General features: G+C 55.3%; 3 protein-coding genes and 1 long non-coding RNA gene across 4 annotated transcripts; 2 read left to right on the top strand and 2 right to left on the bottom strand.

Annotated features, from left to right (window-relative positions):
• Positions 1–1,864: 1,864 nt before the first annotated feature.
• Positions 1,865–7,334, top strand: HSD11B2 (hydroxysteroid 11-beta dehydrogenase 2). The gene is made up of 5 exons (XM_032424342.1): positions 1,865–2,129; positions 5,495–5,707; positions 5,801–5,986; positions 6,072–6,209; positions 6,403–7,334. The coding sequence occupies exons 1-5, from the start codon at positions 1,865–1,867 to the stop codon at positions 6,822–6,824; spliced, it is 1,224 nt and encodes a 407-aa protein (XP_032280233.1). The 3' UTR covers positions 6,825–7,334.
• A 523-nt stretch (positions 7,335–7,857) lies between these two features.
• On the bottom strand, positions 7,858–45,643 carry ATP6V0D1 (ATPase H+ transporting V0 subunit d1). The gene is made up of 8 exons (XM_032424343.1): positions 45,391–45,643; positions 22,319–22,490; positions 13,879–14,057; positions 12,433–12,512; positions 9,034–9,111; positions 8,731–8,907; positions 8,544–8,621; positions 7,858–8,442 (listed from the first exon to the last, which is right to left on the bottom strand). Exons 1-8 carry the CDS (start codon positions 45,518–45,520, stop codon positions 8,281–8,283), a joined length of 1,056 nt encoding a protein of 351 aa, XP_032280234.1. The 5' UTR covers positions 45,521–45,643; the 3' UTR covers positions 7,858–8,280.
• A 705-nt stretch (positions 45,644–46,348) lies between these two features.
• AGRP (agouti related neuropeptide) lies at positions 46,349–47,149 on the bottom strand. Its single transcript, XM_032424563.1, has 3 exons — positions 47,020–47,149; positions 46,768–46,853; positions 46,349–46,553 (listed from the first exon to the last, which is right to left on the bottom strand). Exons 1-3 carry the CDS (start codon positions 47,147–47,149, stop codon positions 46,371–46,373), a joined length of 399 nt encoding a protein of 132 aa, XP_032280454.1. The 3' UTR covers positions 46,349–46,370.
• Positions 47,150–52,567: 5,418 nt separating this feature from the next.
• LOC116644755 lies at positions 52,568–57,935 on the top strand. The gene is made up of 3 exons (XR_004301815.1): positions 52,568–52,687; positions 57,075–57,195; positions 57,296–57,935. It is a non-coding gene; the product is annotated as an uncharacterized LOC116644755 (long non-coding RNA).
• Positions 57,936–59,638: the final 1,703 nt, after the last annotated feature.

Raw genomic sequence — 59,638 nt, forward strand, 5'->3', positions numbered from 1 at the left:
CAGGGCAACAGAAGTCAGCAGGTTTTAGAAGAGGAATGTTTCCCTGAGTTTCCAAAGGATGACCCAGATGGAGGGAGAGTCACCAGAAGCACACACAACACACACAAATGTACTCACATGCACATGCAGGGTCATGGCACAGGACATGGACACAAGTGTTTGCAAATCCTGGCACAAACAGGTACACAAGGTCATGTACTCAAGGTAGGCACACATGTCCTCCCCAGGCAAGTCCTGACTCCCAGGGCCAGGGCTAGCCCGCCATCCGTGCTTACAAGTGGAGGAGTACATGAAGGCACAGCAGTGGCTCTGGACAGGAGATGGGCCCTCCACCCAGAGCCTCCCTTCCTAAATGGCTCCCAGCCCCCTCCCTGAGACTCCTGTGGCCCACCGGGGAGCCATGCCTGGGTGGCAGGGAAGGCTTTGGAGGAGGCTTTGCCTCCAAGCCCTGGCACAGAGCCTGAGCACCTAAGATAGAGATTGAGCACAGGGCTGGGAGGGGTCCATGACCTCCCAGGACCTAGTTCAGGCATAGACGAGGCAGTGGGCAAGGTCCAGAGGCCCACAGGAAGCAGGGACTCCTTCTGCCATGGACTGCACCTACTGCCCTCAGAATAGGGCCTGGCAGCCAGGTGCTGGCACCAACTCCTCGTGCCTGGCAGAGCCCTAGCGTGGATGCCAAACACAGGGTGCCAGACATGGGGGTGGGCAGGATGGGGGGCCGCTGGGCCACACACAAACACAGATCTTCATATATACAGGCAGGGAAATGCACCCACACGCACAGCACTTACTTTATACCCTGCGGAATCATGGGAGTCAGACAGGGATCACCTTGTCCTAGAGGCTGCCCTCACTGACCCTCCAGGTGTCCCCATTGGCCTGACTCTAGGAGTATCGGTTGGAGGGTGGGCTGGAGGTAATGGAAAGCCTAGACACTTTCTGTGAAACCCCGCCCCCGCCACACACACACACGCACACACGCACACGCACACACCTGCACTCCCACACACCTAGGCAGAAGGAGGTGGGGTTGGTGCATCCCCAGGACTGGGCCCTGGAGAGAAGGTGGAAGGCGGGGCGAGAGACTCCCAAGAGCCTGGGCAGTCATCTTGCTCCCCCCACCCCCGCCACAAGCCGGTTTTGTGGCCGCGGGCTGCCTAGGTGTGAGCGCGCGCCAGGGCGTGTGTGTGCGCGAGGGACCTGCGGCCGCGCACAGCGTGGGAGTGCGGCGCGTGTGCCCGCTGCGGCTGAGGCGGCCGGCCGGGGGAGGGCGGGCTGCTTCCCCGCGCTGTTCCCGCAGGCCGGGAGGCCGCGCCGGTGCTGTCAGTGTGGCAAGCTGACGGAGGTTGTGCGTGTCCTCAGGTGTTCCGAGCAAGTGTGAGCGGGGTGTGCTCACCTGGGAGCGGCGGCTCAGCGGCCCTGGGCGCGTGGTGGTGGGGGAGGGCGAAGGGGTGAGCAGATGCCAGGCACGAGGGCTACACCGAACGGCCCTGTTCCCGGCACCGTCCGCGACGAGGCGGCTCCTCCTCTAGCAGCAACTTTGGGACTTTGTTCCGGCTTCTTAGAAAGCAGATCTGGCTGCGGGGGCGGGGCGAAGGGGGGGGCACCTGCCCGGAGGAGGGAGCGGGTGAGAAGTGGAGGAAAGCCCCGCCCCCTTCCCCTCCGCTCCGCCCCCTCCCCCGCCCCCGGGGCTCTTTATAAGCTCGGCTCGAGGGCGAACAGAGAAAGCGAGTGTCCCTCCCGCCCTTGGCCGGTGTTCTGCTGCACCCCGCGCCCCTCGCCCCGGACCCCAAGTCCCTCTCCCTGCTCCCCAGCCCGGCTCCTGCCCCGCCCCGCCCCGGCCCGGCCCGGCCCGGCCGCCATGGAGCGCTGGCCTTGGCCGTCGGGCGGCGCCTGGCTGCTCGTGGCGGCCCGCGCGCTGCTGCAGTTGCTGCGCGCAGACCTGCGTCTGGGCCGCCCGCTGCTGGCGGCGCTGGCGCTGCTGGCTGCGCTCGACTGGCTGTGCCAGCGCCTGCTGCCCCCGCCGGCCGCACTCGCCGTGCTGGCCGCCGCCGGCTGGATCGCGTTGTCCCGCCTGGCGCGCCCGCCGCGCCTGCCCGTGGCCACTCGCGCGGTGCTCATCACCGGTGAGTGCGCGGAGCGCGGGGACTCCAGGCTCGAGGGCGGGACCACTCCGAGGGCTCCCCATGAGCACACCAAGGCAAGGCGGGACCCCAGCGCAGGAGTGGGAGTGTCGCCTTCCCTTGGGTGCCGGGAGTGAGCCAAGTAGGAAGCGCAAGGCACCTCCCTAAGTCCGGGTTGACTACCTGCCGCTGTGGAGAGTGTTGGAGGGAAAATGAGGCCGGGAGTGGGCAGGTGCGCAGGGACAACTGCTGCATGAGAAAGACGGAACCTCCTGGAGTTTGGGGTTTATGCTACGCCCCTCCCCAAGAGAGCAGTCTTTGGCCGGGGGCGTGCTCTGAGGGACTTAGAGGATGGTCACCCCTTGAACTCTGCCAAACATCCCCACGTGGGACGCCCCATCTCCTCTTTCCTGGGGTCAGAGGAAGGCGCTTAGATGGGGAGTTGGGGCGCCCACCCCCCAGTTGGCTGGGATCGTTGGACTCCAGAAAAGGTTGAGGTCACCATGAGGAGCATCTGGGCATTCAGCTGCCTCTCAGAACCCACCACCCACCCTCAAACTGCTGAGGTAGCCGTCCAGAGTCTGCAACCAGCACCCCACCCCACATTCCTCCTGGTCTTCAGTGCCCAGGAAGGAGGTCTTGGAGAGCTGTACTTAGGTGCCTCTGGCCGCCTGGTGGAGTTCCCTTTGTCTGGAGCAGGGAATAAATCTGTCACCACAAGGACCGGAGGTGGGGGTGGGGGGGTGGGGAGGGGGACTGAGGCCCAGCCGGAAGTGGGGAGGGGGAGAAAGGCCAGGGGGTACTGGGGGAAGGGCAGCCTAGTTCTCCCCCAACGCCCATGGCTTTGGACAGGTTCTCAGAGCTCTGCCCTTACCTTGGGCCCTGGGCTGGGGGCTTCCTCTAGACTGGCTTCTCAGAGGCTCTGTCCAGTAGGGGGCCCTGCCTGATCAGATGGACCTGGGAGAACTACCCAGAGGCCATCCTTGAGCTGGGCCTGGGAGGATGAGTGAAGATAGGTGGAGTGTGGAAGGTGTTTTGGATCAGACAAAGTGTGGATATGGGACAAAGGTTTGAGACAGGAATGAGCATGGCCTGGGTAGGGAACAGTAACCAGTAACCAGTAATCAGTAACCAGCCTGGCTGCTGTGATGTGGTGGGATATGAGGCTGTTTCCTCAGAAGAGGCCTTGAATGCCAAGCAAGAAGCCAGACTGCTGAGGTGGGGTGGGAATAAGGATGGCATGAGGGCTTTTGGGCTTCAGCAAGAGGGTGGAGTTAAAGCAGGGTTCAGGCTGGATGAGTGGGACCAGAGCTCAGGGTACAGTATGAAATTTCAGGGGATTGAGGAAGGAAAGATACAGAGACCCTCCTGGTAGGTTGTGAGCTCTGCCTTCTAATTTGTGAGCTGCCTCAACAGGAGCCGGGCTGTCTGCTGGTACTAGGGACCCAGTGGGCAGTCTTTCCTGAGATCTCCCCTCAGGCCTTTATGCTGCTGCTGTTACTTCTCCTTGCCTTGAGCCTGAGATCGAGGGCAGAGGTGGGACGCCATCTGAGGCTTGGGCTCCCCCATCTCTGGCTGTAAAGCCCTGCGATGGGAGAGGGGAAGGGTATGGCCCGGGCCACTCCAGCTTCTCTGCGGTTTCCTCTCTCGCCACCTGACTGCAAGACAAAGAGGTGACCAGACCCTGCCTCACCTGCCAGGAACAGTGTCTTGAGCCTGCCAGAGCTGCTGGAGAATGTCCCTGAAATCCACCACCCAAGGCCACTCCAAGAGCTCAGCCCTGGAGTCAGAATTTGGGCCGAGTGGCCGAGTGCCTTGTGTGCACATTTGTGCACTGATGGTGGCAGGGGCGTCTCATGGCAGTGAAACCCCGTGTGAATATGCAGGCAGGTTGGAGGTGTGTACAGGTGAACAAGAGGGTATGCAAGGCATGGGTGACTGTGGGGACCACAGAGCGAAGGCTCTGGAAGGCCTCCATTTCACTGTGAAGGGCCTGCCTGCTCTGGGAGGGAGCTTAGGTGAGTGGACACACATGTGCTCACTCGCCTCCCCCAGCCGCCACGTGCCCTGGAAGGACCCAGCAGCCCAGGGCTGTCTGCAGTCCCCTGGCCACCCACACAACGCCCAGCTCACAGCCCCCTGCCCAGCTTTGTTCTCCGCCGCAGCAGAGGGGGCAGGGCTGAAGTGGGGAGGGCTTCCCGCCCCCGAGCGTCCAGAATTGGGGAAGCAGGGCTACTGTGAAGCTTCTGCTCAGCAGGACCACGAGGGAGGCAGGCCTCAGAGAGCCTCGGCGCTCACAGGCCTCTCCCTCCACTTGCTGGCTGCCCATGGAGCCAGGATCAGAATGGGAACAATCAAGAAGGGAGCGTTGCTTATCAGACCCCCACTCTGGCTCTGCCTGGTGGTTCCTCTCTCTACATACTGAAGACAGGAAATTAAGTCTCCAAAGTGGTAACTGACCTCAGGTCACACTTGTTGGGTGTGGGAAGGGATTGAAATGCAGGTCTGTTCTCTTCCCCATCTAGGCTTTTGCCTGTCCTAGGGGCAAGTGGGTCTGAGGCTCAGAGAATGCTCCACTGTTGCCACTGATTGGAATTCCAAGAGCTGGGGGTCAAGGGTGAGGTGGGGATGGGCCTCCAGCTTGCCTAGAGCCTGGAACAATAGTAGGGGTGTTGGCAGGGAAAGGAGGTGGGGCTCAGGTTGTGATGACGGGAGCTGAGAGCTTGGGCTTCATCCCGGGGGCTGCGGGGGAGAGGGGGGGCGGGCTTGGAAAGGTTTTCAGCCGCAGAGTGATACTGTCATTATTGGAAAGATCTCTCTGATTGCTTAGGTAGAGAATGGATTCAAGGGGGCAAGATGGGACAGGACCAGAGAGGGGGCTGCTTCCTAGGCCAGGTACGAGGAAGAAGCCTAGGCAAGGACAGCTAGAAAGGGAGGGAGGCTGTGCTTCCACGCACGCCAGCTGAGGCCTGAGAGCAAAGGAGGCAGGACACCGGGGCTGAGACAGGGTCTCACGCTGACCTCCAGGAGAGTCCTGGCCTTCCTCTTTGTTTGCTAAGTGACTTTGGGAAGCAACTTCGCATTCCTAGGTCTCAATGTCCTCATCTGTAAAGTGGGAATCGTAAGCCATGTTTGGGGTAGCTATGGGGAGTCAAGCAGTTGGCAGCTGTGAGAGAGCTGGTGCCCAGGTGCTCAGCCAGAGGGGAGACGCCTGCAGAGGCCAACCCGGGAAAGGAGGGAGGGCTGCTGATTGCTGGAAGATTGGATATCCGGGGGCCTGGATCCTGTCCGGACCCTGGTGATCCTAGAGTTGTCTCAGGCCAGACTGGGCCACAGTGGGAGTTCACTGGCTGCCCTGCCCTGGCCAGGCTGTGACTCTGGTTTTGGCAAGGAGACGGCCAAGAAGCTAGACGCCATGGGCTTCACGGTGCTGGCCACCGTGTTGGAGTTGGATGGCCCCGGCGCCCTAGAGCTGCGTGCCTGCTGTTCCCCTCGCCTGAGGCTGCTGCAGATGGACCTCACCAAGCCAGCAGACATCAGCCGAGCACTGGAGTTCACAAAGGCCCACACCACCAGCACAGGTCAGTGGCATAGCTCCCCCAGGGATTAGAGGTTTGCTGCTGGCCTGACCCAGAGCTTCCTCCTTTCTTTCGCCCCCTTCTCCGTGCCCTCAGGCTTGTGGGGCCTGGTCAACAACGCAGGCCACAACGATGTGGTGGCCGATGTGGAGCTGTCTCCAGTGGCCACATTCCGCAGCTGCATGGAGGTGAATTTCTTTGGTGCCCTTGAGCTGACCAAGGGTCTCTTGCCACTGCTGCGCCGTTCTAGGGGTCGCATCGTGACTGTGGGCAGCCCAGCAGGTGAGGGCCCTTCCCCACTGGAGCGGGGCGGCATGCCGGAGACTCTGGCGCAGGCTGAGCTGCTTCGCTCCCAATCCCTCCCCAGGAGACATGCCATACCCGTGCTTGGCAGCCTATGGGACCTCCAAAGCGGCCATGGCGCTGCTCATGGACACATTCAGCTGTGAACTTCTGCCCTGGGGGGTCAAGGTCAGCGTCATCCAGCCTGGCTGCTTTAAGACAGGTGGGGGTCGGGTTTGGGATGGGGGTATATGCGTGTGGTCTTCTCTGGGGTGGGATCAGGTCTGAGAAATGGGCATGGCTCTGGCTGGAGGCAGGGATTGGGTTGGGGGATAGACGGGCCTGAGTCTGGCTTTGGCTTCCGTAACTGACCTCACGCTGACCTTGCCGCTCCTTCTCCCCCCTCCCCGCCCCAGAGTCGGTGCGGAATGTGGGCCAGTGGGAGCAGCGCAAACAGCTGCTGCTGGCCAGCCTGCCCCGAGAGCTGCTGCAGGCCTACGGCGAGGACTACATCGAGCACTTACACGGGCAGTTCCTGCACTCACTGCGCCTGGCGCTGCCGGACCTCAGCCCGGTCGTAGACGCCATCACCGACGCTCTGCTGGCCGCCCGGCCTTGCCGCCGCTATTATCCGGGCCGCGGCCTGGGGCTCATGTACTTCATCCACTACTACCTGCCTGAGGGCCTGCGGCGCCGCTTCCTGCAGACCTTCTTCATCAGCCACTGTCTGCCGAGAGCGCTGCGGCCTGGCCGGCCTGGCTCGGCCCCAGCCCAGGATGCAGCCCCGGACCCGGACCCGGACCCAAACCCAGGCCCTCCCCCCATGGCAGCCCAATGAGCAGTGCCCAGTCGGCCTAGCTGCTCCGGCAGAGGAGGTCCCAGGAGCCCTTGGCCCTCCCCTGGGTATTGTGACCCCCAAGTCTGCCCTAGAGCCTGCCCTAAAGGACCCCAGCCCTACCTACTCGGTCAGTGCCCCAGGCCAGGCCTGGTGAAGCTGAGGCTTCCCAGTCAACCTCCCGGCCTCTCTACTGCTTCGTGAAGCCCACACAGACCCTCCTGGGTGCAAGGTTCCACCATGTAGCTGGGAGAAGCCAGCTGGATGGGGAGTTTTGTGCAAGACTTGGCTGTAGACTCTGACAGGATCCCGCAGACTGTGCCTCTGCAGACGAAGGAGTGACTGGGTGGGGTGGGGAGCACCCCCCCTCAGGATTTTTTCAAGGCACCAGCGCCTCAGTGCTGCAATTCAAAGGGTGAATCCTGTTTCTTGACTGGCTCAAGAATTAGGGCCCTGACCACCCACCCCAAGCCCCCTAGCCCCAGGGAGGCTGCATACCCCACTTGCCCAACTGCCACCTTTTAAATACAAATTTTTATTTCTCCTAGAATGGAAAGATGCTGTGTTGGGAGAGGGGTGACTGCCTGGGTGACAGGCTGTGGCTGGGTGACAGACTGGGAACTGCCTGGGGAACCCCTGGTGTTAGCATGGGCCAAGGCTCTGGGCACAGGCTCTGTGGTTCACACCTATCCCCCTTCACTGACCGAGGGTAGATCATTTAGCCACAGATTTGGGCTTCCTCATAGTGAAATGGGGGTAGTGCCCCTGGCCTAGGGCGTAGTGCCCCTGGCCTAGGGCGTAGTGGGGCTCAATGAGGCAAACGGGGGCCTGGGACCCTCCAGGGCCAGGACCCAACTCCACAGGCCTATCTGGGCCTCCAGTGACTTCCCCCACCTTGCAGCACCTGGCTGCACACGGAGAGGGCCAGCGAGGGGGGTCGAAAGCTTGGGGTGGGGGTGGGCTCGACAAGGGTGGCACCCAAGGGAAGTTGGGGGTCTGGAAGAGGTACTGGGGCCCAAAGGAGACAGCAGACAGCTAGGCTTAGGGCAGTTTATTGTCTCAGGGGGCAGAGCTGAGGGACAGGGTTGCAGAGCTATGCCTCAAGGACACATACTCTATCCTTCCCCTGGGCCAACCACAGAGGGAAGAGGAGGCTCACGCTGCCCCAGGGGTTCTCAGGGAAGTGACCACATGCTTCTCAGACATGTCAGTGGCTGTAAACAGAGGGCTGAGGGGTCCTCCTTGGGGCGGGGGGCGGGGGGAGAGGGGGAATTGGTCTATCCTTGGTAGGGAGAGCAGGTGCCCAGCCCCTTTTCAGGCCCAAGAGCCATCTCAGAGAGGGTCAGGGAAACCGAAAGTCACTAAGACAATGTGCTACCCCCGAGGGCAGGCATGTGAACCATGGGCTTTGTCACAGCACACGTAGACACACACTTGTGGGCATCCTCGGGCCAGGGCACTAGAAGATGGGGATGTAGTTGTCGATCTTGGCGCGGTGGCGCTGGGCAATGCACTCGGCAATCCACACAATGTTGCGACACTCTTGCTCCTTGAGCTTCACAAAGGCATAGAAGATACCAAAGTGGAACTGGTTCAGGAAGGCCAACTTGTTCAGTTTCACCTACAGACAGAGGCAGCCATGGTGTGCAGGTGGCCGTGACGGCAGAGTCAGGCCCGGGCCACCAACCCCTCCCTACGATGGACAGGGGAGCAACCCCTCACCTCATGCTCGAAGAATCGGTCCTCCAGGGTCTTGTCTCCAGGGTTGCTGCCTGCACCCTCGAAGAGCAGCTTGTACTCCTGGCCCAGGGGAGGGATGGACAGCATGAGCGTGAGGGCGCTGTGGGGTGTGGGGTGGGGATGCAGATGCCAGTATGCCCGCCCATCATGCTGCAGCCGGGGCACTCACCGGGTAGTAGTCGGCCACACTCTTCACCTGCTCATAGTCGTCAGCCCGAGCCAGCTGGGCCAGGCCCTCCGGGTAGAGCCGCCCGCAGTGCGGAAAGAGCTTGGCCCGGTCCTCCTTGGACAGCTCTGTGTCGAACGAGTTGATGGTGATGATGAAGGCTCGTCGGTCAGCTTCAAACTGTGGGGCCGAGGCACAGGCACGGCGAGAGGGAGGGGAAGGGGGCGGTTGCCAGTCAGCTGTCAGGGCCTCCCCCAGGCCCGGGCTACCAGGGACCGGCAGGTGGGAGGGTGGGCAGGCACTTACCTCCAGGATGGGGCACATGGCATCGGCTGTGGTCCCGCCCAGGAGGGTGCAGAACTTGTAGAAGGACTCCAGGTAGGCCTGTGCAGACCAGGGGGCTTAGTCAACCCAGGCAGGGAACTGGGGGACTTGCCTGGCCTCCTCCTCACAGTTCCCTCTTTCCCTCCCCAGTCCCTTGCATGGTGAGTCCAGACATCACACCCATGGACTGGCCAGGGAGCCCCCATGTCAGAGCCTCGGAAACATCCATAAATTCCAACTGTTAATCAGCTGGCCTGCTGTCTCTCGGCACCCAGGAGTGACAGAGCCATTTCTGGCCGACCATCTGCTTCATGGTGCGCTGCCCCCTACACGCCCCTACACCATCATCCCACAGGAGGCCAGGCTCAGAGGGGGCTCGGTCTGCCCCCAGCTGTTCTGCCTGCCTTTCCCCCAAACCTCCCCTCCTCAGCCTCAGCAAACCACAAGTTGATGGGCTTGGGGAAGGAAGGTGACTCCTGAGAGTTCACGGAGACAGCCTGGCCTGGGTGCCCTGGCCCCTCTTGGCACCCCACCTCACAGAACTCCTTCCATCCCTCAGGTAGCTCCCAGGCATCGTGAAGCGGCAAGCAAATTATCAGCCCCGCTCCTGCTGAGGGATGGTTACTGCTTGCACAGCCCTGCAGTGCAATGGCTGGGCCCATGGGCTGTGGTGGGAATGAGCACTTCCTGCCTGGACAAATTGGATCTGCTGGGCATGAGTAAAGGACAGGTCAGCTCAGGCCCTAGTTCCCGGCCAGCACTCATTCATAAAACCAACCAGGCACCTGTCAAGAGAGAGGGGATGGTCTTGCGGCGCCCCCAGGGCGCTCCCTTCACTCAGATCCTCCTGGGTCCTTTCTGGTGGCCTGGTCACAGGGACTCTGGCTCCACAGGCTAGAGATTATTCTTCAGGGTTGAGGGTGAGAGCTGGGAGGCCTGGAAAGCTTTCAGCACCAAGGTCTGCCCTCCAAGGTTCGGAGACGTTTCCACCCACCACCAGTTGATTTGGGCCCCAGGCTCTGCTGCCCCAAGGAGGTGAGATGAGACTCAGGAGTTCACAAGCACAGGCAGAGCCTGGCCAGCAGCACTGGGCAAGCTGGGCTCAGGAGGAGGCCTGTGGTGACCACTGGGGTCACAGGAAACAGAAGTCTAGGACAGGTCAGGGAGCCAGAAACCTGGAAGGAGAGAGTGGACCCCAGCACAGGAGATCCCCAGGAATCAGAGGGCTTGAGTGGCAGAAACCAATCTGCCAATCCTACCATGCTTGGTGGTGACTTAGTTCCTCTATGACTGTCCCCAACCACTTTTCTCCCCACGGCCAGCCAAGCTGGCTGTGCCCAAATCTCCAGCTTGCCCTGGTGGGGCCTGCAGCTCCAATCTGTGGGGAAGCCACCAGCCTTCCCCGAGCCATACCAGTCCCTGGAGAGGCTGAGCCCAGGGTCGGGGGAGGTGGTGGGATAGGCCCAGACTCTCTTCAGGAAGCTAGGGCAGCTGAAGAAACTGGCAAGACCCCAAAGGCCCAGGTACCAAGGTTACCTCCCCACCCCCACCCTGTCCCCTGGAGCCTGCCAGCCCACGGCTGCTGCACCAGCTGCCTACAGTTCCCACCCGCCAGGCGGTTGAGGGTCCGTCTAATCTCCCATCTGTGGCCACTGGGCTGGGACATTGCCTGACGAGCGGGCGGTCCTGGCACGGCGCCCTCAGCCTTGGATCCGTGTTTACGAGCTGGTGCCCGAGCAGCCCTCGCCAGTGACTCCAGCTAGAACCAGTCAGGCCTGGTGAGGGTGTGGGTGAGGCTGGGGGGACAGCCGCACCCCTCACCCAGTCTCAGGGCAGGGATCCCGGCAGCAGGCCAGTTGGGCGGGCGGGAGCACTCAGATGGCGTGCACATGCACAGCCCCGGCTCACTGCCTGGCCTGCCTCCCTGTTAGCGGGGGAGATGAGAGCACGTGCTGTGCAAACAGGCTGAGCCAGGTGTGATCCAGGGCTGCCAGGGTCTAGCAAGTGGCTTCAGGCCACCCACCCTGCTTCTCTGAGCCCTCAGTTTCCTCATCTTACCAGTGTGGATACTGATGCCCACCTAGCTCCTAGGGCGGTCCTGACGATTAAAGAAGTCAGCGATCTTCCTAGCTCAGTCTCACCTCTCCGCTCTGTCCTCCACATTGCAGCCAGAGGCAGCTTTCTGATGACACTCTGCCCTGCTGTGGCAAACCTTCATTGGCTGACCCCGTCCACAGGACACAGTTCAAACTCTGGCCTGGCACTGCAGGCCCTGGGTGACTTGATCCTGTGCCTGCCTCTTTTTCCAGACCTGTGTCCTGCTGTCCATCTGAAACCTGTACTTGCACAGCAAACCGCATGCCACTTGGCCCACGTTCCGTGCTTGCTTCTGCGCGTGCCTACACCCCTGCAACCTACAAGCAGGCTCCTCACCTACCCCCAGAGCCTCCCTTGCACTCTAGCCCAGATTCCTGGAGGGAGACTGGAGGGCCTCAGCTCAGGCGGCGGCCCTCTGTTGGTCCCCTAGCTCCAACCCAGGCAGGAGAAGAACTTCACTGTAAAGATCCGACCGACAGATGTTCTCAGGGTTAGGTCAGCAGGGCCCTTGGCCTGGGCTATCTTCAGCCCCCACTTCGGGGCCTGATCCATGTTCCGAGCTGCAGCCCATCAGGGGTCCTGGTGCCACAGCTCAGTGCCTCACTACAGCCAGAGCCCAGTCTGTCCCAAATGTCCTTCACTGGTCCCTGGCCGGCCCCCTGCCTTGGCTCCCAGCCCTGCTCCTAGCCTCTCTGGGCCAGGGCAGTGCGGACCCATGAATCCCAAGCTCACTCTATCTCCAGGGGTCACCAACCTGTGCCACAGCCTGGGGGGGAAGCAGAAGGTGGGTGGGGGATGCGGATGCTGGGACATGACACTGGTTCTAGGCCTGGAAACCCGAGAAGGACGTGGTGACCTGGCTACACCTGGCTGGGTCCCTCCCTCCACCATAACTGAGCACAGTGTTGCCTCTGCTCAAAGCCTGTCCTTGCTGGCAACAGTCCAGGCGGGGTAAACCTGAAAGCTTTGACCTGGGTGGTGGCCCGTGACCCTCTTAGATGCAGGGGGGGAGCGGCCATCCAGGAGCCAGCTCTGACAGGCCAAGCTGTGGGGCACCAGCCACTCCTGCTGATCTTATCAGGGCCTGCCGCAGGCGCCACGAGATGGAGAACCTGTTCCATGCAGCCTGCACCCATCGTGGGAGCCAGCAAGTAAGTGGATAAGCCCCCAGGATAGGAGCCTGGTGCAGCTGCGTCCTGTCCCAGCACCCCACCTAAACCACCAGCCCACCACACCAGGGGCCCCCGCCTAGAGGCCAGCCCCCACCACCGGCGAGGGCACTACCTTGTAGAGTGTGTTGCGGATGATCTCGATGTTCATCTCATCAAGGTCCTGCTCTGAAATGCAGTCTTGGAAAAAGGCCGCTGGGGAAGAAAGACGTGGGGGTGAGGGTGGGTGACTGGATTCAGCCTAGGCGAGAATCCAGCTGCTGTTCAGTGACCCCTGCAGGGCACAGAGGGCTCCTGCCACAAGGCCTGACCGCCTAGGGGTTGGGGGCCCCCTCAACCCCGCCTGGGCAATTGCCTTGGAAGTGGCAGAAGCAATACTCGGGGCCATGTGCACTGACCTGAGCTTCTCCTGCATCCGTGCTCCTAAAACTGATTTATAAAGAGGCGGCCAGCCATAACATGATCTAATCGCCTCTGGGGCAGACCCAAGTTCAGACCATGCCAAAGACAGACTTGCATAAGAGACCATGACATCCTCCTTCCTTAAGGGGCAGCTGTGGATTTGGGGTCTGATGCCCACAGATCTGCAACCCCCGGGAGGGCCGGGGGTCCACATTTGGGAAACCAGCCTCTTTCTCTTTCAGACAAGGAATGAGCTGGGTGGGCATGGACCAGTGACCCAGAGGGCCACTGTTGGGCTGAAAGTGGAGGCCAGAGCAGGACAGAGCCCCCTCCCCTGACAGGGGCCCTCAGACTCACTGGTCTGTCTCTTCTTTAAAGATGGAGAAACTGAGAAGGCACAAACAGCCCAGAACCAGCCTAGAGTTCCTGGGAGAGTCTATGGCAGATATGCCCAGCAGGTAGGGCTCAGGCCTCTTAGTACAGAAACAAGTGCAGCTTGTAACCCAGTGGTTTAACCCTGGAGGCTTCCCGGAGGTGGTGCCCTGGGGGCTAGGATTGGGCCTATGAGGGCACTAGCTGGTGACAGCCTTAGTGCCTTCTCCCCAGCCTCCAAGACAGGCAGGAGCCAGCACTGCCTAGGTGGGGCCCTGCAGGAAGCTCCCAGTTCCCCTTCCTTTCTTGGCCTCTGACACGAACCCTGCATCCTGCCGGACACTGCCTGACCTGGCCCCTGGGACCTGCTCTGTGGAGGCTAGTGAAGCTATTTGCTTCCCTCCTCTGCCTCATAGGCAGCCAGCCACTCTGGCCCAGCTTGGGGCCACAATCGAGCACAGTTTGAGCTCCCAAGACTCTGAGGGACCCGGGCCTCTCCCCTCTCCATGAGCTCCGCCCTCCCCTGCATCCTGAGAAATTGGCCAGTTTCACAAAGTTACATGCTCCGAGTCAGGCCCTGGGGGTAGCCTGCCTGGCCCAGCAAAAGCAACAGGAAAGGAGCAGAAGGCAGGGTGAGAGAATGAGAGGGAAGTCTACGGAAAGATAAAGATAAGCAGCAGGGGGCAGACCTCCCTTTCTGGCTCAGCATCACCCCCCAGGGGTCCCCACAGGAACCCTGCATGGAGGCGCTGCCCCCCTACCTCCCCACTCCGCCCCAGTGGCTCACCCAGGGGCGTGTCCACCAGAATGGCATTGTAGAGCTCGGCAGGTGTCTGTGCAATGTTCACAGCCTCCATCTGCTCAAAGCTGCCTAGCGGGTGGCACTTGGGCACAAGTTCGGCGATAGAGCGCTGGTGCAGCGTGCCCGTGATGAGCAGGATGACATTGTCAATCATGTAGCTGTAACTGCGAGAGGCACACAACAGCAGGGAAGCCGGTCAGGGAGGGGGGTCTGCAAGTCCTTGTCCAGCACTGCGCCCTGCCCCCACCCGCACAGGTCCCCGGCCCCTCCATGGTGATGCCGCCTCGAGGATGCTGCGGGCCGGCTCCACTGGCTCACCTCCCTGCCCAGGTGCACCCCTATATTCCAGCACCAGGAGTCCGGGACACACACGGCTGCTCCCTTGGGGGGTGTGGCACAGATCACACCCCCTTCAGTGGTTGGGAACAGGTAACTACCCCACGGTGTGAACAGTTCCAGCAGGGCACAAGGAGGGGGCTGCGAGGCCATCCTGGGGGATGAAAGAACTGGGAGATGAAAGTGTGTTCTGGGAAGAAGGAACAGTGTGTGCAAAGGCCTGGAGGCATTCATGAGTGCCTGCCGCATTCGAGGAACTGGGCACAGATCAGGGCTGGCAGAGGGAGGGAACCAGGCCGGTGCAGCCAGCAGGCTGGGGCCTGGACACGGGTACTCCAGGCCAGGCTCAGGGCCCTGACTGCATTTTGAGCGCTAGGGATCCATGAGCAGGACGTAGGCAGGGAGTCCCACAGTCCCATTAGGGTCAATCTGGCTGCTGGGTGGGAAAGGCCTGGGGGTGGGAGGTGGTTAGCAAGGAGAGAAAAGGCTGAGGGGTAGAGAGGGGAGAGAGCAGAGAAGGAGGCAAGGCCAGAAGGAGCCAGTGGGAGGGCCCCTGTGAAGGAGGGCCCCAGGTCCGGCAGAGATGAAACAGGTAGATAGCTGCCCTGTGCAGCCCCACTCCAAAGGCAGAGCACCGCCTCCTCCCCAGGGCCAGAGGCCAAGGCCAGGTATCCAGCCAGGAGGCCTGGAGGAGACCCAGAGGCCTGGAGGCGGGGCTCAGGTCATCCCAGGCCGAGGCTCCCCTGGCTCTGCGCTCTGGAGAGCACATGGGCAGCAGAGGGGGCTATGGAGCTGGGGAGGGTGGGGCGGCCCGCTGCAGACTTGGCAAGTTTAAGACAATGCCACAAAGGAGCTGAGGCAGAGCCATGTAGTCGCCTCTGTGGGCACAAGGTGAAGACGGGAGAAGGCCCCAGGCACAGTCAGGTGGCAGTGACCACAACATTCCTCCAGCCTGTCACCAGTGATGAACTCGGGGAATAAGGGAGTGGATGAGGCCCGGGGGGCGGGGCACCACTGCAGGGTCAGAGCCGGGGTGGAGGCTTCTGCCCTGAACAGCCACTGAGCACAGGTCTGGCCCTAGCTTTTCGGTGGCCCGCAGGTCGGCCCGTCCTGGGAAGGCTGAAGCTGTCCACAGAAGACCCCTGGTGAGCAGTGGCCCTAAATACCAAGAGAAAAATGGGAAAGGGGTGGCCCAGGCCTCAAGTCAGAGGGCCAGCCATGTGGGGAGCTCCCACAAGGCCCTCCAGGAAGGCGGCAGGAGGAAGAAGTCACAGCTCCTGTCCTGGCCTGACCCCCACTCCCCCTGCTTACTGCGCCCTCCCTCAGCTCCCACCCAGCCCAGCGCCCTGCTGCGACCTCTGCTCTCCTGGGCTTGGGGCCAGGCAGCTGCCCTCTCTCCGCCCCCAAACCGGCTGGGTCAGCGACAGGATGTGCACTGAGAAGAGACAGGCCCCCCCTTCTCAAACTGAGGGCTTCAGGCGGGGCTCATTTGTAGCTGCAAGCCAAGAAGCCCAAATGGCCAGCCTTCTGCCCCTGACGTGACAGAGCTGGCAGAGCAGAGGGACCTCAGAGACAGCTCGCTAGAGCTCTGTGCCTTGGCCTCCAGCCCAAGCCTGCATCCCCTCCACCCTAGACAGCATCCCTCGTTCCCAATGCCTCCAGAATCTCACGTAGCACAGTACCACAGGACTACATGTCACCTCCCGCAGCCCTCTACCTGCATCCCATCCAGCCCCACTCCAGCCATCCTGTTCCCCAAGACAGCCACAAAGACCCCCGCCCCCACCCTGAAGATGCTCTTCTACACTCTCACAACCCTTTGGACAGGGACAGGGGGCAGAACATACTTCTTAGGCCTTTATTATCCCATTGATCCCAAAACCACCAGCATCAGCAACCCCACTGTCCAAAAAAGGAAGAGAGAGTACGGGCACTCAGCCCTGCCATGCCACTGGGCAGCTGAGCTCTACGTCCCCATTTCCAGGGTCCCCATGCCCTGGCACTACACTCCCCATCTAGCCTTGTCTTCTCAGAGGAATCCCCACAAGCCAGTTTTCTTTCTCTAAACCTCCCCACTCCTTGTGTCCACAACTCAGGGTATCTGTTTATGTTGGGGGTGGGCTGGGGTCAGGGTCCAGGAGAGGCACTCATACTCCTCAGGGTCCTGGTGGGGACTCAGGGGAGAGCCCTGCGGGAAGACTCTACCATCCCGGCTTCGCTGTTTTCCCTCCAATGGTGTGGAACAGGCCAGCTGTGATTCACGCTTCAGGCCTGAGAGCAGACGTGGGGGCCAGTGGTAGCAACCCCTAGCTACCCCGAGCCTCTCCTCCTAGAAGTCCTGGCTGGGCACCAAGGAAAATTCTGAGCCAATTAAGGGCCACTTCTGATCACATCTCCCCAGCCCCTTCCAGGGCCCCATTCTAACCCAGGCTAGGCCAGCCTTGGATAACCCTGTGCCAGGCCCCGCTCTTCCCTCTCCCTGAGTCAACGACAAGGTTGCTGCAGAAGCAGCCCCTGCTTTTCTCCCCGGCCCAGTGAGAGTCAGAATCGTCTTTCCTGGGAGAAAAGAGGCAGAGCAGGCCTGGCAGAGATGGTGCTGGCTGTTTGCTTCTCCCCCAAGGCCAAGGCCTTCAGCAGGCAGGGAAATCCTCCTCCTCCTCGCCTGGCTTCGGCAGCTGCCTCCCTGCCCCCAGAAAGCCACTCCACCAATCCTCCCCTCATTTGGCCTCAACAGGAGAAAATGAGGTTCCAGCTGGTCAGCATCTCCCTCCAGAGGAAGACAGCTGGGGAGTGGACAGGCGGCTGCCCGCCAGGCCAAAGAGGCCCTTGTGGGGTGGGGATTGGGGAGTCTGTATTCCTCTGCCCAGAGGCCCTCCCTCACCCTGAGCCTATAAGACTCAGCTTGGGCCCACAGAAGTCTCGGGTTGGGGTTTAGGAAGCCCCTTCTTCCAAGAAGTCTTCAGAGCCCCTAGCCAAGCCTGGTCCCTCTGCTGCACCCTTTGGCGCCACCTGCTGGAGAAGCATGGCTTGCTTCCATGTTCTCATCATCTTGGCCCTGGGGGCTGGCCTGGCGCTGGTGAGGAGCCCCCGATGGCTAGGTACCTCTGCCAGTCTGTCCATCCTACAGCTCCCAGCAGAGGCTGCTCCTAAGCAGTACTTGTGCTCAATCACATCAGAGTCCTGCAGAGCCCTGCCCAGGGCAGAAGGTATACAGAGATATCAAGTCGTGGCCACAGCACACTACCTGCCAAGCCACAGTCTCCCCTCTGCAATCAGGATAACCAAAATGCAGCGCACAGCAGAGCTAATGAGTCTCTGACCTTATCATCAAAATCCTGCCCCTCCTCAGAGGCCCAGCTGGGTCTTCGCACTTGACCTAAGCCTTCTGGGCCTTGAAGAGCTCCTGTGAGCTCTCCCTCAGTCTCCGGAAAAGAGTGTCACCGCTGGCTCACTCTCAAGGCCGGAGACAGGTCTAATGCAGGCCCAGAAACCATGGCAGGTCTAGAGCCCCAGCTGTAGAGACCCTGCTGGGACCCAAAAACAGTGGTTGTAAAAAAAAGAGGGCCAGAGGGCCAGGAGAGGGAGCAACCTGATAGGGAGTAACCCAAGGTAACCCGATGCCTCTGTGGCCTGTGGTGCATAAAGTTCTGGGGAGAATGGCAGGTACGCTAAAAGGCCCGCTGGGTACTGGAGGCCACTGTCCTGGGACGAAGCCTCCTTCCAGCTACCCAGTCCAGCTGGTGGCACTGAGGTCCCTGGTACAGAAGAAAGACTGGACCTCACCTCTCCCAGATGGTGCCACTTACCAGGCCCAAGCTCTGCCAACAGGTACCTGGCCGCTGCTCAAGGGGGAAGGCATCCTCCAGGGAGGCTCACTCATCTAAAGACAAAGCCTCTGAGGCCCACCTGAAACTTCCCAGAGACCAGACTCACCTCGCACAAGCAACTGTCCCAGCTACCCTTTCAGGGCCTACTCTCCTATGCAAAGCCATCATGGAATGGCCTGGATCAAGATGCCCCTCCCAATGCCAAAAGACCCTAATAGAGGCTCCATCCCAAGTCTCAAAGCAAGTTAATGGCTAGGCCCAGAGAGGACCCTTGGTACAGTGACATAGTACGTTTATCACCATGAAATTGAGCTAAATCGTTTCAAGACCACATGACCGATGACAGCCTACTTCACAGATTCTCACTCGCTCAAGGCCTGTCTGCCCCACACCAGACAGCTGCCTCTGCTCTCACCACCCATTCTCCTGAGCAGCCTCTCTAACCCCACCTGACCCTGGAGTCCTCCTCATGCCGGGAAGCGTCCTATGACCCTGGCTCTCTTTGTAGCAGCTGCCCACAGGCCTCTGCAGAAGCTGTCCACACCACGCCGGCACCCACATCCCACTGCACTCACACGCCCCTCCCTCCTGCCGCCGGGCCCAGCCCAGAGCTGATACTGCTCATGTGTGTTGGCCAAAGGGATCTACAAAACCATGGGACCACTGTCTTTCACCATGGGAGGGCAGAAAAGGCCTTGACCTCCTTCTTTTTGCACACTTTCAGTGACAAGGAACCCACCACCTCCTGGGGAATCCTGTTCCCGCCACCCAGGGGCAGCTCTGAAGGCAACTAAGGGACTCTGAGGGATGGAGCCAAGTTGATCTCTCGTGGTGGTCCCAACCTCCACCCCAGTGCGGCCAGCTCTGTCTGTGGACAATGATGGCACTGTTCCTTCAAGTAGTCACACCCAGGAGGGAGCCACTAGCAGACGCTTCCCCTCCCTGAGGTAACCACACTCTCCTCTCTGGTTACATTCCTCTGGACATCCCTAGGATTGGAGGCTCCATGCTCCAGCTGCTCGGGACATGTACGGTTCCCTCGGGCCAGAAGCCCCCCTCCTCTAATTCTTCCTGTAAACACCCTTCCCCTCAGCCACACAGCCACCTCCTCAGAGAAGCCAGGTGTGAGTTCCCCGTCTCGGGGTGCTGCCCTGGATGGGCCCTGGCCCCGACGGAAGGGATCCCCTCTTTCTGCAACACTGTGGGATGACCCAGAAAGGAGGAAGGGGAGGAGGTGGAGTGGAGGAGAAGAGCAGACAGGGAGGCAGGAGTGGAGGAGAAGAGCAGACAGGGAGGCAGGAGTGAAATGGCAGAGATGCTGTGGGAGTGAGGGTGAGAGGGCCGTGGCTCCTGATGAGGCCTGGAAACCTTGCCGCATAAAGGTCAGCGGTGACCTTGGTCAGGGCCTTGTGGTGAGTGATGGGAGGGCTGGGAGCAGACTGGGGACGCAAAGGATGGGCAGGGCTGGGCGCAGGGGTGAGAGAACAGATAGTGTGTGTAAAAGCATAGGCCTCAGGAGGTGGGTTTTTAACGGTGTGAGAGATCTGCACTGTTCAGATGCTGATGGGAAGAACCTGGAAGTGGAAGGTGGCCGTACAGACAGGTGAGTACAGGTGAGTGGCCAGTCAGGGTCCAGGGAGTGGGGTGAGGGGGCTCGGGACTCTGGCAGAAGGACCCAAGAGAAGAGGGAGCCTCTGCCTTCGGATCAGGGTTGGGGACATAGATGCGGTGCTGGGAGGTGACTGGTTTCTACTGTCTCCATGGAGGAGGAAGGTGAGCCATCTGCCCAGAGAGAAGGCTGGGGGCAGGAGGGGAGTGGTGTGCAAGATGGTGAGGTGCTCTCCCAACCTTGGCGGGGGGCTGCGGGGTGCTGGGTAGGGAGGGCAAACGGCCGGCCGGGCAGAGACAAGCCGAGGCCAGCTGTGCTGGTGAGCAGCACGTCTGGCAGCAGGGATCACCACGCAAGGCTGGCTTCCCTAGCTTTGCTCCAGGCTGTGGAGGTGGGGGAGGGCGCCTCCAGGCCAGAGGCTGCTGGGATTCCTCCAGGGCTGGGGGGCTGCCAGCCAGGGCGGGACCAGAAGACGGGCAGCCAAGAGAGCTGCGGATGCTGGCAGAAGAGTGCTCAAATGATGGACCAGGGAACCTCAGCTGGGGAGGGAGGAAAATGAAGACAGAAGGGGCAGCAGGGGAGGAAGCAAGGCCCAGTGTCCTGCTAAGTCCGGAACCCGCGTCCCACAAGGGACTGAGAGTGGGCTGGAGGGCCTGACTCGGGGGGGGCTGACTCAGCAATTTTGGGGTGGAACAGTTCCAGTAGTGACATGGCCTTGGGTAGCCATCGGTGGGGGCGGCTGGAGTGGAGAGCAGAGGAGTGGGTCACTGGAGATGACGAGGTCATAGAACGAGCAGCCACAGGCTCAGACAGGCTGACACGTGGCTGCTGAGCTCTTCCTGAGTGAGGGCAGGAATGAGGAGATGGGAAGACTTAAGCCACGATCACCCATGAATGGAAGGGGCGGGGAAGTGACGGCCTGCCACAGGATAGTGCTTGGCTGCTTTAAGCACGCTTGCTGCTTGCAGCCAACCTCCAGCAAAGAGCTGGCAGCTGTGCGGCCTCAGTCACGCTTGGAGCCCTCTCCAGTTTCATGGCCTGGCAGGCTGTGACCAAGCCTCTAAGGGTACCAAGAAAGGCCAGGAGCTAGCTGCACAGGCAGGTGGCCAAGCGGGCAGTGAGATGGATGACAACTGCCCTCTGACCACTGGCATGGGTCAGGCCTCCTCTGGCCAGCCTAGCTGGCAAGGCCAGAACATTCATCAGGAAGCTGAAAGAGCCTTGTGCAAACAAGGTGAAGGCTGGGCTCTGGCAATAAATGCATTGCTTCCTGGTATGTCCCCAGCTCTGGCCTTGGGGCAAGGGATACCACAGGCCCAGGCCAGGGGGCTGACTGACACATGGGACGCTCCAGCGTGACCCCCAACTCAGCAGCACAAGACATGCCCCATCTCTGGCCTCCCGCCCCAGAAGGACCATGTCATGTTGTCTGTACCTTGACCAGAGCCAGGGAGGTGCAATTACAGGCCCAGCCAGGATAGCAAGAAGGCCCCAAGAAAGGAGACCTGTGGCTGGGAAAGAGACTGCTTCCCAGCCTGGGCAGGTTCCCCGAGCCTTTCAAGGGTCCCAGCCTGTGGCCTCCACCCAAGGAGGGAGCCCTTCTGCAGAGCTGCAGCCCCTCCTTGAGCAAGTGGATCTTGAGTAAGTGGCTTCTCTTTGCTAGGGGTGAGAAGCAGGGCAGGCGGGAAGCACCGAGCCAGGCAGGTGTGCCAGGTGCGAAGGAGGCGGGTGGGAGCACCAAAATCAGGGAATGGTAAAAGCTCAACAGTGCCCAGAAGAGTACCTGGAAATGCTTCCCCACAACACACACTCACACACTCCACTAACACGGCGCACACTCATTTAAGCTAGCAACCAGTCACACCTCTGGGGCCATCTCTTTGTTCACCAGGCTTGGCTCCTGGCTCCTGGGCTATCCTGGCAGAAGGAGCCTCTCTAGCTCCGTGTCCACAGGCATACCTGGCAAGCAGGGGCTGCCTCATCCACGTGCCCCCCCCCCAGCCTGCAGGACCTAGGGGCCTTTCTCCTGCTCAGCTTCTCCAGGAGCTTAGTGGAGGCAGGGCTACACCCAACGGTTAGACAGTGGGGAAGCCAGGCAGTCAAGGGTCATAAGCATGGGGACCTGGGGAAATGGGAAAGGCAGCCAGGTGTTCAGCCTCCCCCTTCTCCCTAAGACCCAAGGCCATGGACAGAGAAGATGGAGAATGGGCCTCAGCTCAGACAGGGCCAGAGGGCCTGACTGGTGCATTCCAAGAATCTGGCTCTCCAGAGCTCCGCCCATCCCCTTAGCCTGACCCCAGGATGGGAAGTGGGGACCTAGCAAGTATTCAGTGTGCATGCTGCAGGGTCAGGGAGGAAAAGTGCTCCCATCATCCTTGGTCTCCCCACCCCAATCTCTGTAATGCCAGGGGTGCAGGGAAAAGGGCTTCATCCAACACGACAGTGTGGGACACTCTTGCCTGCCCACCAGCTTCCCAGGCAGCAGTGAAGTGGCTGGTGGTGGCCTGGAGGTCCAGGGCTGCCGAACGGCCAGCGCAGCCACACAGCCCAGGAAGACCCTGCGGGCAGCTGGCCTGAGCCCATGCTAGACCAGCTGCACCAGGTGCAGCTATGCTGCCCAGAGGGACGGGAAGGCACTCCAGGGCACACTTACGTAATGAAGTCCAGGAAGCTGGCGAGTGGCTCATAGGCGTGGTTCCTCATGTGGCGGAACTCCACCACCATCTTCTCCTTAAGCCGGTCATCAATAACTGACACGGTCAGCGGCGAGGCCTCATTGGCCAGGAAGTTGCCGTAGTCAGTGCTCTGCAGGTGCAGCTTCAGGTCTGAAAGCCGAGGCAGGGGGTGGGGGGGTGAGGGTTGGCCATGCTGAGCCTCCCCAGCACCCCAAGACCCCATCCCCACCCGGACTCTGGGCCCCAGTCTCTCCCCTGGAGTTGTGGCCTGCTGCTACCCTGACCTCGTGTCCCCGCCTTCACCTCCCTGTTGGCTCAGGGCCTACTCCAGGGCAGTCAGGCCAAGGCTCCAGAGATGTCCCAGACCCTTGGGCCATGAGCCAGTACACTGGGCCTCAGAGGCCAAGCACAAGTAGAACAACTGTTCCTCCAAAGGACAAGAAGGCCTGGGAAACCCCAACCCCGGGTGCCATTTACAACCCATTGCCTTTGAGGCCCTTCTGTATGGTGGGCTCTGGGATGGCCTTAACCTAGAGCAGGGTAAGACGTGGACCCTGCCCTCCAGAGCCTCAGGGCTAGAAGAGCAAGCCAACACACCCCGGGCAGAAACAACGCATATAAAATAAAGGAGGCAGGACTTGAGTGGACACCAAGATAGGACTGAGACGATGAGAGAACATGCCAGGCTGGGCCTTCCCTGTCCCTCTGCCTAGAAAGTAATGCTCTCTCCTCAGACATCCCCTCTTCAAAGACCTCTCCTGCAGCCTCACCACCCTGTCCCTTCACGTGTGCCGCTCTTCTTCGTAACACTGTTCCACCCGTCACAGGACCCGTAAGCTCCATCATAGCAGGGATCTGGGGCCACTGCAGTGTCCCAGGGCCTAGAACAGAGTATGTTCTGGTGCGTTTTCATGCTCAGTAAATAACTGGGGAATGGACAAAAGTCTGGGGAGAGTGTTGGTGAGGACAGCAGGTGGGTTTAGTCCTGGATTTTGAAATGGGGGACACTGTAGCAGCGACAGCAGTACCAAGGACAGTGGCCAAGAAGGTACCCATATGTGCGTGCGTGCGTGTATGAAGGCCCAACAGCCAAGGCCGGCTTCTGCTGTAAGGAATGACGTGTTTTCTGTCCCCTGGGGAGGCTGTCCAGGGGAGGACAGAAAGGGTAACACTCGTGAACATTTCCACAAGCCCCCCTGATCAAGCCTCCCTGTGTGTCTGTGGGCCTGAAGGGCCATGCTATCTGGGGCCACTTCAAAGGAAAGGTCAGTGTGGCACATAATTCCTTTGAAGTCCCTACCCCTGTACCCCATCAAGAGAAGAACGTTCCCAGCCTGGAGTCAGGGGTGCTAAAGGAGAGATGAAGGAGCAGGTGACAGGGGGAGGTGAGAGGGAGGGAAGAGCGTGTGCACCCCTGGCTGAGATGTCTTTTCCCTGCAGCTCTGGGTGGCACCCAGGTGGCCACCAGCACTCATGTCCTCTGTGGCTCCCGGGCCCTCACAGAGTGGACTTTAGCCTCGTGAGGCCTGCAGGAGGCCTTCACCATCTGCTGCTCTTGCCATCGCCCTGCCACTCACATCTCCTTCTCTCCACAGCCACCCAAAAGTGGGACAGAACTGAGGGCAAGGTAGGACAGGGAGAAGCCACCAGCCCCCTGCTTTACCCCATGGACCTTGCTGCCTTTGGCCCAGGAGGTGTGCACACTCCTACGTCCTCACCCCAGGCTGTCTGCCACGAGTCCCTGCCCTGGGTTCCATTCTTCCCCATCCCGACCATGGTCTGGCCAAGGCCCACCTATGCTTAGACTAAGGCATGGGTGAGAGAAGGTGTTTTGCTCAGTGGCACTCAAGTTGTTGCAATGTTTAATTACCCATTTGGCTGTCAAAGAAAAATTCTTAGCCATAACTGATGGTTGCTGAATAGTCCATCACCTTGTATTCCTACCTCTAGTAATGGGCTTTATGTGCCAGATTTTAACATCCTCGACCCTGGAAAAGCACAGAATTCTTTTTAAAAGAAACATGGTTTTACTTACACACAACTGATCACTTTTGAGGGATCGTTAATGCTCTCGAAGTGGTTTTTTGGGTGTGAAACAGAGAGTGAGTATATGAACTGATCCCTCTTACTATAGTATTGAAGTTAATATACTTGTATCTATCACACATTGTGACGCTTGAAAAACAAAGTGGGCAGGGGGTTCTGGCCAGGGCACAGCAGGTGCTCATCCCCACTAGGGGAAGCTGCAGAGCCGACAGCAGCTGGAAGCCGGGGCTGGAATGTGGTGTTCTGGGTCACACCGTCTAGTGCAGTAGCTGCCAGACCAAACCTGTCCGTTGATCCATCCAGCCACTGCAGCCAGCGAGAGCCCATCGCAGTCGAGAAGACTCCTTCCTCTCTAGCTCACAGCTGGGCCTGGAGGCCAGGGCAAAACCCAGTCCCCTTAGCAGGGCCCCTCATGCCAGTGACCCCACTATTCTCTGGGACAGCAAGTCCAGGCCCTGGGCCCCAGGCCAGCCTCCTGCCTCCTCCCCTCCAAAGCATCCTTGCATGCGCTGCTGGAGGCTTCCCTAAATGCTGTCCCCCTAGCCTCAGCTCTCCGGCAGCGTGCCCTGCCTCGGCCTTTCTAAACAGCGCTTCTCTTCGCTGGGAAGGCGCGCTCCACAGCTTCTCCACTGCCAAGTACCCTCCCCGCTCTCCAGCTCCCACTGACTCTCCATCCAATACACTGGTCAAGTGGGAGTCAGCACCCCAACACCAGGGGAAACCCAGACCCACTCTAACTGGAAACAGAGGGCTCCCTGCTGTGTACTCAGTCCCGTGCCAGGAGCAACATGTGCGCTGGACCTCCCAGCCATGCCCATTTCACAGACTTAGAAAAGAGCAATCAGAGGGAACACGAAACCTATCCAGAGTCCCAGTCAGGTGTCAAGGGGCCGGGATGTGGATCAAACCTGGTGGATTCTGGTCTCCAGTTCTGGCCTCCTTTCCTCCCCCACCCTTTACAATCTTGACCACATTCTTCCACGGCCCTTGGCCCAGGGTGGGCTTTGCAGATATGGACCCAACTGCCTAGACAGACTTTAGTCCCAGAAGAGCTGGCAGGGGGCAGGGGGCAGAGGGCATGCTGCCCTCATGACCTTGGAGGCAGCCTGGACACTCGCTGCCCACCTGACATCATGCTCAGCAAGCCCCTCTGGTATCACCTGAGGCCACGTCTATTCCTAGAGAAGCCAGGAACATGTGCATGTGAATGAGAGCGTCAAAGCTGAGGGGTGGGCTCTTCCTTGCCTGCTCCCACCCGCGGGGCTCAGCACAGGCCTGACAGCAAAGCCCCCGGGGCCTTGGCCCTGCATTCTGCTGACGCTGCATCTGGGGAAGCTGCGGCTCCCAGGGGGGCTGGAGCACAGACGGCTGCCTGGTTTCTGCTGGCTTTTGTCAGATCGTGGCAAATCCGGGAGACTCTACTGAGAATCCTGCCCAAGGCCCAAGGAGTCTTCCTTACCAGGAAACTCATTTTTTAAAGGCCCCCAGGGATGATGTCAAAGGGCCGTTCCAGACCACTTTCCCTGGCCAAGCCCTGCGTCTCCCTGTGAACCAGGGAGAGGGGACAGCCTGCCAGCCAAGAAGGCGACTTGGAGGCAGGCAGGCTAGCCGATCCCTCTGCTTGGACCACACAGGGCTTCTGAACCAGCTCTGACCCTGTTCAAGCAACCTGGCGCCCAGGACCAGTTATGGGCAGCGCCAGGCCCTTCAGACAGTCCTCAGGGCTGGGAGGAGGCCCGCTAGAACCACCCCCTCCACCACCACCAGCAGCTTCCTGCGGGCTCTGAGGGACGCAGAGAAAGGGGCGTGCCTGGGGGTGGGATCTAAACACAGGAGTAGAGGCCTGGAACTTGTTGAGAGCTTCGTGGGAGACCCAGCCACCCAGCCCTGGCCCAGCCCCCAAGGGCAGCCAAGGACGCCAGGGGCTCTGGGAAGGCAGGGGCTAGTTCTACTCTGTGCCTCGAGCTCAGCAGCCTGACAGCCTCGGTGACAGCCCCCGAGAGCCCCAGACGTGCCGGAGCTGAGGCATGAGCAGTGTTCTGGTTAGCATACACTCGGGACCGCTCTGGTCTACCCACAAGCCCAGCTGTCTACCCCAAATCCTCCCATCCGTGGCCCAGCACCAGGAATGTCTGGCCAGCTTGGGAGCTCTCATAGCAAAAAGACTTCCTCAGAGGCTGATTTCTCATGTCCAAGAGGACGGTGCTGCTATCAGGAAGTTCTCTCGGCAGTCTGACCTAAACCCCTCCTCAGAGGAAGCCCCCCAACTCAGTTTCCCAGTGCCTCCAGCCTCCCCTGAGGGCTCTGGGCTTGCTCCTCAGCACCCCTCACCCCACCCAGGACCTTCCCCTACCTCCTCTGCTTCCCAGGGTCGCCTGTCCCAATATTACAGTGACTCTCCCCACAATTCCCATCTTCCGGTGCCACTCAGGCCTCCTCACCACCATGGTGCCCTTTTGCTGGTCTCCTGCCCCATGTTTTGGCTCCCTGCTCCCAAGTCCACTCTCACACCGTCACTAGAGTGAAGTCGTCCAACTCCAGCGTGTCGTTGTCACCTTTACCCAGCGGCCTCTGTGGCCTCAGGGCTAGAGCCCTGCCTCCTCCCTACAGTCTGTGAGGCCCCACGCCCTCAACCCTAGCACCATCCCAGCCTCAGTCATCAACTCTCTGCTCTACTGGTCCCATGCTCTCACTAGGGCGACTCGCCTATGATCTCCGTCCCAAGCGAGTGCTTCAGGGATGTCTACAGAATGCCCTCGGGAAAAAGCCCCTCAAGTGCAGGAAACAGGGCTGCTTCCTCAGCCAGAGGCCTCTGCCCTCCCTCTTCCATAGGGCACCACTGTCCGCCTTGAGTCTGCCCTTGTCAAAGATCATGGCCCTGGCTCCTGCAGGCTTCTGCTGAGCTCTCTGAAGTCCCCTGGGCAGGCTGCAGCCCCACCCACCCACACGGCTACTCCTCCCCCAGCTCACAGGGTACACCAGAATCAAGCTGGCTCCACGGCTTCCCCGTCCCTTCACCCCCTGCCTACTCCTCAGCCCGCGTCTTCCAGGTCGGGACCCCTCAGCAGCAGAGCCCTGGCCCCAGCTGACACCTCTGATGACCATCCAGCCCCTGATTAGCAAGAGGGCATGCGGACGCCTGGCCTGAGCAGCACTCCCTTCTCTGGGTGGGACAAAGTGTGGGCTTGACAGCCAGTCCCAGCCAGGCCCTGAGCAGTGGCAGCTAGGCAGCCCCGTTCCCCATCCACTTCCTGAAACCCTTCCCAGATCCTGCCAGCCCCGAAAGTGATCGTTCAGGCCGTCCAGGACTCCCAGGGGCAGGTAGCACGTGGCCCTTCCAGCCCCGAGCGGGAGCCCCTCCCCAAGGGCCCCAGGGAGACAGGAAAAAGGGAGGGCCTCGGCCCGTGCCAGGGGGCTGGCCCCACACCGGCCCCGGGGCCCAGCAGGCACACAGGCAGCGTCTGGCACAGCACCCCGGGCGGGGCGGCCCCCTGCTCTCCACTCACCCATGGCCTCACGGCCCACGGAGGGGCCCCGCTGGCCAGCTGGCCGCGGCACAGTGTGAGAGGACAGTGTGTTCCCAGACTTCACTTCTGCTTTTCCAGAGGTCACTCAACGATGCTCTCCTGGGGAGCTCAGGGGTTTTCAGGAATTGCGGCCCGCTGAGTAAAACCAGATGTGCAAATCTGCTCCCTAGAGCCCAGCATGCCCACCCTGCCACTCCCTTCAAGGGTGCTGGGGCCCCTCGGAGCTTGTTCTACCACGGCCCTGCACCCAGGTGAGGGGTCTACTCTGAAGAGACTGAACTGGCTTCTACCTCCAGGGCTTGTTCTGCCCCAGATGCTCTCTAAAGCTGCAACTTCCAGGGGCTCAAAGCAGGCAAAGTCGGACAGATGGACAGATACGGACAGATGGCCAGGCTGCTGGCCCAATGGAGCCACAGCCCCGCCTCAGCAAATGTGCTGTGCCTGAGTCTCCTCCCCAGGCTCTGGGGATGGCTGAGACCTCTTCTTCGTATCAGCTCCAAAGCAGATGTGTGCACTGGCTGGCTCTGCAGGGTCAGAGCACCACATCTGGAACTCCCAGAGTGGGAGCCACAGCACGGAAACCGTTAACCCGGGGTCTACCTGGGACCCGCAGCACAGACTAAGCATCCTTTTCACCCCCAGACCTCTGCCAGGGCCCAGCACAGGCCCCCTCCCAACCTCACGTAACACCAACCAACTAACCCTGAGTTCCAGCTCATCCTATCAAATGCCGGCTCTTCCTCCACTCCCTCAGGTGCCGCCTGCCATTCCCCTTCCAGAACCTCCTCACTGCCCACCCCTCCACCTGAGATGCCCATGGTCTCTTGCCCTGGCCAGTACAGATCTAGCTATCAGCCGTCAGCTGATGCATGCCGCAGCTCCTGCCCCCTGCCCCGCTCTGCAGCCCAATTTTGCCAGATCACTGGTTTCGGACATTGCTCCTTAGGTGGCTGAGTGGGGCAGGGAAGTGAGAACCTGAGCTTTGGAGCCACAGTGACCTGGGTCCAAATCCTGTCCCACAGCTTGGCTCTGAGCAGCTTGTGGATCCCTCTGGATCCGGGCTCCTGGCCAGTCACCTGGTGAAAGGCTGTGCGGTGCCCGCCAACCAGGGCACCAGTGACAGACGCTGAGCAGAGGCAGTGTTAGAACGGAGCGGTACGCACATAGTCCGTCCCTCCAGGCAGACAGGATCCCAGCCAGAGCCTCTAACCAGGACCCTCAGCACCAGTCAGGTGGTACGTGTTCTCGGCCCCAGCCTATTGCTCAGGCTGTCCTACTTGGTACTCTGATGAATGCCCCTCCCCTTCTTCCCCATGGTCTGTCCCGACCCTTTCCATCTGGCATATCCTCCTCCTCACTGTAAAGGCCATGGGGGGCCTTGTGCAGCATGAGCATGCAAACACACAGGCCCCACTCTGCTGTCTCTGACGGAGGGAGGAACAGAGCTGGCTCAACATCTGGGCCTCCTGTCCCCAAGCCCATGTCCCACTTCACCTACCAGCAAGACAATATAGAGCTTTGGGCAGTCCCGCGGACCTGGACAGAGGCTAGGACCCCAGCCTGCACCACCCACCACACCCTGAGCTGCTGTCCTGGGGGCCTTGGGAGCAGGCAGGAGGTGGTGTGGCCAACAGGCAGCTCCTGGTCCATGGGAAGCCCCCAGGCTGGCGGGCCAGCAGTCTCGGGAAGAACCTGGAGTCCGCTGCTGGCAGGGCCACATGCAAGTTACTGCGTTTCAGTTGGCGTGCGGCAGGGCCCCTGCAGGGAAAGGACAGAGAGTTCGCCTTCCGTGGTCCCTGGACCACCATTTCGTTTCATGTTGGAGGCCTTTCAGTGAGGTGAGGCATTCACAGAGGGGGATGGGACTGATCCACAGAGGTGGTCCAGCGGACACCAGGGGCCCGTGGCATCGCTCGCCAGCATACCAGATACACGGATCAAATGGGAGTGTCACCCCCCATGTCCCGGAGCAGCAGGGCGCCCGACCCAGCTTTACTACCCTTCTCTCTGCTCTGAGACAGGTGGGAGGTGGTGGCGGAGCCACATTTAATTACCCTCATGCTCTTAGGAACACCTCGTCCCTGCAGCTGGGAGAATGAAAGCATCCCTCATATCCCATGAGGAAGTCAACCTATCCAACAGTCAGAAGGGTGCCAGGCAGGCGACAGTCCCCTGTGCCAAAGGGAGGGGCAGAACTGGTTACTGCTGCACCCAGGGCAAGTTCCAAGAAACTCTCCTCTGACTGAGCGGAGATCCGCCTGGATATCCCCTCACCAGAACATCCCCACCCAGGCCCTAAGGCTCCACGGGACTGGCCTGTCCCAGGAGACACAGGGCTTAGAGGGCAGCTTGCCTGTGTTTCCCTGCCACAGACCAGCCTGAGACCCAAGCAGCCCAGCCTCGCCCTGGGAGGCGGAGGCCACACCTCAGCTGCTGCCCTGCACTTTGACCCTGAACCAGCTCGCTCTTTCTTTTTTTTTTTTTTTTAAAGATTTTCTTTATTTATTTGACAGAGACACAGCGAGAGAGGGAACATAAGCGGGGGGTGGGGGTGGGAGAGGGAGAAGCAGGCTTCCTGCGGAGCAGGGAGCCCGATGTGGGGCTCGATCCCAGGACCCTGGGATCATGACCTGAGCCGAAGGCAGGCGCTTAACGACTGAGCCACCCAGGCGCCCGAACCAGCTCTTTCTTGCCACCACAGTTATAGAACCTGCAGGTGGGAGTGGATCTGGGGCTGCGAGGAAGAGCTTTTCGTTTTACCAAAGATGTGAAGTTTGCCCGGGTGTGAGTGAGAGAGGTAAAGTGGTCCGACACGGCCAGGTGCCAGGCAGCCCAGGCAGGGCCAGTTGTGGCGGTGAGCTTGCTCAGAAGCTGGCCCATGCCCGTGTCTGGCTCCCGGGCCCACGGGCCTGCACCGCCGGAGCGATCCCATCAGCCCTGGATGCTGGGCTTCTGTTCTACATGCACAGACCTCTGGAGGAAGGATGCTAAGGAAAGCTGGAGCTCACCTGGATGGGGACAGGGCAGTTTTAGGGCCCCCAGTGGCTACTATTCACAGTGAGATTAAGCCAGGCCAGGCTGGATCCTGGCTGGAGCATCCTGCCAGCTCCGCAAGGCCTCGAGCCAAAGCTATGGAAATACTCATTTTGCTTAGACTTAGGCCCTATGGCTGGGCTCACTGGATCAAGTCTCATTTGGGGCTATGAGCCATGCTGCTTTTAGCACAAAGTCTCATTTACTGCAGCTTATAGAAACTGGACTGAACAGCCCAGGCTAGAAGCAGAGTTGACCCATCCCATACCCATGACCAGCAGAGCCAAGAGGCTTGGGCTGGGCAGGAAGTGGCAGGAGCAGTAAGCATCCAGGCTGATCCTGTTTAGTACCCTCAGACCCATTTACCCAACCTGCTCAAGGGCCTGGCAGGACACGTACAGGGTAGGCAGTAACATGCCAGACTGAGCATGATCTGTCCTGTGGACTTGGGCCAGCCCCTGGGATAGGTGGTCACCTGCTCAGGGAGCCTCATAGCAGAGGCTAGGTCCCAATGATGGAAGCCAATGGAGAAAGGGGGTGAGACATGGAGCGTGGGCCAGGCCTGAAGGATAGCATTCCAGGACCCTCACTTCCCCCAGGCCTTGCCACATGGTATCTGCCTCGGAGCCTAAAGGGGTTAAGTGGGTGGGGAGGATGGGTGAGCTATAAGCCATGCCTTGGCTGCCTTAGGGCCCTGTGTGCTAGGTCATGTGTTGCAGCTCATCAATATTCCTCAACTCCCAACCCTTTAATCTCTAAGCTAGATACCGTGTGGCAAGGCCTGAGGGAATGGTGAGGGGCCCCCAAAGCAGGCTCTCTTGACCCTGACCACCACTTCCTGAACTGGGGGCCGGGCACACAGAGGCGTAGTTCAGGCATCCTTCAGGGAACATACGCAGGGATAAGAAGGAAACAACCAAAGACTGTACGGTGACAGGACAGGAGGAGCCAACACGGTGTCCGGAGATTGCAAGCAAGCCCTTGGCCCTCACCTGGACCCAATTTCCCAGGTAAAATAAGAGGGTTGGATAAGGTTATCTCTAGGAGGCTGGCCGGCTCTGACATTCTCCACCCTGGTCAGGCCTAGATCACATCGACCCTTTACAACTCAGCCCCTAAGGGCCACTCAAGGGCTCAGGGTGAGTCTAGAGGCCTGGGTACCCACGGAGCAGCCTTGGCAGAACTGACAGCAGGTGCAGGGCAGGCCCAGCCTTGCGGAGCCTCTGAGCAGCCACCAGAGCAGGGGAAGGCAGGGAAGGTGGAGTTCCAACAGTGAGGACAGCAAGACAATTCCTCAGAGGGGAAAGCCCCATCCGCCAGCCACATGCAAAGCCTCAGCTGAGGTTAAGGCCTGAAAAAAGCCGCTGCCTGAGTAGCCAAGGAGAGACAAGATCTGGGCAAGTGCCCAGGGCCAGGCCAGAGTTGGCCAGGAAAGCAGTGCCCAGCACGCAGTCAGGGCTGTTCCTCCACACACCCCCCTCCCCTGCCACAAGTCTGCCTGCCGCTCTTCAGGACCACCAAGTTCCCAGGGGGACAGCCCCGTCCAGGCCCTCAAGCTACAGGGTGCTGGATGCAGAACAGGAGCCAAACCTACCAAGTGGCCCTTCAGAGTCTTGATCTTCCCGCCTCGAAAAGAGGAGGAAGGCCAGTGCAGAAGAGCCAAGTAGGTGTTAGATGAGGCAGAAGCCGGGAAGGTCAATGGAAAGGTCCCTCAAACTGGGGTGCAGGGTGGAAGAGAAGAGTTGTCAGCCACCTGCTAACAACCCCTTTCCAGCCTGACTGTGTGTACCTACAGCCTACAGAGTTTGGGGTGCCTACTCTGGACCTTTCCCACAGTCACTCTACCCATGTGTACCTGTATGCATCCCCTAAAGTGCTGAAGGAGACTGGGAGAAAAGGAGTCTGTCCTGAGGAGGAATCTTCCCTCTCCTGGAGGGACCAGGGCTGCCCGACAAGAGTGGAGGCCACGTGGGGAAGAGTGGTGCTTCTGGGAGCCTGGGAAGTATCCCGATCCCTCGGCAGCCTCAAACTCCGCTTGGAGCCCCAACGACCCCTGGGTCGTGGTGGGTACACTGTGCTGTAGCTACTGCTCTCAGAGCCACCTGCATGGCCCGGGCCCGTCGGGGGGGTGGGGGTGGGGGGGGTGGGGGGTGAGGACAGCCTGATGGTTAAGGCTGGAGCAGCGTGTGCTCAGCACCAAGGCGGAGAGCCTCCGAGTATGTCCCCTGGCCTTCTCCTTCCCAGCCCAGGAAGCTGGGGCACAGGGAGGTGAGGACAGGAAGAGATGGACAGACAGGAGACACTGAGCCGTGAGTCCTGCTTAATCTGAGAAGGCCAACTAGGACTTGGGTGAGGGAGGTAGAGCCCAGATGGAGTCCCAAGGGATGGTGGCCACAGGCAGATGATGTGCAGAGGTGAGGAGAGGCAGCCTGGCTGACTCACTAGCTCCGTCAGCCACACACCCCTCCCCGGCTCTCTCCAGCCCAGCGGTCATGGCACACCCCCTTGTGGCCACAGGGAGGATGGCTTTGTAAACAGCGAGGGGGTCCACTCTTCCTCCCTCCCTCTCAACACACCCCTCCAATCTAATCCCTGCCTCAGATTTCTGGTCCCTATCTCCCCCCAGCCAGCGATCCCTGGGGGTGGAGGCTGCAGGCACCCACAAAGCCACACAGGAATGTGTCATACAGAGCAAGCAATAGGCCCGAGGTAAACATGAGTCTGGGAAAGCCAGAATGGAGACAACGTGGGCTTGAGTCTGGTCAGGAGGGACTGGTGGGTCTTGCATCACTGAAGACAGAGCGTGCTGAGGAGCAGGACTGGAGAGACCGCAGAGGAGGTGTGGCCATCCTCCGTCCCCTACACTCTTGTTTCCCAGCTCAACCAGACCTTTCCAAGTCTCCAAAGCCCTTGATCCAGCTTTCTCCCCCACCCCTGCCCTCCTCTACCGCCTAATGCCATATCTAAAAAAAGCAGGCGCGGGCATGCCTGGCTGCCTCAGTCGGTAGGGCAGGCGACTCTTGATCTCCAGGTTATGAGTTTGAGTCCCATGTTGGGTGCAGCGATTGCTTAAAAATAAAATCTTTAGGGGTGGGTGCCTGGGTGGCTCAGTCGGTTACGGCTCACGTCATGATTCCGGGGTCCTGGGATCAAGCCCTAAGATGGGCTCCCTGCTCAGCGGGAAGCCTGCTTCTCCCTCTCCCTCTCCCTCCCTGCCCCCCACCCCAGCCTGCTTGTGCACACGCATGCATTCTCTCTCTAACAAATAAAATCTTTAAACTTTTTTAAAGATTTTATTTATTTATTTGAGAGAGAGAGAGAGAGAGCATGCAAGGACCCTGGGATCATGACCAAAGGCAGCGGCTTAACCAACTGAGGCCACCTGGGCACCCCTAAATAAAATCTTTAACAAAAAAAATCTTGAGGGGCACCTGGGTGGCTCAGTCGGTTAAGCATCCAACTCTTGATCTCAGCCCAGGTCTTGATCTCTGGGTGGTGAGTTCAAGCCCCGTGTTGGGTTCCATGCTGGGTGTGGAACCTACTTAAAAAAACTAATCTTTAAAAATTTTTCAAAAAGCAGGTGCTTAATAACCCAGAAACAAGATAATCTCTGACACGGCACACCCCTCCAGGACGGGGGCCTTAGCTTCTCCTCCCCTGTACACCAAAGCCTAGTCATCTGCCAGCACCAATGCTGAGTCGTCCCTCATCTAATCATATAAATACTTACTGTGCATTCACTCTGGCTAGGCACTGTGCTGCTGAATGCTCACAGCCTGCAAGGGATTTCATTTCACAGGCGGGCAAATGAGCTTTGGGGTATTAAATCACCTGCTAAGCATCACACAGCTGGCCAGAAAGGAAGCCGTGGTCTCCCTGATGCCCCACCTCACACAGAACTCAAGAAAGGTCCTGGCGACCCAGGGGGACCCTGAGGCTCCTGAACCGGAGCAGGCAAAGATGGTTTATAGGAGAGGCCACTACTTCGTGTCCTCACACCTGTTCGCTCTGGATGCAGACCTTCTAACAAGCTGCAGTGTGTCTGACCGCTGAGCCCAAAGCACAAGAACAGCTACAAGGTAGAAAAAGGGTGTGGGGTGCTGTAGCAGGCACCCCGACTACAGTGGGCTGGGCGAGTGGGCAGCCTGACAGGGGGCCAGGAACGAAACTATCTAAAGCGGACTTGGGCTCTCAGGGACAGCAGTTCTTTCCACCTGAAGTCCAACAGCCCTGATGTGGGAGAAGCTCTGCTATGCTCAGTGTCTGCCACCAAGAAAGCAGGAAAGGGAGACTAGTACATTCCAGAAGGGTTCCGTGCAAAATATTTAAATTAAGATGTTGGGGCCTTTCCTGCTCTACCATCCAGAAACGCTGGCTACCCAGAAAGCCTCTCTTCAAGGGTCTTGGATGGCTCACATCTGCCAATTCGGAGGCCACCGCAAAAGGCCCTACCTACCTAGGCTTCGGTACAGTCACTGGCTCCACCTCAGAAACCAAGCCCAAGAAATCACTGAGTAAAATCCAAGAAAAAGTGTGGTATCACCCAGCAGAGCAAGTTCTGACGTGACCTCTGGGGCAGGGCTTGTGAAACAGGGGCTATCAGGTCCTATGCTAAAGTCTATACCGCGCAAGATGTAATCAGGGAAGGAAAAGCAAGAAGCGGGGGGGGGGGGGGGGGGGGGCGGGGGGAGAAGAAAAGAGAAAGCTGGCCAGGTGAGAGGTGAGCAGGTGAGCTGCACCTGAACAGGAGCCCGGGGGTTCTGGCCTGGTCACCAGCCAGAGGTGTCCAGCCCCAGCCTGGGCCCTCAAGTAATCCCCTGGGCTTGAGTCTTCAGGTGTAAAGAGAAGGGGCTTGATGGGGGTTCCCTAAGACTCAGACCGGCCCTAGCAGGCTGTGAACCAAAATCTGGAAGTCAAATGTCCAGGGTCACCAGCAGAGGTCTCAGCGTGGATGGCTGTTGGGTATGAGTAGCTTTTCTTGCATATCTATATGTTCTAATTTCCCTTGTTTTACATATCTTTATCAGATGTTTTAAATTATAAACTATTTGTTCACTGCAAGAAATCCAAAGAGTACATAAAATAAAAAATGCACATATTCTCCTCCCAGCCTCTTCAATCCCTCCCTCCAGAGGCTGCCATCCATTCTAGACCACGTGGTGTCTAGGCTTCCAAACACTTTTCCATATGCACACAGTATTCTACTAAAGTGGGAATATATTAACAATATATTTTTAAATCAGTCCTTATAGAACTTCATGCTTTTGAGCACTTGCATAGTATTCCACTGTAAAGACAGACCGTGGTTTATTTAACCATACGCCTGTCAATGAATATTCTATTGGTTCTAACAGGCTGATTGGTTCTAACAGGCGGTTACGAACAAGGCTGATGTGAACATCTCTATACGTGCCATCTTGTGCTAATCTAGAGGGACACAATCCTCTAAGTGGTGCTACGGGGACAGAGTACACATGCATGCAATGTTTTAACAAAGTGGTGAAAACCTGTCCCCCGCAAGGTCCACACTGAGTCACCCGTCCACCAACTTTACTTTTGGGAATTAAAAAAATATAGACGTTTATTCAAAAACAAAAACAAAACCCCCACCACGCCCAGTCATGCAGGAGAACGCACGGCAGGGATCATAGGGGAATCCCTGTGCCGCTTGCCAAATTAGGCTCCATGCCAGGTGTCCTGGTCAGAGCACGCCTGTGTCCGCTTGGCCTGTCCTTAAAGCTTCTCTCCAGCCTCCTGGCAGGACTGGGCTTCTAAGGGAGACTTGCCCTGGCTGCAAGCCTACGGATGGCCGAGCGTGGGCGGGGATGCTGCCAGCCAGCCAGAGCGCTGCTGACTTCCAGTACCTTCAGTGCTACTTCCCCTGAACTCCAGGCCCACACAGCCGCCTCCCTCAGACACTCCGATTCAGCACATCTGAGACAGAACACCTCCTCTTCCATCACCCCGTTCACACCCCAAACTGTCTCCTCTTCCGCTGGTCCCCATCTCAGAAGCATTTCCAGCACCCACCCAGGCATTTATGAAGACAGAAGCCTGACTTCTGACGCCTCTCATCCCAGTACCGAATGAAAACTGGCCCAACCTTGTGGGTCTCACCCCCTGAGCTGGCACCTGACCCAGTCCTTCATCTCCCCCCATGCTGGTCCTGCGCAGGTTCGGCCCGTGTTTTCTCACTTGGAGAGCTGGAACCGCTGCGTGCCTCCAGCCTGGCTCCGCCTAAATCCATCCTCCAGAGCCTCAGACCAAGCTTCTAATGGCATCCTCCTCCCACCCCCACTCCCTTCACAACCCCCTCCCCTTCATCTACCGAGGGACCAAGTGCGAGCTGGCTCACCACAGCAACACCTCTCTCCTGCCCCTCTCAAGCCTCCACCCCCACTCTGGAGCCTCGGCCTCTTGGGCAGCAGCAGCAAGGTGGAGATGAACAACCAAGGTATTAGGTGGCCACGGTCACCACCAATGATCCATGCCACCTGATCCATCACTGGGTATCAGGGGTCTCTTCATTCAGCGATGCCACCGCCCAGGACAATTGGGACAACATGGATCCTCAAACACCGAGGCGAAAATTTCAGGTGTATATGGGGCCAGGCTCTCATCGCTCAGAATCAAGGTGCTCGTTCCCTTTGATCCGCAGCGCAAACTCTCCCAGGTTATCACCTTCTGCACACTCTTCTCCCAATGCCCCCGAGCTCCACTCTCTCTTGCTTGTGGCCAGTGGACTCTCAGGACTGTGTTACCTCTTCCTTCAGGATACATCCAACTCTGAAGAATTTTGCACTGAGCTAAGCTCGTCTTCCTGTCCAAGCCATGGTCCTCTAACTTCAACTCACTAGAGTCTCCTTTGACCAACAAAATGCAATGTAGGAAATATTTCCAGGCAAGACTATATACAGAAACTCTTAGACATTTCCCACACACCGGCCTTGACCTAACCCTAAGAATCTCTCCCTTCCCTTCCTTTGTTTGTTTTTTTTATCATAACATTCATCCTTCCTGAGCTGTGTCCAAGGCGCTCAAAGTCTTCATGAACCAGCCTGATGCACCTATCCATATTCAGCCCCTGTATGTCCCTGACATGTGTTCTATTCTCTCTTCCCAGCTCCTGAAGCTCCTTGGGACACTCTATGAAGTTTCATGTTTCCAAGACGATAATGCCATTCCTTCTTCCCACCTCCTTGGCCTGGTTGACTTCTTTTGGTAACAGCTTTACTGAGACATAATTCATATGCCATACAACTTTCCCATTTAAAGTGTACAAATCAATGGGTCTTAGTATATTCACAGGATTGTGTGATCATCACCACCATCAATTTTAGAACCCCAAAAAGAAACCCCGTACCCTTTTACCCCACCTGCTCCCATCCCCCTAAAATTTACCTTGTGCCTACTATACATTCGATGCTGTCTGCCCATTAGACAGGCACACTTACCCTGCAGGCAAGACCTGCATGACATGTTTTCATTACCCATTCAAGGCCCAGCGTGGCGCCTGTCTCTCAGGAGTGACCATGGTGAGAGCAGCAGGCTTCCCTGACTGTTCACTTGGCACCGGGCCCTGTGCTTACACTTTGTACACATCTCAAAGAGATGCTACTAAAATTTCCGACTGTACAGCTGAGGACAAGCGACCTGCCCAACGTCACGAAGCCAGTAAGTGGCTGAGCTGGGTTAGTTGACCAGTGAGCTCTGTTCCGTCTATATGTCATCTCTGCCCATACGCTCCATGCACTGCTCTCACCTTCTAGTCCCACTCTCCTCTCTTCTCATTAAGGTCATCACAACCTCTGAATGGCAAATCCAACTGAAAAGCTGTCTGACTTTATTTCAATCTCTTGGCCATGTTTGGCATTCATCACCCCTTCTTTTTCAGGTTCTCTGCTGGGGCTGCCCACCTCTCAGGGGGTGTCTTTCACATTTTTGGCAGGACCCCTTGCTTAACTGGACCCTTTCCTGGGGGAGGGTCTCATCTTGAGCCTCTACTCTTCTGACTCTATGTTCCCTCTTGGAGGTAGCAGCCACACTTCTATCCTGATTCCCAAAATTGTCTACCAAGCTCAGACTCACTCCCGAGCACCAAAAATCACCTCTACGTTGCCACTCAAATGGCTCACAGAACCCTCAACCCCATCTTTCTCATTCTTTCTCCAACCTTCTCTTCTGCATTCCACCATCATTTCGCTCTGCCACCGACATGGTTGCCTACACCAGAGATGAGGACGTAGGCTTTGACTCTTCCTTCCTCCTCAGCTCCTTATCCAACCCCTCAAGTCCTATCACTTCCTCAAAGAGATGCTATTCATCCCACGATGATCCTTGCCCATGCCAAAGGCAAGCTGTCATCACCTCTGACCTGGATTACTTATAATACCCTGCAAGTTGTTCTTCCCACTTCTGGTGTGGCTCCCACTTCCAATCCCCTTTTCACACTGCAGGTGCACTCTAAAGTACAAGCCCAATAGTTTTACTCACCCATCCCCTCACTCAGGACAAAGCACTTCCTCTATGGCTTTTGCAATCCTTCAAGACCTGATCTCTAACTCTCCAGCCACACTCCTTGCCACACCACAGTTAGTGCTGAATGACTTGCCACTCCTGGAGGACATCATCCACCACTGCATCTGCAGTTTCATGTGACTGGTGATTGGCCAAGCCCAGCCTGGAGTCTTGCTTTCTTCTTCCCATAAGAGACAGTCTCTTGTGAAAAAATGTTGAAATGCAGAAGGAGATGTTGTAATGAAAAGAACACAAGCAACTCAGAACGGAAAGGATAAATTGTTCTGGAAGACAGCCAGCATACCATACATGTGAGCCCTTCACCATGGTCCCTGAGCATCTAATTTGCTGGCTCTCCCCCTCCTGAATGTTAATTATATTTCTTTACAACAGAAAGAGATGTCTTGACTGGCCCCATTGTCAGGTAGAGCCTCCATTCCAAATTAGGAAGCTAGCATCAGCCGAATTGTGGCTGCATTATCCAGCTAGCCATATGCTTTTCTCTATTTTCTATGTTTCTGAGTAAGAAGAGAGCTAATCCATAGAAAAATTCTGGAAGCAATGACCAACCCGGTAGCAATGAGAACACCTTAGACTCATTATGATCTCTAAATACCATTTTCCAATAAAAAGAACCAGGTCTCCTAAGAGAAATGAGGACTCTAGGTCTGGGTCAGGAAATGTATAAGATAAGATTAGAACATACTGTTATCTCCAAAGTAAGGAAAGCTCCCAAAGGCTACAGGATTGTGTCAAAAAAGACTCAATAGCCTATTGAATAAGCTCCCACTGGCCAAGGGATAATTTGAGCATCAATAAAAAGATTAAAAGACAAAAATATATCAAAATCCGTATGTGCATTATGATACTATACCAAGAAAAAGAACAAACCTCATTAGTCCTCTCTAGGATTTTGGAGAACCAACTCATTATTTTGAAAACTGATAAATATAAGAAAGAATCAAGCATTTATCCTACCTCACTTATATAGACTGTATTTCAGGGTAACAAAGTGGTTGATTAGTGGAAGTTTCCTAGTATAGAAATATTCAAGGGGCACCTGGGTGGCTCAGTCATTAAGTGTCTGCCTTCGGCTCAGGTCATGATCCCAGGCTCCTGGGATCGAGACCCGCATCAGGTTCCCTGCTCTGCGGGAAGCCTGCTTCTCCCTCTCCCACTCCCCCTGCTTGTGTTCCCTCTCTTGCTATGTCTCTCTCTGTCAAATAAATAAATAAAATCTTAAAAAAAAAAAAAAAAAGAAATATTCAAGCTAGCAATCAAAGAAGGAAACATAGAATTAGAATATCACCATTTTGCAACACCTAATGAAATAATGATTCTAGGCAATAAATGTCAATGATTTCTTATGTCACAAAAAGAGAAACAACTAGACGTTATGTGCCTCCCAATGGAAGTACAAAATCACCTATTAAATATTCTTTTTTCCAAAAAAAAAAAAAAAATGAACTAGAATCTAATCAAGCCTCTACATCTAACTACCAATTTACAGGAAAAACAAGGGATAGAGGAACATGTCCAACTATATGGCAAGGATGTAATCAGCAAAATTGAAATGGAGGGAAAACCCATAAATCAAATGACCCAGTTTCTTCAATAAGTAAAAGGAAAAATAAGAGAGACAAAGAACCTATATATTAAAAGACCTGAGATAGCATCAACCAGCTAAAATGTATGGATCATATTTGGATCCTGACTGAAACAAATCATATTTAAAAAATTTGAGATGGGGGCGCCTGGGTGGCTCAGATGGTTAAGCATCTGCCTTCGGCTCAGGTCATGATCTCAGGGTCCTGGGATCGAGTCCCACATCGGGCTCCCTGCTCCTTGGGAACCTGCTTCTCCCTCTGACTCTCTCTCTCTCATGAATAAATAGATGAAATCTTTAAAAAAAAAAAAAATTTGAGATGATCAGAGAAATCTGAACACTGAATGGATAGTTGATGACATTAACAAACTATTGTTGTTTCTTTTAAAGGAGGAATAATAGCTTTGCGGTTATTTTTTTAAAAATTAGTCATGACCTTTTTCAGAGATATTGAAATATTTATAGCTGAAATTATGCGTTGTCTGGGATTTACTTCAAAATAATTCAGGAGTTGGGGGGTAAGTGGAGCTATTTATTGCAACAAGATTGATAATTGTTGTAATGACAAGAACTGATCATCGTTATAGTTAAGTGATTATTACTTACAGATTCGTGATACTATTCCTTCTAATTTGTATATATCTGACAGCATCAGTTTGAAATAGTTTTAAAGAGGACGGGAAAAATTGCTCTTAGGCTGAACCCAGGGTCAAAGCTAAGAGTTGAGGCTCAGAACTATGGGAATGCCTGAAATACCTGCTTGGCTCACTTAAAAAGCCCAGGGGCTGGCACACAGTAGGCCTTTAGGAAGTGTTTCTTGAATGAGCAAACAAACATCTGAACATCAAAGTAGCACTACATATGCTCCTAATGCCTGAAATACATCCAACAAGCCCAAATTTGGCAAGCCTTTGCGGAAGGTGGTGCTCCATACCATCACTTTCACCAGTGTCACCCTCAGTATGTAATTATATATTTAGTCTACTTTAAAATAACAATAACGGGGCACCTGGCTGGCTCAGTCAGAAGAACATGCGACTCTGGATCTTGGGGTTCGAGAGATTAGTTAAATAAATAAAACTTAAAAAAATAACAACAACAGCTACTAACACACTGACTCAACACTTGCAATGTGCCAAATCCATGCTAAGTGCTTTATATGAATTATCTTGTTTAACCTTCATAACCGGCCCTTGAAGTAGGTGCCATTATTATTACCACTTTACAGACGATAAAACTCTGGACAGAGAGGTTACGTGGCACAGAGCCATGAAGTAGTAAGCCCACATTTGTAACTTCTACATTACACTGATCTCTTAATGTCTTCCCCCTGCCCACACTGACCTCCACCACCAGATTATGAGGGTCAAGAGAACATCATTCAACAAAATATCTCAGCCCCTATCACAATGCCTGGCATAAAATAGGTGCTTCATAAGTATATGCTGGATGAATGAAAACATTCTAAGTAATACTGTATGATTTCCCTTTGTGTATCTCTGACCCACCTCATCTTCCCCACAATTTCCAGCACAAGACTCAGCCCCCAGAAGGTACTCTACATATCCAGAAACACTCAGAGTTAAAAAGTGCTTTTGTGACCACCCAACTCTGTCCCCTCAGTTAACCAAAGGATAGGACCTCTCCAGGTTTTTTCTCCTACCTCTGAGTATAGACAATCAAGCAAGATGGACAATGGAGAACATATGAGCTTTGGAGGTCCTAAAAGACTGAGTTCTAGCAGAAGAGGTCAGTAGCAGATGCCCTGCTGGAGTGAGATTCAGGGAGGAAGGCCCGGGGTGTGGTGGAGGGTATGCATTTGCCCTTCCTTGAAGAACACACCCTCTGCCCAGTGCCCTGTGCCTTCTGGGAACTGTCCAAGACCTGAAATATCTTTGGAAATCTTGTCACTTCAGGACATACTTACAGATCTCACTAGGCACCAACGGCTTCCTTGGTCTCCCCTCCCCTCTTTCCTTTCCCCTGGAGATAGGGAAGCAAAAAAACACCCAGCAACAAAGGCCTCTGGTGTCATCTTCGAAGCAGCGAAGGACTTTCTGTAGAGGATAATGGGGTTTCTAGTCACTCCTTCTGCTTCTGGCTATCCCCAGCCCCTGAAAGTCTTGAGCATCTCCAGCATATAGGGTCCCAAGAATCCCAAACCCTATGTCAAGAAACTTCTAGGAAAATAGCACAGACAACCACAGGAGCTGTAACTGGGTGGCGGGGATAACATTCTAGTCTAGCATGATCACAAGGGGGCTCTAAGATGGGGTGCTACTGGGGCTGGGCCTTGAAGGGTGGGAATCACTGGGCTTCGTGGGGATGAGACGGATACAGAAGGAATGGCAGGTGCAATGTAGTGAAAGCAAGAGCTAACATTTATCTAGCACATACTCTGTGTTCGTTGCTGGGCTAAGTGTTTATATATAAAAGCTTGTTGATATCTCACCTTATGAAACAGCGGATGACAATATACCAGATGAAGAATCCAAGGCCCAGAGGTGTTAAATAACTTGTCTAAGGTAATCCAGTAATTGGCAGGGCTGGGATTCAGACTGATTTTTCCAACCCCAGGGTCCACCATACTATGTGCACCAAGAATTGGGGCGGGGCGGGCGAGACGGTTTGTGTGAGGGAAAGGACTAAGTGTGGAAGAGCAAGGGAATCCTTGAATGTGACCCTAAAGGTCTAGATGGGGTGCCACAAGGCAGGCCATGTGCTGAGCCGTGTTGCAGGAGGAATGGCCTAACACATTTATGGAGGATAATGGTGGAGGGGTTGCTGGGAAGATGGAACCTGGTGCCCCCAGAAGCTCTACAGGAGGAGGAAGGACAGGCAGCAGCATGAGTGAGGAAAACCAAGAGGAGAAACATTACCAAATGCCAGTTGGTAATCAATGGTGTTCACCTTCAGATTTAAGCAAAGAACGATCTCCAGTCCCAGTCAGTCCACAAAACTTGTATTAAATGCCAACTGTGTGCCAGGCCCTGCCCTAGGCAGCCTCCCTCTGTTTCTCCTCCTTTTCCCAGTGAGGAAAATCAGGTTGCTGGCAGGCTCCTACAACTCGGCACCCTAAGGTGCTCTCCTCTTCTTCCTGTCTCCACTCTCATAAGGCAGACAAACAGCTTTTCTCGGATGTTTATGTTAAACTCATAAAGTCCAGAATTCCTGCATTTTAACTTCAATAAGTTTTAAAATTTAAAAGTATTTATTTCCACTTTACTGGTCTAGCTTACAAGATAAACAATAACTTATTTTTAAAAACTAAATCCTCTTTTAACCTCAGTAAGTTTTTTTAAGCACTGGAATATGCTTTCATTAATATTCTAAAAAAAAAAAAAAAACACTGGTAAAGTGAACCTCAGTAAGTTTTTGATGAGAAAATTTTCTCCAGAGGGCAAATCGTCTCCCACTCCAGCTACCAACCATGGAGCCAACAGTACCTCTGCCCAAGGGTATCTCTTGAGGGTCAGAAATGGGAACTTACATCCCAACCACAATGCCCTTCGTGATCACCAGGGGAAGTGGGGACTCAGCGACATCTCTAATTCAGTAAATCTGAGGCAGCTGTGCCTCAGGGAGTCAATCTTAGTTTGGAGCTGAAGAAAGGGGACCTTAGCTTCTCATTCTTGTGCTTAAAAAAAAAAAATCCTTTTCCAACAGACAACCTTCTCACTGAGGAGGTGGGATTTATTAGCCAAATACAAGTGTAGAAACTTCCAAACTTGGAGGGCAACCTCTTGCTCTCCGAAATCACTGACTTCAGGAAACTCTGCTCAGCCAGTGGTTCGGCGATGGGAGCAAACTCTCACTAGGCTGGCTCAGCAATTTCCCAGGAAGGTTCACCCCGCCGGCCAAGACTAAGAGACAGCGATCCCAGATGCCTTGGTGTATGTTGGGCGGGAAGCCGGGGACTTTTCCGCTTAGGTTCTCTAAGCGTTGCCACGGGGCCGTTCTTTGACTACGTCAGGGTAAAGAGGTTTGTATGGGCACTTCTCGCACCACCGATTAACCACTCTCGAGAGACCCTCTTTTTCAAACTATACGACAAGCATAAGGGGGGAAGAGGCGGCCCCAGCAGACGCTAACCACTGCGGTTCTAAAAGCCTTGGTTGCGTCTCGGCCCGTGCGGAGCCGCATCTGGAGGGAGATTCCCTTCCGGGGCGCCCGCCATCAGCCCCTGGATTCCCAGCAAGGCCTCTCAGGCCCGTCGAGAACCCCCGCCTCCGGCTTCCCCGCCCAGATCTCGGAACCCTCAGGCCCGGGCCAGTCTCTTTGCCGGCCTTTCAAGGCCCAGCTGCCCGGCCCCGCGGCTCACCCTCGAGCGTCTCGCACTGCACCAGATTGAGGTAGTCCGCCTGGCTGAGCACCCCGGCCTTCAGGCCGCGCACCAGTCCCTCCAAGTAGCCATTGTCCACGTTGAAATAAAGCTCCGGGAAGAACGACATGGCTGCGGCGGGGGAAGCGAGATCGCAGAACCCCGATCGCCCGGTGGACAGCTCGATTCCAAGATCAGCTGACTCGGCGCCAGCAGCAGGCTGTCAAGCGGGTCAGGTGATGCGCGAGCGCCTCACGTGACCACAATGGGGCGGGGCTCTGAGTGGCGCCCGGCTTCCGGGTGGTTTCGTCCGAAAGCATTGCGCAGGTGTGGGCCCTCTGGCGCCTGCGCGACTAGGGTAGGCGTACCTCTCGCTACCAACTTGGAGTGTCTGAGGCCGGCCGCGTGGTGGCGCACGTGGCCGCGGGGATTCAATTGGGCCTTCTAGCTTTACAAGCCCCTCTGGGTTAGCGGGCACCGAGGGGCAGGCCGAGTAAAGATGGGAGTGAGCGGTGCTTCTTATGCTTGGAAATATTCCAGACTGTTGAGTCAGTCTTTCCCCGAAGGGAACTGCGGTTCGAGGGGCAGGCTTCGCCGAGGTCACAGGTCGAGTTAGCTGCAAGCAGGCCCTGGAGCCTAAAGCTTGCTGGCCAGCCAGGAGTTACAGCCCCTGTATGCACTGCGCGCTGCTCCCGCATTTATTGTGCAAGATTCTGGAGGGCTGGAGCCCGGCCTTTCCGCCTCCCCACCGACGCCTAGCACCGTAAGAGCATGCATGTAAGTGATTCAGATGATGGGTAGCCTAGACCCTTGGGAAGGGGTGTGTGTGATTTCTTGGCTTGGCCGCAACCCCATCCCTACCGTGACTTCCATGACCTCCCGCCTCCGACAGCCACGTTCGAAATAACGCCACAGCCTTGGGGTTGGTCCCAGCCTTTATTCGCTACCCCGTGTACAGCCCCGACCCCGACGTCGGCCCGCTAGGTACGGCTGCAGGGGTTCATGGCAGTACCCAGCTTGCGGCAGTAGCAGAAGGCGTTGAAGAAACGGCAGTAGCACGTGGCACATGGGTCGCAACATGGTACCTGGTGTCCCAGACAGGATTCATGCAGCCTTACGCAGCGACGCGGGGAGCGTGGCTCGCGGCCCTCCGGATCAAGTACCTACAGGAGTGAGGGAGCGGGACTGCAGGCATGGGCCTCTGAATGCAGGTCCAGGGATGTCACCTGCCTCAGTGCAGGCAGGATGGCCACGGAGCACGGAGAGAGTAGTCTGCAGTATCACCCCAGGTGAGGGGGTCATGAGGTGGAGAGAGGGGCTTCTGCCTGATGTCCCCTCCCAAAGCCTGTGGTCGTCCCCCTTTTCCTGGGCAGTTACCTCTGCCAAGGCCTCGGCCTCCTGCAGCCGAGCTTCTTCTGACTGTTCTGCAGTTGTCCTTTTCAGCGAGGACTGCAGGCCCAGGCCTGGAACAGATGATGTGAGGGCAGAACCCCCTCCCTCCCCATGCATAAAACACCCACCTCCGAGGCCTGGGACTGGGAAGGGGGAAGGAGGGCTCATACCACGCAGGATACTTTGTGGCCAGAGGGTATCCAGGCTCCACCCAGCTCCACCCCTGCCGGTACTGACCTGGGAGCTCTGGGAACTGGGCCTGGTCAGGCCTTCTGATGCCTCCCATGGGGGCCAGGCCCATCTGGGCCCCCTGCATGGGGGGCAGTGCCAGCAGCAGGGTACAGCTCAGCAGCACTGCAGACAGCATGACCTGGCCGGCAGTAAGACACACCGCTTAGTCCTTCCTCATCCTTGATGCACCCTCTGGGTGCCCTACCCCAGACAGAGACCTCCCAGAGGTCAGGAGTCTCTGCCCAACCTGAGGACTTACCTCTGCTTGCTGGATCCTTGCCTGGAGAGTTTCTGGCCACTCCGGCGCCCTCAGCTTATATGGCAGGGTCTAATGAATGCCCCACACGTGACTGCCGCCTGCAACCAGGACATAAGGGGCCCTCCCCAGAGGGTGGGGGCACAGCTCAGGCCTCTCTCCCTGAAACCTGGGCTTTTGGATGCTCTATAAGAGGTGTGCCCATCTCCAATTTGGGGGTGAGGTCCCCAGGTGCCAATCAAAGTTGGGGAACAAGACAGGGTACCCAGAACCCCCAAATTTCTACAGGACAGGGACCTGGGTAGGGGTGGGGAGGTTGGACAGGCAGGAACCATTAGCAGTAACAAGGCAGGCAGCCCTGAGATCTTAATTTAATTTGTGGCCCCGGAGATGCTCACTCAGACCCTGTGTGGCATGTTGTTTCCTTTGCTTCCAGGAACTTTGGTCAAGGGCATTGAAGAGGGTGATGGGCCAGTGGCCAGAGTGGGGTGCAGACTTAGACTTTTTGAAGGGAAAAGGGAGGGGAGAAGCCCACTTAGCCAAAACCAAGCCCTCCTGCCTCCATCCCTAGTCCTTCCTCCCCTCCCCTTTGTCCCCCAGGCTTCTCCAAGACCCCCACCCCTGCTCCTTCTCCCAAACCGTTTTCCGCCCGGGGTTCCTGGAAGCCAAGGAGGCAGAACGGACTGTTCCCTGGGTGGGCGAGCAGCTTCAAAGTAAAAAGCTTTCAGGCTGCCTGTCTCATTAGTGCTAATGGCTGTTGCCTTCCGCCCTGTGTTGTCAGGCCTGTGCCCACGCCTAGTCTCATCAGCACGAGGCCAGGGTGAAGACTGCCCTTTTGTGAAGGTGGGAGGACACACAGGACCCCACCTGCCCCTGCCTTCCCTCTCCCCTCTGGAGGACTCTTTAACACACCCTTGCCCATCAGGGAAAGGGGTACAGGCTGAATTACCTTCAAGACCTCAGTGTACAAATTGAGCTGCCTGAGACAGTAGGAAGATGAGGCTGTTGGGGTTTGCAGTCCAGGTTCACACAGGCTATTCTGCCCAGGACGGGGCCTGAGGAAGTCCTCCCAGCAGCGGGTGGAAACCATATGTTGTCATCTGACAGCCTTTGGCCTTCAGCACCAACAGTCAGTTTTGGGGTTCAGTTGCATGGGGAGGGGCCACTCTGCAGATTGTGGGGCTGTGGCAACTCCATTCACAGACGGGCACTGATGGCTGTTCTGGTATCAGGCTAGCACTGGCCTCACTTGTGGTTGGCCCAGGAGCTCGGAGGGTCACATACTACTGCCCAGAGGGAGGAGGTTGGGGAGTGAGGGAAAGCCTCTCTGAGGAGGTGGTCCCAGGATAATGCAGCAAAGGGCCATCCCCATTTCTACCCTGACAATGCTACTAGCTATTTTGGTGACAAATAGCCACAAAGTGTGACAAATAGCCACAAAGCCTCCCTGGCAACTGACATTGACCTTTCTTCCCCAGAGGCTAGAGCTGGGCCCCGTCGTCTACCCCAGGGCTTTCTCATCTCAGGGTGGTGCAGGGTGAGGGTATCAAGCAGTAGATATGCTTCCATCTTGGTGGGGCCAGTGGGGGTTCAAGAAGGGCAATGCATCAAATGTACCCGAGGCACTTTCCCCAAATCCCTGGCCCCTGGCCCCATCCTTGGAGATTCTGGCTGAGGAGATGGAGGTGGGGAGCAGAGCCTGCAGGTGGATTTTGGAAAGGTGCCCCAGGTGAGTTGAGGTGGAGGCTGTGAGCACTTGGCTGGGCCTGATCGGCATCCATGCTAAGAACAGTTCATGTTTGGAGGTGGTGGGAGTGCTCATCCCATCCAGGCACTCAGTGTCTGCTCATCTACAGAGCAGTGACTGTCTTCCCCTGTGTGTGTGCGGGGGATGACATGGGCAGTGATGGACAAGGGCTGAAGCACTCCCAGGGGCAGCCCCGGTCCCTAGTCAGGTCTGGTGGGCAAGACAGTCGAAAAAACCAACCATCAAAACACAGTAGGATGATGAGAGAGATATAAATGTTGGCTATTTGATGACATTAAGGAATAATTGTTAATTTTTTAAGTTGTGATAATGGTTTTGTGCTTTCAAGTAGCTTTTTTTAGAGAAATATAATGAAGTATTTACTGATAAAATGATGTGAAATAATCCAAGGGAGGGGGAATAGCAGGACATGATGTAGATGAAATAAAATTGTTCATGAGTTGGTAATTTGTTGAAATTGGGTGATGAATACACGGACTTCGTTATCCCATGACTGCTATCCTTGTGTAGGTTTGAAAATCTTCATAATAAAAATTAAAAACAAAGAGAATTATCTGAAATGAAATGGGATAAATGCTTTGGTAGAAAAATGCCCCAGGAGCTTGTAGGACTAGGAGGGGCATCTACCGCAGCTGAGGGAGAAGCAGGAAGTTGGCTGGGGAAGGCTTTCTGGGAGAGGAAACTTTTACTCATTGATGAAGCTTGAGTAAGAGTCAAGGGTGGAGCCACACTAGGGACAGTGTAAGTTTTCTGGACCCATAATTGGCACATGGTTTACCGAGCTGCCTAGTTCTACAGCTTAACACTGGTACAGGCTCTGCTCCAAGCCTGGTTCCCGCCGGACGAGCCCCAGCCTGGTGAGCAGTCAGTAGACGCTTTTCTCCCCCTTCCCCGACCCGCCCAGGGTCAGAGAGTTGGCTACTCCCAGAGTTGATTCAGTCAGTGAGTCAATCAGCAAACATCTAGAGCCACCTCCACATTGTATCACTGCTGTGAGTGTGCACAGGCTCAGACCGTAGCCACAAGAGCCCAGGAGCTCTCCTGCCACCCAGCTGCAGTCCGGAAATCGACATTTATTTATATCCTTTCCCACCCTGTCCTCCTGCCCTCCAGCACTGTGTCACCTAGCCCCCTCCCACAACCACTGAATTAGCCCAAAACATTGCCTGTGGGTTTCTGGTCATAGCTCTTCCTCTATATCTATATCCATATCCATATCTATATCTGCATCTCTATCTAAAGTGAAATTTCCGTTGACTTATCAAATTTTATTTGTTTTTGCAAATAACCAGTTTTTGGCCCGATTTATCAAATTTTGTTACAATTAAGTTTCTGCCTTCCTACGATTTTCTATTTCCCTTGGGTTTGTTGATCCTTACATTTATCTTTCCTCCTGATGAACGCAGTTGCCTACAGCTAGTAGTGTATAAAAGCTCCCCCCCCCCAGCCCGTTTCATCTGCTAATGAGTATAAATACTACGGGGGTGATTTTACTGGTCAGGAACTGATGTTCCCAGGATCATGCTTGTTGACAAAAAGACCTTCAGAAATGTTCTTCGCGTCGGATTTGGGAGACCTGGGGGGAGGCAGTGCCTACTTGGTGAGGCTGGCGAGGGACCCAAACGTAGGGACCCTGACTTCAGGGAGAGGAAGAGGAGAATGTAGTTGCTCTGTGCCGGAGATCAAGTATGAGGACAAGGAGGGGGGCTTGACCCCTACCTCTCCCCTTTTCCCTCCTCAAGGTAGTCCTCACTTCCAAGGGCACTGTTCCTACTTTGTCCAGCAGGGGGCAGCAGAGCACCCACTGGCTCTCCCAATCCAACTTTGTTCTGAAAACCAGACCCCCTCCCAGCACACTGCCCTTGCCCCTGTGGCTCATCTGTAGGACTTCCAAAAGGCAGAGGTTGCCTGGAGAGGTGTGGTCCCCTCAATTATCCGGGGAGGGGGAATCAGGATGGATGGAGGTTATTTCAGGCTGGTGTCTTGAGCCCTAAGATGGGAAGGATTCCTCCGTGATCAGGTGATCCTAGAAGAGAGAGTCATGTTTGCCGCCTGAATGCCGAATGCCAGCCCTTGCCATTCTCCCATTCATGCAAGAACAATTTACTGAGTGCCTGCTACATGAAAAGCGTTATGCCAAGGCTTCCAGACTTGGAGGGTAGGTCAGAGGCTGTGGTGTCCTGAAACTCCTGATTCTGAGGTCAGACAGGCTTTGTGGGCTTTCCTGCTGCAGTGAAAGTGTAGAATGGAGCCAAGCCAAGGGAGAGTGGAGCAAGGTACAGAGATAGCTGATGGACAGACTGCAAGGGGGCTCAGGCCCAGAGATACCCTTTACCCTCAGGCCTTACTCTAACTCCCAGTCCCCCCTCCCCCTACCATCCTCACTTTCAGTGCTGGAAGTGGGCCCTTCATTAGGGGTCCCCAGAACAACCGAGCTATGGCTGGAGTGTTTAGAGGAAATTTCACAAAGGCCCAGGGGTGCCAAAGACAAGTAGGCCCAGCTAGTCTGGTTCATAGGATGTGGCTTGCAGCCTGGGTGCTTGGGCCCTGCCGGTATGGCAAAGGCCATCCTAAACTCCAACCCCAGCCCCCTCTGAAGACATCCACAACCCAGCGTCAACTGCCAGATGCCTGCAGAGGTAGCCAGTCCTTCCTCCCATCTGCCAGGCTCCACCTTTCAGTGTGAAATATTCTGTTTCTAGGGGGGTTGCAGCACGTCACCTTCTGTCTCAGGGTGATTTCTAACTGTCAGCATGTTCAAACAGGCAGACATCAGCCTCCGCACTCACAGGAAGCCCACACAGAGTGGTGAGGGGATTGTTCCATTCCAGGTGATGAGAGGACCCCAGAATTTAAAGATTGATTGTTTATTTATTTATTTATTTAATTGACAGAGAAAGAGAGAGAGAGCGCACAAGCAGGGGGGAGCGGCAGGCAGAGGAAGAGGAAGAAGCAGGCTCCCCGATGAGCAGAGAGCCCAACGCAGGGCTGGATCCCAGGACTCTGGGATCACGGCCTGAGCCAAAGGCAGATGCTTAACTGACTGAGCCACGCAGGCATCCCGAGAGGACCCCTGAATTTAACAGGATCTCTGGGTAAGGGCGCTTTGAGTCCCCATCAACTCTTCACAGAGGCGTGGCACTGTTGGGCTGGGAAGGGGGTGCCCAGGGTGTCCCGTTCATTGTTCCTAATCTATCCCCATAGAATGGAGCAACCCAACTCCCTGGGGATGTTCAGTGGCTCAGCTAAAGCCTGGGAACAAAGGTGTTTTCACAACAGGAACCGTTGGGCTACCTAGGAATGATTCTTATCCTAGGAATGACTTTCTTTCTTTCTTTCTTTCTTTCTTTCTTTCTTTCTTTCTTTCTTTCTTTCTTTCTTTCTTCCTTCCTTCCTTCCTTCCTTCCTTCCTTCCTTCCTTCCTTCCTTCCTTCCTTCCTTTCTTTCTTTCTTTTTGTAGGCTCCACGCCAAGCATGGAGCCCAATATGGGGCTCAAACTCACAACCCTGAGATCAAGACCCATGCTGAGATCAAGAGTCAGATGCTTAACTGACTGAGCCACCCAGGTGCCCCAGGAATTACTGTTTCTGCTAAAGCCCCAGGAGCTGTCCAACCTGCTCATCCCTCCTGCCACTCGGGTTCTGTGCAGGTAAGAACAGAGGCTACAGAACTCTAGATATAGGCATGGAGATGCTGCCTAAGGCCCTGGGCACAGGGGTGCACTGGTACCTGGCTTGACAGACTCAGGGTGAGCCCAGCGTCAGCTAGAGAAAGCAGCAAGAGCTACGGCAGCTCCCAGAGTCCTCTGGACCGCCTCCTTTCTGCTGTTACCCCTTCCCATCCCTTCTGCCTCCAGCTGGGAAGAAGGCCTGGGAGGTAGACATATAAGAGCTGGGAGAGGGTGGAGTCCCCCGGGGAGTGGTCATCTGGGGACCTTGGTTGGAAAGGATAACCTTCTTGCTTAAACCTCTGGAGCGCAACTCTCACCCCAGCACCAAGGCCCAGCCCAGCATGTGAGGAGGAGCTCACAGGGTGCCCCTCCGTGAGCAGCCCTGCTGGCCACTTTCCAATTTTGCCCCTGTAGGCCCTGTGTAAACTGTCTCCACTAAGTCCTAGGTAGGGGTCCTCCTCCACATCTCTGGCCAAAGCCAGACTTTGTGTCAGGATCTGGCATAGAAGCAAGTTTTCCTCCCTCCCTCAGCCCTTTACCTGCTACAGGTTTATCCAATGCCTCACAGCAAGACTCCCATCCCATACATTTAATTCTCAGCAGAACATTGAAATAAACCATCCCCATTTTCAGAGCTCAGGCTTACAGCTTAAGTGACTTAGTTCTGATCACTCACCTAAGAAGGGGCCGGCCTGCTTTCCTTTCCTCCTCGCGTGGCTCTGGGCGTGTTTTAGAGCTGGAGAAGGATGGTATGTGTATGTGCACGCGCAGGTGCACGGGTGTGTGTGTGTGTGTGCGTGCACACACGCACATGCACGCACATGCTAGGGCCAGGGGGTTAGCAGACATGCTGCCCTACGGTGTCTCCCCACACACCTCTTGGTGGTGGAAACCATTCACCCACCTACAGAGCTCCCAGGAGGGGCACAGACAAAAGCAAGCAGCTGCCCCACCCCCACTCGACTCAGCCCCCATGAGGCTGTGGGCTCAGTCGGTGCCAGAGCTGTGCTGAGTGTCCTTATGCTCTTGGACACATTTCTAAATAATCTATGCATCAAAGAAGTCACAAGGGAAAACTAGAAAATGTTTCAAATTAAATGATAATGAAACACAGTATATCAAAACTAATGGGATGCAACTGAAGTCATGTGTATATTTAAGTGCCTACATTAGAAAAGAAGAATGGTTGAAAATGAGTTATGCAAACTTATATAAGTGGTGAAATGGTGTTGGAGTAAGTAAGTGACTATCTGTTTTACCTGTACCTTGAAGCCTTCACAAAAATTAATTTCAGATGGAGCATCAGCATAATTCTGAAGGTAAAACAGTGGAACTTCTAGAGAAACATAGAATATCTTTATAACCTTGGACTAGGCAAAGATTTCTCTTTTTTTAATTTCATTTATCTGACAGGGAGAGAGCACAAGCAGGGGAAGCAGCAGAGGGAGAGGGAGACGCAGGCTCCCAACTGTGGGGCTCGATCCCACACCCTGGAATCATGACCTGAGCTGAAGGCAGACACTTAACTGATTGAGCCACCCAGGTGCCCCTAGGCAAAGATATCTTTCTTTTTTTTTTAAGATTTTATTTATTTATTTGTCAGAGAGAGAGAGAGCACACGCAAGCAGGTGGAGAAGCAGGCAGAGGGAGAAGCAGATTCCCTGCTGAGCAGGGAGCCCGATGTGGGACTCGAACCCAGACCCCTGGGATCATGACCTGAGCCAAAGGCAGACACTTAACTGACTGAGCCGCTCAGGCGTTCCCTAGGCAAAGATTTCTTAAACAAGACACAAATGGGGCTCTTGGCTGGCTCAGTCGGTGAAGTGTGCAACTCTTGATCTCGGGGTCATGAGTTCGAGCCCCATGTTGGGTGTGGAGCCTACTTTCAGAAAAAATAAAATAAAATATTTTAAAACAGAAACAAAAGACTAGACTCAGAAATCTCTCAGCATCAAAGGTTGATAAATTAGACTTCATTAAAATTAAGAACTTATGGTCATTAGTTAAAGATATTTAAGAGGGGTGCCTGGGTGGCTCAGTCGGTTAAGCGGCTGTCTTCGACTCAGGGCCCTGGGATGGAGCACCATGTCGGGCTCTCTGCTCAGCGGAGAGCCTGCTTCTCCCTCTCCCTCTGCCTGCTGCTCTGCCTACTTGTGCTCTCTATCGCTCTGTTAAATAAATAAAAACCTTAAAAAAAATTTAAAGATATTTAAGAAAATGAAAAGATAAGTTACAAACTGGAAAAAGAATGTGGCAATACATGTATTAAAAAAAAAACACCTGCAGAGTATATAAAGAATATATAAGTAATATATATATTATATATATATATATAAGTAATTTCCACACCCAAAGTGGGGCTTGAACTTACAACCTCAAGATCAAGAGTCAGATGTTCTACCAACTGAGCCAACCAGGTTCCCCTCGTTATTTTAATTCACATTTCTGAATGAATTAAACTTCTCTAGTGATATTGAGCATCTTTCCACATGCTTGTTGAACTGACAGGGTGCCTGGGTGGCTCAGTTGGTTAAGCATCCGACTCCTGATTTCGGCTCAGGTCATGTTCTCAGGGTCGTGAGATCCAGCTGCATGTTGGGCTCTGTGCTCAGCATGGAGTCTGCTTGAGATTCTTTCTCTCCCTCTGCCCCCCCTCCATTCATGTGTGCTCTCTCTCTCTCTCTCTCAAGATAAATAAATAAAATTCAAAAATAAATAAAGAAATTTTAAAAATAAAACCATAACGAGATACTATTATACACTAATTACATTGGCTAAAATTAAAAAGATTGACAAAACCAAGTGTTGATGAGGATATGAAGTAACTAGAACTGGTAAGAGGTAAGCTAGAAAACTGCAATATTCGCTATAACTGCTACACCTGACCTATGATCCAGCAAGTTCACTCTTTGGTACAAACCCAGGAGAACTGAGTGTGATTTCTACTAAAATGCATGTATAGAATGTTCTTGGCAACTTTATTCATAATAGCTAAAAACTGGAAACAATCCAAATACCCAACACCAGGAAAATGGATGAATGATGATATATTCATACTGTGGGAAACTACAGAGCAATAAAAACAATGAACTGCTGTACACAACAGGGATGAATCTCCCAGACATAATGTTGGATGAAAGATGACAGCCACAGGGACGCCTGGGTGGCTCAGTCGGTTGGGCGTCTGCCTTCGGCTCAGGTCATGATCCCAGGGTCCTGGGATCGAGCCTCATATTGTCCCTCCCTGCTCGGCAGGGAGTTTGCTTCTCCCTCTCCCTCTGCTGCTCCCCCTGCTTGTGCTCCCTCCCTCTCCCCCTCTCTCTCTGTCAAATAAATAAATAAAATCTTTAGAAACACACACACACACACGGGCACCTGGGTGGCTCAGTCGGTTAAGCGTCTGACTCTTGGTTTCGGGTCGGGTCATGATCTCAGGGTCATGGAATGGAGCCTCGCATTGGGCTCTTTGCTCAGCACCAACTCTGCTTGTCTCTCTCCCTCTGTTCCTCCCCTCACACACACACTCTCCCCCTATCAGTCTCTAAAGTGAATTTTAAAAAGGCATCCTTGAGACCAGTGGGGACGACAGCACTCAATTACTGTTGTGCTCAGATGTAATTGTGTGGAACACTGACATTTAGGGCCAGATAATGCTCCTGAGAGCTCAGCAGCACTTCTGGTCCCTGCCCACTAGGTGTCAGGGGCACGGCACCTGTCAGCTGCAACAAGCAGAAATGTCTGAGAAACTTGTGGAATTAGGTAGTACTAACAGTTGCCTCACGTCACGAATATACAAAAACGCACTGGACTGTACATTTGAAAATGGTTAAAATGGTGAATGTTACGTGATGTGAATTTTTTCTCAATAAAGAATATAATTTAAAAATGTCTGCATTGGGCATTGGCAAATATCCCCTGTGGGACAAAATCGCCCCCAGCGGAGAACCATTGGTGCGGAGAGTACAGCGCTTGGGGGGGCGGGGATGCAGGCTGAAGGCTTTAGGAAGGAAATGTCTTGTTTGTAACTTACTTTCAAAGAGCAGAAGTGGCAAAATGTTAACCATTGGTGAAACTAGGTGTCAGATGTGTGGGTTGTTCATTTTACTATTCTGTGGACTTTGTATAAATTTGAAATTGTTCAAAACCAAAAGAAAATACAGCTTCGAAATTTCTGCTTACAACATCCCAAGGGACCCGTGCTAGGTGCCAATTGTGCAGCCTCCTTTCAGACAGATTTTTAAGTGCCTACATGGGTTGGGTTGCTCAGTCCTCATTCCTTCAAGGGAAGACTCTTTCCTTATCTCTCATCCCCCCTTCCTCTCTGTCTCTTGTCTCTCTCTTCTCTCCTGTCCTATCCCACTCCAAGGCTGCCTTGAACACACTGGCCCCGTGGCACCACTGACCTGTAGAGAGAAAGGCATCCCATCCTGTGGACAATCATCCACCCAGACTGGGTGCAGATCATGGGCTCTGTCAGTTCCTTTGTGGTGAGTATTCTCCCCTGTGGTGACTTTAAAACATGATCACAAAATTCTGTAGCACTGGTCCCAGTAAGAGACAGGGTCTCTCTCCCCTCTCCTTAAATAGGAACTGCAACTGCTTAAGGCACAGAATAGTGTGGAAAAGCCTAGTATCTGCCGTTTCCTGTCTCTTTTGAGATACTTGCTCTTGGAACGCAGCCACCATGCTGTAAGGAAGTCCAAGCCACCCTGTGGAGAGAAGCCACAGCAGCAACTCGAAAGCCCGGTGAGTGAGTCATCTTGGAAGTGGCTCTTCCAGCCCCAGCTGATGCCACGTGGGGCAGAGGTAAGCTGTCCCTGCTGAGCTCTCCCTGTTGTACAGCTTTTCATGCAAACTACATGATTGTGCTGTCTTAAGTCACTAATTTTTGGAGTGGTTTGTGTGCAGCCATAGATAACAGATGCATCCCCTGCCCCCCTCCCCAAACTGGGGGCCACAGGCTTGGGAGGCGGGAAGTGGGCCAGCTCGTTGTCCCTGGAGCTGGGACCTAGGTCAGCACTTATTTCTTCAACAAATATTTGTTGAGTGTCCACCAAGTGCTAGACACTGTTCCAAGGGCCAAGGAGTTAGCAGTGAATGAGACAGACCCAGAGAAAGGGGGTTGGGGAGAACCGTCTTCTTGGGGGAGGTTATTTCTAAGCTGAGGCCTGTCTGAGGAAGAGGAGTCAGCCATGCCCAGAAGCAGAGAAAGGGCAGATGCAATACCATGTGCTAGTTCTGGGTGAGGTTGCCAGATTTGGCGAATAAAAAATAAAAATTTAACACCCAGTTAAACTTGAACTTTAGATAAATAATGAAGATTTTTTTATATATATATACATATACCCCATGTAGTTTTGGGGACATACTTATATTAAAAAGTTATTCTTTGAATGGAGCATTGGGTATTATATGAATCATGGAACACTACATCAAAAAATAATGATGTGATGTATGGTGATTAACATAACATAATAAAATTTAAAAAATAAAAAATGAAAAACTTATTCATTACATATCTGAAATTCAAATTAACTGGGAGTCCTGCATTTTATCTGGAACCCTAGCTCTAGGACAGAAAAGAGAGAAAAACTCATGATTTCAAGAGACAGTTCAGAAAGCTGGAGGTAACACAGTGGCAAACAGGGAGTAACATCAAAAGTAAAGGTCACAAAAGGCCAGCTTGCCAGGTGCATTTTGAATTTCATCCTGAAGCAATGGGGAGCCATGAGAGGGTTTAGAGCCGGAGAGTGACACAATCAGATTTGTGTGTTGGAACGATATTCAGGGCTACCATATGGAGGGGATGGGAGAGCCTGCAGGCAGGGAGATCAGGAGAAGGAGTCCTTCGCCCTGCAAGGTTCATACTCTGCACTGTAACCACAAAGCCATGAGAATGTTGAACTAACCCCCACTTTCCACTTTTCTATAATGTGTTTTAAGCTCTAAGTTTCCCCTTAACTACTGCTTCAGTGTATCCCACAAGCTTTGATATATTTAGTTTTATCATTCCATTCATGATGTTATCTAATTTCCCTTCAAATGTCTCCTTTGAGCTCTGAATTCTTTAGATGTGTGTTGTATTATTTCCAAATATCTGAGATTTTTCTGTATATCTCATTGTTATTTCTTTTAATTTCCTTCCATGGTGGTCAGAGAACATATTCTGTACTTTCTTTAAATTTTATTAGTATTGTTTGATGGGTGAGCATATGGTCTATCCTGGTGATGGTGCCACGTCTGCGGGAATCACAGGTGGAGTGCCGCAGCTGTTGAGGTTAGTGTTCTGTAAATGTCAGCTACGGGAGGGGTAGTTGACAACGTTCTTCTTGCATTTTCTTCTCTGCATTTTCTCATTTTTCAGTCCAGCTCTTCTATCCACCGATGGCAGTGGGGTGTAAAAATCTTCAGCGATTATTATAGATTAGTCAAGTTTTTCCCTTTCTTGTCAGTTTTTTCCTCAACTATTTTGAAGGTCTGTTGCTCGATATATACACATATATGATTATTATTATGACTTCCCAATGCATGGGTCCTTTTATCCGTATGCATTTCTCTCCTTAGCTTGGGTCACAGCCGTTCTCTTGAAGTTTACTTTTATTTTTTTTTTTTTTAAAGATTTTATTTATTTATTTATTTGACAGAGACACAGCGAGAGAGGGAACACAAGCGGGGGGAGTGGGAGAGGGAGAAGCAGGCTTCCCGCCAAGCAGGGAGCCCGATGCGGGGCTCGATCCCAGGACCCTGGGATCATGACCTGAGCCGAAGGCAGACGCCCAACGACCGAGCCACCCAGGCGCCCCTTGAAGTTTACTTTTCTGTTATTACTATGGCCTCTGCAGCTTTCCAACGCTCACTGGTAGCTTGCTATATCTTTATCCAGCCATTTGCTTTCTTATTTATCCCAGATCAAGCCTGGCCAGGCCCAAA

This window comes from Phoca vitulina, unplaced genomic scaffold, assembly GCF_004348235.1.
Source record: "Phoca vitulina isolate PV1807 unplaced genomic scaffold, GSC_HSeal_1.0 scaffold30, whole genome shotgun sequence".
Taxonomy (NCBI): Eukaryota; Metazoa; Chordata; class Mammalia; order Carnivora; family Phocidae; genus Phoca; species Phoca vitulina.

Bases quoted from the DNA above. Each gene is read 5' to 3' on its own strand.
- HSD11B2 (XM_032424342.1), top strand. From the start codon at position 1,865: ATGGAGCGCTGGCCTTGGCCGTCGGGCGGCGCCTGGCTGCTCGTGGCG. The intron at 5,708-5,800 runs GTCAGTGGCATA...CCGTGCCCTCAG, and splicing joins GGCCCACACCACCAGCACAG to GCTTGTGGGGCCTGGTCAAC. The intron at 5,987-6,071 runs GTGAGGGCCCTT...ATCCCTCCCCAG, and splicing joins GACTGTGGGCAGCCCAGCAG to GAGACATGCCATACCCGTGC.
- ATP6V0D1 (XM_032424343.1), bottom strand. From the start codon at position 45,520: ATGTCGTTCTTCCCGGAGCTTTATTTCAACGTGGACAATGGCTACTTG. The intron at 22,491-45,390 runs GTGAGCCGCGGG...CTCGGCTTTCAG, and splicing joins GCAGTGCGAGACGCTCGAGG to ACCTGAAGCTGCACCTGCAG. The intron at 8,908-9,033 runs GTAAGTGCCTGC...TCGGCCCCACAG, and splicing joins CCATGTGCCCCATCCTGGAG to TTTGAAGCTGACCGACGAGC.
- AGRP (XM_032424563.1), bottom strand. From the start codon at position 47,149: ATGCTGTCTGCAGTGCTGCTGAGCTGTACCCTGCTGCTGGCACTGCCC. The intron at 46,854-47,019 runs GTCAGTACCGGC...CATCTGTTCCAG, and splicing joins CCAGTTCCCAGAGCTCCCAG to GCCTGGGCCTGCAGTCCTCG. The intron at 46,554-46,767 runs GTAACTGCCCAG...TCACTCCTGTAG, and splicing joins AGGCCGAGGCCTTGGCAGAG to GTACTTGATCCGGAGGGCCG.